This window comes from Nannobrachium achirus (assembly GCF_963921795.1).
Source record: "Nannobrachium achirus genome assembly, chromosome: 19".
Lineage (NCBI taxonomy): Eukaryota > Metazoa > Chordata > Actinopteri > Myctophiformes > Myctophidae > Nannobrachium > Nannobrachium achirus.
In genome coordinates this window covers 48,936,712-48,996,332 of record NC_137826.1, presented here as the reverse complement: position 1 = coordinate 48,996,332, position 59,621 = coordinate 48,936,712, and the positions used below count along the sequence as shown (strand labels likewise).

The 59,621-nt window shown below is 40.1% G+C and overlaps 3 protein-coding genes and 1 long non-coding RNA gene across 4 annotated transcripts; 3 read left to right on the top strand and 1 right to left on the bottom strand.

The window, feature by feature from the left end:
- Positions 1–12,570: 12,570 nt before the first annotated feature.
- Positions 12,571–12,921, top strand: LOC308304089 (cytochrome c oxidase assembly protein COX20, mitochondrial-like; the record flags this gene model as incomplete). Its single annotated transcript, XM_080748648.1, has 1 exon — positions 12,571–12,921. The coding sequence occupies one exon, from the start codon at positions 12,571–12,573 to the stop codon at positions 12,919–12,921; it is 351 nt and encodes a 116-aa protein (XP_080604774.1).
- Positions 12,922–24,214: 11,293 nt separating this feature from the next.
- On the top strand, positions 24,215–27,028 carry LOC308304088 (glioma pathogenesis-related protein 1-like; the record flags this gene model as incomplete). Its single annotated transcript, XM_080748647.1, has 4 exons — positions 24,215–24,394; positions 25,155–25,397; positions 25,551–25,666; positions 26,863–27,028. The coding sequence occupies 4 exons, from the start codon at positions 24,215–24,217 to the stop codon at positions 27,026–27,028; spliced, it is 705 nt and encodes a 234-aa protein (XP_080604773.1).
- Positions 27,029–28,464: 1,436 nt separating this feature from the next.
- LOC308304087 (glioma pathogenesis-related protein 1-like) lies at positions 28,465–31,499 on the top strand (the record flags this gene model as incomplete). Its single annotated transcript, XM_080748646.1, has 3 exons — positions 28,465–28,527; positions 29,409–29,564; positions 31,383–31,499. The coding sequence occupies 3 exons, from the start codon at positions 28,465–28,467 to the stop codon at positions 31,497–31,499; spliced, it is 336 nt and encodes a 111-aa protein (XP_080604772.1).
- Positions 31,500–40,156: 8,657 nt separating this feature from the next.
- LOC308305087 lies at positions 40,157–45,298 on the bottom strand. Its single transcript, XR_013963083.1, has 4 exons — positions 45,044–45,298; positions 42,675–42,771; positions 41,725–41,840; positions 40,157–40,862 (listed from the first exon to the last, which is right to left on the bottom strand). It is a non-coding gene; the product is annotated as an uncharacterized lncRNA (long non-coding RNA).
- Between the last annotated feature and the right edge of the window lie 14,323 nt (positions 45,299–59,621).

The following is a 59,621-nucleotide window of genomic DNA, read 5'->3' as shown; positions in this document are numbered from 1 at the left end:
CATAATCATCAGAATCGTTGCCATGTTGAGAAATGTTAATAAAGTTACACTTTCAAAAGGTAGTGGAAATAGCTGATCTACAAGCTTGTGACGCGTTGTGAGCTTGTAGATCGGCTATTTCCACTATCAATGTTATTTTTTTAAGTTTAAAATTGTCAAATATGTCAGTAGTTTCTTAGTATATTTAAGTTATGTGTCATGATTGCCATGTGCAACTTCAAAGCCTACAAGCCAAACAGAAATGTACACAGTTAAATTGTTAATCGCAATTGAGTGACGATTAATCGTCACTTAAAATGTCATAATCATGACATTCCGTTTTTTGACCCAGCTGTGTCTTCTGTCCTCTGGCCGGGCGCATAATTGTCCGGCGTTTGCGAGAGTGATCAGAGTTTATTGGTTATATTTACTGTACATATCTCTGTAAATCCCCCGCTGGCATTGCTGTGTGCGTGCATTTTATTTTGCTATAGCTGTCCCTCACACTTGAACGCTCCTCCCACCCACGCTTGTTTAGCCTACATGTGGAAGGATGCCGGCTTCGATGAAACCGACGCCAAGACGGCCAAGTGGTTGTAACGCAGTCGCAGATAATCTGCGGTAGATTTTGAAGGAAAAAGTGCCACACACAAGCTCACAATGCACCACGGTGTGACAACTTGTGAGCTTGTAGCTTGTCTATTTTCAGAATAATTTCAGATGGGGGTTCCACGGTCAAATGCATTTCGGGAATTCATTTTGGAATGTATGAAAATGTTTGAGAACCACTGACGTACACGACCGTGTGAAGTGTGAATGTTACAGACAGACAGACAGACAGACAGACAGACAGAGATGTTTTCAGTTGTAGAAGTTTTCATTGTGTCAAGTTACATGGTGGGGATTGGAACAAGGAAATTGGTTTCAGACACATTGTTTTCATTGTGTGTGTCTGTGACACACACAATGAAAAAAGAGAGAGAGAGAGAGAGAGAGAGAGAGAGAGAGAGAGAGAGAGTTGACATTGACAATGTCAATGTTTTCATTTCACAACACTAATACTGTATTGTTCCTGTTACTGTTCAAATAAATCATCTTGTATTATTCCCCCCTAGTGTAACCATGAATCCAAATCCATTCAGGCCTAGAATTATTGAATGCTTTAACTACTGAAAAATGGCAGATATACAAGCTCACAGCGCGGCACCGAGTGCCGCACCGTGTGCCGCGCTGTGAGCTTGTATATCACACCCCCATCTCAAAATATTTAGTTCCAGGGACCCCCCAGAAGCAAAATTAGAGTTACAAATGTTCGCTTAAAAAATACACATATTCAAAGATTTGCCCACATTTTCATGCCTTTTTCAAAAATAGCAGATCTACAAGCTCGCAGCGCGGGGTCCGCTCAATATGCCGACGGGCGCTGCGAGTGCCGTGCTGCGAGCTTGTAGATCTGCTATTTTTCAATAGCAAAGTATAAAATTTTCCACCTTGGGCCCTAGTAACTCAGTCCTACCCCTCCCCCCCTCCATTGTGACGCCCCTGCCTGTGAGAGGCTGTTCAGTATGACATCATTTTGTAGGCAGAGGAGAATTTCTGCCCCCAGTTTCCGTGAATCTTTTTACTATTTTTACTATTTACACATTTTTCTTCTCTTTGTTGTTGAAAGGAAAGTGTTAGAATTATACTTTAGTCGTTATTTTTGTCTCGGATCTGTTGAAATAGCGAGGGACAGAAAATGCTCTGGGGGCAGAGTTCTCCTCTGCCTACAAAATGATGTGACGGCTTAAAAGCCCCATGTGCTGTACTGTCTTTGTAATATGTCTCAACTGCTTTGACGCCTGAATTTCAGGCGTCAAATTAAAGCTAATATGATAATATTGATAATACATGATACACTCTGTGCACGGCAGCCATATTGGAAATAAATCGGGCCTCTTCCTTACATCCAATGATACTAACGAAGGCTCTGTTGCATTCTGCTCAAACAGAGTCAGGGTGCTGATATTGTTGCATGTTGGCCTATAGCTGGAAACTGCTATAGGCCAGTGGGTCTCAAAGTGTGGTCCAGGGACCCTCATGGTCCCTTGATAGGGCAGTGTTTCTCAACCTGTGGGTCGGGACCACCAGGGGGGTCCCCAATTTTATTTGGGGGGTCCCCAGACGATTAACTTACTGTGCAACATTGTTTTCTCACTCAGCAGTAAACAAACCAAGATAAGGTTTAAGTGTGTTGTAGAGGGTATCTGCACATTTCTAAATTAACAATTTAAGGACTTTTTAATACCTCTAAAATGACAAATTAAACCTGGGCCAAATTGTCTAATATTAGAGGCAGAAATTGTGAAAATATCAGCTAACAACGCCTCACGCTGCGAGGCGTTGTGAGCATGTAGATCACAATAGAACCGTGTTATACAAAATGTAATGCCTCAACTGTTAGTGCCCGTCAGGGTAGGGGGGTCCCCAGTTAAAATATGATTATTTTGGGGGTCGCGGCCTGAAAAGGTTGAGAACCACTGGTCTATGGCGTCCCTCAAGGGGGGTCCCGCACCACAAGTTGGGAAACCCTAAAGTTCACTACTCAAGTGATCTGTGGTTATGATTCTAGCCTCTCTCTCTCTCTCTCTCTCTCCCCCTCTCTCCCTCTCTCCCTCTCTCTCTCTCTCTCTCTCTCTCTCTCTCTCTCTCTCTCTCTCTCTCTCTCTCTCTCTCTCTCTCATCTCATGATAACATGTTGTTTTTCTTAAGGCTTTGAAGCAATTAGTCCGACAACAGACAGCCAGTGTTTTCTACGGTCTAAACATGTTTTTCGTGTTATTCATCCGTCAGTGTAATAAGCATAGTCTCCGATGTGTTGCCGTTTGTGGTGTGGTGCAGACTGCCTGCGTGAACAACGGTAGCATTCATTGTGAGCCTTTAAACTGTCACTTAGGTTTCCTGCTTGCGTTACCCTTCACGTGTCAAGATGTTCTCCACCTCTTGATACACTCTCAGAAACATATGGTGTTTCAGCACACACACACACACACACACACACACACACACACACACACACACACACACACACACACACACACACACACACACACACACACACACACACACACACACACACACACACACACACACAGTACTTTACTGTACTGTACAAACAGACAACAACAGCTCAACTAATTGTTGCTCATGATGAGAGATGTTCTCTGAAGTCACATGATTATAAACCGATGACTCAGCAATGCAGAGAGAGAGGGAGGGAGACGGAGAGAGAAAGAGAGAGAGACGACAGACAGACAAACAGACAGAGAGAGAGACACGGAGAGAGAGAGACCGGGACAGAGAACAGGGGCGTCACAAGGGGGTGGGGGGAAAGGTGGGACTGAGTTACTAGGGCCCAAGGTGGAGGGAACCTAATTATTTTATACTTTAGCAATTGAAAAATAGCAGATCTACAAGCTCACAGCTTTCACAAGCTCACCGAGTTCCTGGAACTAAATATTTTGAGATGGGGGTCCGTGGCCAAATACATATAATGTAGGGGGTCCTTCCGTCCTTCATATGAAAAGGTTTGAGCACCACTGATATAGAAACATAGGTTTTTCCAAAAAAAAACGTTAGAAGGATTTTCAAATATTCAAAGGCAGATCTGTAAGCTCGCAGCGCGGCACTCGGTATATCTGCTATTTTTCAATAGTTAAAGCACAATAATGCGTAATAATGCGTTCCCAGTCTAAATGGGTTAAACCCCCTCCCCTAGGAAGAACATCACAAAGGACATCAGTTGTCCCCAGGATGTGTTGTGTTATCCTTTTAGCCTTAACCTTGAATGCGTTACCAGTAAGACTCCCTAATCGGGAGATATGCGACCCGCCAGGTCACACGTATACACTGCTTTGTGTGATTTTAGGGCAAAATGTGTAGGAGCAGTGTGCAAAAAATGTGTTTTGCAAGAATCTGCTTCATGGTGGCGCTAGAAGAGGGCCATCTTGTTTCTGTATCGGTGATGATCACCGTTTTCATCTCAAGGACCGCCAAAATTACATGTATTTGGCTGCAGACGCCCCATCTCAAAATATGTTGTTCCAGGGACCCCCCAGAAACAGAGATTGGAGTTGCAAAAGTCTGCTTTGAAAAATACTGTATATATTCAAAGATTTGCAAAAAAAAAAATTTTTCTACAAGCTCACAACGCGGCATCGGCACTCGGTGCCGCACTGTGAGCTTTGTATATCTGCTATTTTTTAATAGAGCAGCATCCTACCTGGTTCGCGGTTTAATTCCCCCCATTCTGAATTCCCATAGACTTTTTTCATATTGCGTCATATAAGAACTGTGTTCCAAACATAAACAAGTGATCTCAGTGGTTTGACTCAAATGGATGTGAAGAATCAGCTGATGCTGAGAAAACGCTAATGTTACTGTCGCCGAATTAGTAAAATTTTCACCAGAAACAGACTGTATCAAATATGAGTGAATTACTGTCATAAACCATACAGAGCCACCTTCCTGACAATATCGCGCAGACCGTTTGTTTATTTTTGGACCACAATGCTTATATGAGAAGATTTTAAGATGACTCAATGTTATTCTCCATAGAGAAATGACTTCTGTGAACCGGGGTATGAGCAAGTCACGTCATGACTTCACTGCTCTATAGCTAAAGTATACAATAATTCCATGTCTTAATTGGGTAATGTCTTACCCAGTGTTGTAAAGTAACTAAGTACATTTACTTAAGTAATGTACTTAAGTACAGTTTTGAGGTGTGTACTTTACTTGAGTATTTCCCATTTCCAATACTTTTACTTCTACTCCACTACAGCTCGGATATTGTACTTTTACTCCACTAACTTCAGTTACTAGTTACTTTGCATATATAAATCATAATATTATAAAACATACATAAACCACTTTAGCCCTATTTCATACCCACGCTATTTGAAAATAGCAGATCTACAAGCTCACAACGCGCTGTGAGCTTGTGGATCTGCTATTTTCAAACATTTTGTACTTTTACTTTTGGTACTTTTAGTACATGTTGATGCCAATACTTTCGTACTTTTACTCAAGTACATTTTGAATGCTGGACATTTACTTGTAACTGCACTTGTACATCTACAATGCAGTATTGATACTTTTACTTAAAGGAGGACTTTGCCACTTTTCAACCCATCTTCATATAATAGGTCCTCACTAATGTTCATAATAAAATAGCACACATTTTTTCTACTCGGTCCAAGTCTCTTAGGAGAGCTGTGGGAAGTTCAGAAATCCATCATCTTTGTGACATCATCATTTTCCCAAAAAAAAAAAAAAAAATCTACATTTTTGAAAAAGAATATTTAGATTTTTATTATCGTGAGAACAATGGCTTCCACTTTAACATTGCAACTTTTCAGGAGTAGAAAGCCTGCATTTTCTATTAGCTTGGATTCCCAATCGGTGATGTCAAAAGACGATGGGTTTCTGACCTGCCCACAACCCTCCTCTGAGGGAAAAAAAAGCGTTTTTTTTTGTTTTAATAACTCTAAAATGACAAATTAAACATTGGCCAAATTGTCAAATATTAGAGGCAGAAATTGTGAAAACAGCAGATCTACAAGCTCACAACGTGGCGCGAAGATCTGCTTTTTTCACTAGTTCTTAATTACACATTTCTTACATTTATGGAAGTTCTTTTTTTTTTTTGGTGAGGGGAAAATCAATTGAAATATATATTTTAAATGTATGAAAAGTACATTAAATTTTTGCTCGAGTTGTAACCCATAAAACCCATTTTCACACAGGGATGGGACAGTATGAAAATTTCATATCACGATTATTGTGACAAAAGAAATCGCGATTTACGATATTATCGCGATCCATTATCCTGGGGGCGGAACATTTGCCAAAATAATTGCAGATCTACAAGCTCACAACGCGTCGCATGGCGACACGTTGTGAGCTTGTAGATCGGCTATTTTTTGGCAAAGACATTTGACAGAGAGTGAAAAAATGACATCAAGTAAATATATTATAAGTACCTTATACCAATTATAGAGGCTTTAAGTGGTACCGGATATGCAGCTCAGTAAATAAAAGGTGAATTGATCCCAGTGCATGATGGAGGACGATGTCACGATAAATTAAATCTCCTAGTTACAATTATCGTGAGTGTTATTTTATCACAATAAACGATAATATCGCTTATGGTCCCATCCCTATTTTCACCCTGACCCACAAATGGGTCTCGACGACCCACTGTTTGGGATGGACTGTCATAATGTGTGTGTGTGTGTGTGTGTGTGTGTGTGTGTGTGTGTGTGTGTGTGTGTGTGTGTGTGTGTGTGTGTGTGTGTGTGTGTGTGCGTGAAATAGGATTTTCAGATATAGGTTTACAATTACAAAAACATGTCGGTTAGGATTAGGATTAGACATTGAAGAGGTTAGGTTTAGGGGTTGGAATTAAGAGTTAAACGTGATTCAGACTTAGCTGCATGCCAGTGGCATGCACTGAAAAATAGCTGATCTATAAGCTCACAACGTGGAAAATGGCATTTGTAAGATTGCCGTTCTAAATTGTCACACGTATGGTAATACCAGACTCCCTAATTGGGAGATAAGCGTCCGCAAGGTCACATACACAAACTTTAGAAGGCAATGGTAGCCAATCAGGAGGGAATATGGGAAATGGACAGATCCATGTTGATGACATGACTGTGTGTAGAGATAATGTGTACCGCTTTGTGTGATTTTAGGGCAAAATCTGTAGGAGCAGTGTCCAAAAATGTGTTTTGCAAGAATCGGCCTCATGGTGGCGCTAGAAGAGGGCCATGTGAGAGATGAGGGATGGAAGTTGTGGTTTGGCAGCCAAGGAGTGTGTGTGAAAAGTTTGGTATGGATAGGGGCAACGGTGGCGGAGATATGAGTAGGGGAAAAGTGTGACGTGATGGACAGACAGACAGACTGACAGACTGACAGCCGGTGGAGGTTTTGATAGTAACTGCAACCTGACGGTTATCTCTCTCTCTGTGTGTGTGTGTGTGTGTGTGTGTGTGTGTGTGTGTGTGTGTGTGTGTGTGTGTGTGTGTGTGTGTGTGTGTGTGTGTGCGTGCGTGTGCGTGTGTGTGTGTGCGTGCTTGACAGATGCTGAACTAGGGATGCAAGGGACGATAATCGTCATTATCGTTTATCGTGATAAAAAAATAAACACTCACAATAATCGCATCATAGAGCAGGGGTCTTCAACGTTTTCAGGCCAAGGACCCCCTTAGTTTAGAGAGAGATGAAGCAGGGACCCCCTGTTCATAGATTCCATATACTTTCATCGTTTGACAGCACAATCATCAGTGTATTTTGGATTCATATCAATTTGTGTTTTTGTGTTTTTTAACCACTTGAACCGCCAATACTTAATAAACTTGACCTTTCACTCTGTACATAGTCTGCTCTTTTCCCCCTCTACACCAAAGCTCTGGGCCAAAAATAGCTGATCTACAGGCTCACAACGCCTAGCAGAGCGAGGCGTTGTGAGCCTGTAGATCAGCTATTTTTGGCTAAAGTTCTCAGAATATGGACGCTAGGGTTCAAGTGGTTAATATAAAAAAGGAGAAAAAAAGGTTTCTATCACTCAAAGATTTGGAGGACCCCCTGTAGTAACTCTGGGGACCCCCTAGGGGTCCCGGACCCCCTGTTGAAGACCCCTGTCATAGAGCTGTACATTAATCGTGAAATTCACTACTGACCTTTTTTTTTCTCTCACTCTCTACCAAATGTCTTGGCCAAAAAATAGCAGATCTACAAGCTTGCGACGCATTGTCAGCTTGTAGATCTGCTATCTTTTGGCAAATGTTCCGCCACAGGATAATGGACGTTGGGGATATTTTGATTATTGCGATAATATCGCAAATCTCAATTTCTTTGGTCACAATATGAAAAGTATTAACAAGAGCCTGCTGTGTCTAAATCAAAACGACATTGGGTCCATTGGAACATAGGCTTTTTGTTTAGTTCAGGGGTCTTCAACGTTTTCAGGCCAAAGACCCCTTAGCTGAGAGAGAGATGAAGCAGGGACCTCGAGATTCCATACAGTTTCATGGTTTGACAGCACAATCATCAGTGTAATTTGGATTCATGTCATGGGTTATTATCAGATATGTAACCATCAATACTTAATACAATTAACCTTTCACTCTGTACTTAGTCTGCTGTTTTTTTCCCCTCTACACCAAACCTCTTTGCCAAAAAATATGCTATGTTTGGCTCCGAATATGGACGTTAGGGTTCAAGTGGTTAATATAAAAAAAGGGGGAAAAAAAAGTTTCTATCAAACAAAGATTTGAAGGAGCCCCCTGTAGTGACTCTGAGGACCCCCTAGGGGTCCCGGACCCCCTGTTGAAGACCCCTGGTTCAGTTTTTTTCTTCCTGAAAAGTAACAGTTTTGGACATACAAGGTTCCCCACCTGAAAGCCCTGATAATGTTTATAATGCAGAATATACACAAACCTAATGATTTACACAGGGAGCTGTGTGTGCGTGTGTGTGCGTGTGTGTGTGTGTGTGTGTGTGTGTGTGTGTGTGTGTGTGTGTGTGCATGTCGTGTCGTGGGGAGGAATGGTCTGTCTATTGTCATTCTAAACAATGGGCAGGGGTCCAAGTGACTCAACACTAACTGTCAGACACACACACACACACACACACACACACACACACACACACACACACACACACACACACACACACACACACACACACACACACACACACACACACACACACACACACACACACACACACAGTGACACTGATAGCCTCCAATCAACCAAATAGCTGTGATAAGAAAACAGAGGAGAAAACTATTCTATCACAAACACTGATAAACAATATTATAGTATTAGTAGTAGTATTATTCAATGTCATATTTGTGATTCTCTTTCACTCGTATGGGAATAAGTCCATTTCCATCTCACTCTAATATATTAATAATAAGGGTAATAATAATAACTAATAATAATAATATGTCGGCAGCCATGTTGAAAACTAGACAGGAAACCACTTTAACCATTTAAACTCTAATACGGTCCTGGAGTTCCCCAGGGCTGCGTCCCAGAACCTTGTCAACTTATTTCCCTCTACACCAAAACGATCTACAAGCTCACAATGCGGGACGGGATGTGTTGTGAGCTTTTGTAGAGCAGTTGTTTTTTTGGGGGAGCAGGCAGGATGTTGGCCCATCCAGAGAGCATGAAGGACCAAACTGGGTTAAAAGTCTCCCCTGATGGAGTCGACAGATGTTTGAAGCACTTTTATCTCCGTTATGCTCTCCTAGTTGGATTTGTTACCTTTTCAGAAGAGGCTTGGGACGCTCCGAGGCTCGCTCTAGATCCTCCGGTAGGAATGTTCATCTTTTCACACATTTCACCAATCCCATAAAAAAGGGGGAAAAAAAGCAAGATCAAAACCCCCAAAAAAGTCCTCCTAAAAAGCGTCTGGGTATTCTGTTAGAGGAAGCAAAAGCCCAGAGTAGGGGTCTCCCGTTTTCCTGATGAACTTTAGAATCCCTTCCAAAACAAAACACAAACTAATCCCACAAGTCTTCCAAAAAAGTATCCGCAAGTAGTTCACGAGTATCCCTAAAGTATCCGCTTTTTACGCCTTGTTACCAAAAACAAGATGAACCCAAAGAATTCCTACAAAAAAAAAAAACTGAAGAAAGAGAGAGAGAGAGAGAGAGAGAGAGAGAGAGAGAGAGAAAAAAAAGAAAAACGTCTCAGTATTTCTTCTCCTTTCTTCTTCCTCTGGGGTCTTTGAGTCCGCTCAGACCAACATCAGCAAGTATCCGGCAGAATGTGTTTTCACACAGCTCTGGAACGACAACGTTGGCGTGATCGGGATCATATCGTGGTCATGATAAAGACATCAAACTGTGGAGGAAACTTTAAGAAGAGGATCAGTCACACAGCCAGGGAGAGCCTTTGAGTCTGAACTGTGTGAAAAGATTGGAATGTTGGAAGTCCCGCCCCCAACTCCTCTGACCACCTCCCCCCCTCCTCCCCCCCTCCTCCTCCTCCTCCTCTTCAGTGTGAAACTGGAGGAGTTTTTCTGAAGTCTGCTGTTTTTTTTTCTTCTTCTTCTTTTTTAAGAAGGCAGGGGAACCCCCTCCCTCTCCTCTCCTCTCCCTCTCTGCTCTGCGAGGGAGCAAGGAGCAGGCACGTGCACACATAGACATCGAAGGGGACTTGAGCCCCTGCCCTTTTTATTTGTAAAGTACCCTCTCCAGACCATGAATGCCGTTTTCACTATGGTGAAAGAAATGCAAATACCTGAAGGCAGCGTTCAACAGAATTGCCTTGTCCAAACTCTCCTGAACTTGAATGCAGCATCTTATGTTGAAATCTCTGTGTAGAAATCCATGCTGTTACACATCCAGTATTCACTTGATTATGCTTAGTTTAGTGTGGTGTCAAGTACCGAAAATAGCAGACCTCCAAGTTCGCGCTGTGACGTGTTGTGAGCTTGGAGGTCTGCTATTTTCGGTATTTCAGCCCCTGCCTCTAACATTCTCTGCACGTCCCTGGCAAGGAGTGCCTAAAGAAGGAGAGGACAGATGCTCTGATCCATAATGTTAGAAGGAGTTCTCCTTAACACTATGTCAGTAACGATCCGCTGCGACTGCAGAAAACGCTGCACCACTTCTTGCCTGTTGTAAAAAATAAAAGATACCGTTTCGCTACTCACCAAAACAAAGACAGCTTTTGGGAGTTGAAAGCCTACTTTCCTTAGTGGAAGCACTCGGAGCCCCCCACCTCACGTCTAAAATACACTTTTTGGACAGAAAAGAAAATGCTGGGGACTGAGAGACAAAGAGATTTGAGCTGCCAGTTACATTTTATTTGCCTGAGTGCGTGGTATTTATTCCTTTTGGGGAAAGTTGTTTACCACTGTCGCACAGCCACCTGAAGGGTTCTGGAATGGCTGAGTAAACATAGGACTAGTTACGGTATCTCTGTCAGACCCAGGGTATTTCAGGATAACAGAGATAACACTCAAACATTGGTCAAATTGTCAAATAATATAAAAAAGTTAAAATAGCAGATCTAGAAGCTCCCAGCGCACACAACAATATGTAGGCCTGTAGTGGCGTTTCCATAAACTTATTCGAATTAGGGAAGCGAATTATCAGAAATGCGCTTTAAGACAAAGCGAATTTAGCCCGTTTCCATTAAACTGGTGAAATGCGATTCTTGGGAGATCCTGCCTGGGTCAGTCTAACCAACGTGCTGTAAACACTTCCCGCGGGCTTGCACACAGTGCACACGCATCCCGACCCAGAGCCTGTCGCGACGCACCGCAGCGGAGAAAGTGCGCCGCCCCGCCGCCCGGTTGAGTCCTCCGGGCAGACTGCATCCTGCAGCGTCGCAGATGCGAGCTTGTACGGCCACTTTTTCCACGCGCAACACGGTGTGATGACGAAGGGTCACTCCGTGTGTAACAACCGGTTTGTTTTGTGGGCTAACGCTATACAATGGACGTTAATTAAGCGGCGGGGGAAAGTGTTATAGGAGGACGATAGGGACCAGAACGTCATATTTTATTCGCATTTATTGTCTGACCCGTTTCCATTCACTTAAGCGCATTTAGTTTATTCGATTAAGCCTCAAAATCCTCCTCCTCCAAGCAGATAATTCTTTTTGCGGATAATGAAAGTTTATTCGCATTTTGAAGTGTTTCCATAAAAAGATTTAGCGAATAAGCCGTTAATGCGCAAAAAGTAGCTTTATGGAGACGCCACTTATCTGTAGATCCGAGTCACACAAAATGTTATGCCTCGACTACTTTCCAAGTGCTTATCAGGGTCCCCGGTTCAAATATGATTCTTTTTGGGGGGTCACGGACTGAAAAGGTTGAGAACCACTGGTCTAACACAGGGGTTTTCAAAGTGGGTGACGGGGCACCCTGGGGTGCCGTGACGGCTACGCCCAAATATGGAGTGTATTGTCTGACCTCAATGTGTCATCATGGCATCGGGCACAAACAAATCACTCTATATATGGGCACAAAAGGGACCAGGTCCACATAATATATATGACATCAGAGATCAGGGATCGTATGCCCATAAAATGGGACTGACAGATACAGAGATCGACTTTCACGTCCTATGGGTAATTGATAGGTCGCCTTCAGTTACCCACTGATTATCGGTATTCCATATATGGAGCTATCCGACATATCGTCACTGTCGGGCAGAAACCTCGTATCTCCAAGTTTCAAATGTGTATGTTTTTTCACCAAGTAAAGCCTTGCTTCATCATACAAGGCTGTTGCACAAAAGTAGTGAAAACAGCGGATCTATAAGCACACAACGCCTCGCGGTGCGAGGCGTTGTGTGCTTGTAGATCCGCTGTTTTCACTAGTTTAGTTCATTTTTAAGACGATAAATACAAACAGACGGTCTTGGACATACAAGGTTTCCACCCGACAACGACGATATGTACAGTAACTAATCTATCCATGTCTGACATCAAGAACCCCATATTTGGGTGTGGTTGATCCAACTAAGGTCTTTACTACGCAACGCATGTGCACAACCCTGTACGACTGAGATTGTGCGAGATGTCGTCAGAAGAGAAGAAGGAGGGCTTTAGTTTCCTAGGGCTCCCGGGCGTGCGGAACACTCCATGTGCCAGAGAGGCTCTGCTCCACGGGTCAGCGGGATGCGCCGTGGCGGGGCTGCTGCACTTCCTGGCCAGCAGCAGGGTGAGGCGTTCCTTTGACCTGGGCATGGCAGGCTTCCTGCTGACCACGCTGGGATCCTGGTCCTACTGCAGATACGCCAACGCTCGGCAGCGTGTCCGGCAGAGGGTGATCCAGGACGGCATGAAGAAGAAGGCCATCTACGAGGGGAGCGGTCTGGACCCAAACCACCACCCCAAAGCCACGGCCCTCATCAAAAAACACTACTGAATCACTACACAAAACCTATTCGTGTAGTAGTGACTGTGTAGTCATGTGTAGCAATTGTGTAGTAAATCTGTAATGTTTTCACTACTCATGACACACCAGTAGAGTTTTGTAGTGAAACAGTAGTGTTTCCAGTAGTAATCAATCGTAGTAGTGAAAAAGCTGTTAAAACACTACTGCTTCACTACAAAGGCATTTAAATAGTGATTATGTAGAGATTTTACTACTTGTTTATGTGTAATGAATATGTAGTCACAACACTACATATTCACTACTCATGACACACCAGTAGAGTTTTGTAGTGAAACAGTAGTGTTTCCAGTAGTAATCAAGCAGAGTAGTGAAGGCATTTAAATAGTGATTATGTAGAGATTTTACTACTTGTTTATGTGTAGTGAATATGTAGTCACAACACTACATATTCACTACTCATGACACACCAGTAGAGTTTTGTAGTGAAACAGTAGTGTTTCCAGTAGTAATCGGAGTAGTGAAGGCATTTAAATAGTGATTATGTAGAGATTTTACTACTTGTTTATGTGTAGTGAATATGTAGTCACAACACTACATATTCACTACTCATCATGACACACCAGTAGAGTTTTGTAGTGAAACAGTAGTGTTTCCAGTAGTAATCAAGCGGAGTATAGTGAAAAAGCTGTTAAAACACTACTGCTTTAAGGGGGCACGGTGGCGCAGTCAATAGTGCTGTCGCCTCACAGTTAGAAGGTCCTGGGTTCGATTCCCGCTGGGGGACACTGTGGGTTTGTGTAGAAATTAAAAGTAATTCAGTAGTGATAAAACACTACATAAACACTACACAAACAGGAGTGACCGAATGATAATCGTGTAGAGTTTCAAAAGGGTTTGTGTAGAAATTAAAAGTAATTCGGTTGTGATAAAACAGTACATAAACACTACATAAACACTACACATACAAGGATGTATTAATTCTATTGGGATTGTGAAGTGATACAGAAGTGAATGTGTAAGCATTGTGTAGTAATTCAATAATAAATGTGAAATAATTGAGTAGTGATTGGGTAGTACTTTCCCAAAAGCCAATAGTGATACTGAAGTAATTAAGTAGCAGTCGTGCAGTGATTTGAATAGTCATTAAGTAGTGATTATCAGTAGTGTTTCAGTGGGTGAAACCAGCCAATACTCTACTCATTACTACTGGGAATCACTACTTAAATCACTACACATTGCAATAGTAATCAAGTAGTGAAATGGTAGTGTTTGTGTAGACATTTAGTAGTAGTGATGAGTAGTGATTCAGTAGTGTTTTTTGATGAGGGGGAGCTGCCCCCTCCTTCATGAGCAGCAGGCATGTGCGGGGGCTTGAGCCCCTGCCCTTTTATCCGTCTGTAAAAAGTGTCCTCTCCAGACCATGAATGCTGTTTTTGAAGCGGTGAAAGCCGCTTCCAAGGAGTGGCTTTGTGTGTCCCATGTCCATATATGGTCATTTCAGTCCAGAATGAACAGGTTTTTATCAAAAACAAAATGTGTGTCCCATGTCCATATTTGGTCATTTCAGTCCAGAATGAACAGGTTTTATCAAAAACAAAATGTCTGTCACCTCATGTCCATATATGGTCATTTCAGTCCAGAATGAACAGGTTTTATCTGTCCCGTACGTCCAGAATATGTGTGTAGTGTGTGTCCGTCCCGGTCTGATGATTGGATACTTTGAGGATTGGTCAAGCTTCACATGACAATTCGGCCCTCCAGATAAAATCATTCATTCATTCAGAATATAAAGAATGTATAGATCACAGAGTTCATAACTCTAGAACACATAGAATAAAAGTTCACCGCTTCACTTCGAACCGAGGTTTGATTTTTACTATGGTGAAAGACATGCAACTGCCCTCTTTCCATGCCATACCTGAAGGCAGCATTTAAGAGAATTGCCTCGTCCAAACTCTCCTGAACTTGAATGTAGCATCTTATGTTGAAATAATTGCCCTCTCTGTGTAGAAATCTATGCCGTTACGCCACATCTCCAGACTTTACTATGCTTAGTTCAGTGTGGTGTCACACACTGAAAATAGCCTACCTCCAAGCTCGGAGGTCTGCTATTTTCGATATTTCTACCAAAAGGCCCTTTTAGAAATGTCAGCCCCTGCCTCTCTAAAGTTCTCTGCATGTCCCTGATGAGCAGCTATGAGCTACGAGAATGCACAGGTCTCGGAAAAGTCCCGGAAAAGACACGCTGCGATTAGCCAGTAATCACTTTTACAACCTTTTACCCTCAGGACGACGGTACACAGTACCTGAGTTGCAGGCTAAGTCTTCGAGGACATTTGTCCCCACAAGTATAGGACTTCTGAACAAACAAGCCCCATCTCAGGGGATCTATCTATCTATCGGTGGCAGTTGGGGCAAACTCTCACCCCAAAACATTTACGATTTACGTGACTATCGGGACATAACTCGAACGGCGGTGAGTCACCTCAAGCGAACTTCGCAATGTTTGTCATGGCGGTGCCTCTCGTGGCTCAACAACTATACTTTATCGCAGTGGTTCTTAGCCTGTGGGTCGGGACACCCAGGGGGGTCCCCAAATTATTTTGGGGGTTCCCCAGATGATTAACTTAATGTGAAACATCGTTTTCCTCACTCAAGAGTAAACAAACCAATATAAGGTTTAAGTGTATAGAGGGTATCTGCAAAAAAGTGACAATTTAAGGACTTTTTAATACCTCTAAAATGACAGATTAAACATTGTCCAAATTGTCAAATATTGGAGGCAGAAATTGTGAAAATGTGAAACATGCTCACAACGCCTCTCAACGCGAGGCGTTGTGAGCATGTAGATCTGCTATTTTCACAGTGTTATACAAAATGTAATGCCTCAGCTCTTAGTGCTCCCCAGTTAAAATGATTATGATGATTATGATTATTTTGGGTGTTCTGTTCGCGGCCTGAAAAGATTGAGAACCACTGCTTTATCGGACCAAAAAAGATTGTCTGCAGTTGTTGGAAAAATAGTGGTGGCAGCAGGATTTGTCCAGTAGAGTGAAAGCCCTAGCAAGGAAGCCTAGTATAGTTACGTATAGCATAAGCAACACATTTGTACATGAAACAAACTGTGGTTGTCAGGGCCTATCCTTATGTCCTTATAGTTATATACTCTGGATATCTTCCTTATCCTTGTTTTATAACATCTGCCTTATCCTTGTTATATACTCCTTGTTTATAACATCTTTCATTTGTTTTATACTCCTTAAGTAGAAAATCTGTTGCATCCTTGTTTTTTAATTTTTTTTTACTCCTTGTGCAAACCATCAGTCTCATCCTTGTTATATACTCCATGTTTATAACATATGTCCTATCCTTGTTTCATACACCTTGTTTATAACACCTGTCTTATCCTTGTTTCATACACCCTGTTTATAACACCTGTCTTATCCTTGTTTTATACTCTTTGTTTATAACACCTGTCTTATCCTTGTTTTATACACCTTGTTTATAACACCCGTCTTATCCTTGTTTTATACTCTTTGTTTATAACACCTGTCTTATCCTTGTTTTATACTCTGTTTATAACACCTGTCTTATCCTTGTTTTATACACCTTGTTTATAACACCTGTCTTATCCTTGTTTTATACACCTTGTTTATAACACCCATCTTATCCTTGTTTTATACTCTTTGTTTATAACACCTGTCTTATCGTTGATTTAAACTCTGTTTATAACACCTGTCTTATCCTTGTTTTATACTCTTTGTTTATAACACCTGTCTTATCCTTGTTTTATACACCTTGTTTATAACACCTGTCTTATCCTTGTTTTATACTCTTTGTTTATAACACCTGTCTTATCCTTGTTTTATACTCTTTGTTTATAACACCTGTCTTATCCTTGTTTTATACACCTTGTTTATAACACCTGTCTTATCCTTGTTTTATACACCTTGTTTATAACACCTGTCTTATCCTTGTTTTATACACCTTGTTTAAAACACCTGTCTTATCCTTGTTTTATACTCTTTGTTTATAACACCTGTCTTATCCTTGTTTTATACTCCTTGTTTATAACACCTGTCTTATCCTTGTTTTATACTCCTTGTTTATAACACCTGTCTTATCCTTGTTTTATACACCTTGTTTATAACACCTGTCTTATCCTTGTTTTATACTCTTTGTTTATAACAACTGTCTTATCCTTGTTTCATACTACTTGTTTATAACACCTGTCTTATCCTTGTTTTATACACCTTGTTTATAACACCTGTCTTATCCTTGTTTTATACTCTTTGTTTATAACACCTGTCTTATCCTTGTTTTATACACCTTGTTTATAACACCTGTCTTATCCTTGTTTTATACTCTTTGTTCATAACACCTGTCTTATCCTTGTTTTATACACCTTGTTTAAAACATCTGACTTATCCTTGTGTTATACTCTTTGTTTATAACACCTGTCTTATCCTTGTTTTATACACCTTGTTTATAACACCTGTCTTATCCTTGTTTTATACTCTTTGTTTATAACACCTGTCTTATCCTTGTTTTATACACCTTGTTTATAACACCTGTCTTATCCTTGTTTTATACACCTTGTTTATAACACCTGTCTTATCCTTGTTTTATACACCTTGTTTATAACACCTGTCTTATCCTTGTTTTATACACCTTGTTTATAACACCTGTCTTATCCTTGTTTTATACTCTTTGTTTATAACACCTGTCTTATCCTTGTTTTATACACCTTGTTTATAACACCCGTCTTATCCTTGTTTCATACACCTTGTTTATAACACCTGTCTTATCCTTGTTTTATACTCTTTGTTTATAACACCTGTCTTATCCTTGTTTTATACTCTTTGTTTATAACACCTGTCTTATCCTTGTTTTATACACCTTGTTTATAACACCTGTCTTATCCTTGTTTTATACACCTTGTTTATAACACCTGTCTTATCCTTGTTTTATACACCTTGTTTAAAACACCTGTCTTATCCTTGTTTTATACTCCTTGTTTATAGCACCTGTCTTATCCTTGTTTTATACACCTTGTTTATAACACCTGTTTTATCCTTGTTTTATACTCTTTGTTTATAACACCTGTCTTATTCTTGTTTTATACTCTTTGTTTATAACACCTGTCTTATCCTTGTTTTATACACCTTGTTTATAACACCTGTCTTATCCTTGTTTTATACTCCTTGTTTATAACACCTGTCTTATCCTTGTTTTATACACCTTGTTTATAACACCTGTCTTATCCTTGTTTTATACTCTTTGTTTATAACACCTGGTTTATCCTTATTTCATACTACTTGTTTATAACACCTGTCTTATCCTTGTTTTATACACCTTGTTTATAACACCTGTCTTATCCTTGTTTTATACTCCTTGTTTATAACACCTGTCTTATCCTTGTTTTATACTCTTTGTTTATAACACCTGTCTTATCCTTGTTTTATACTCTTTGTTCATAACACCTGTCTTATCCTTGTTTTATACTCTTTGTTCATAACACCTGTCTTATCCTTGTTTTATACTCTTTGTTTATAACACCTGTCTTATCCTTGTTTTATACACCTTGTTTATAACACCTGTCTTATCCTTGTTTTATACTCTTTGTTTATAACACCTGTCTTATTCTTGTTTTATACTCTTTGTTTATAACACCTGTCTTATCCTTGTTTTATACTCCTTGTTTATAACACCTGTCTTATCCTTGTTTTATACACCTTGTTTATAACACCTGTCTTATCCTTGTTTTATACACCTTGTTTATAACACCTGTCTTATCCTTGTTTTATACTCTTTGTTTATAACACCTGTCTTATCCTTGTTTTATACACCTTGTTTATAACACCTGTCTTATCCTTGTTTTATACTCTTTGTTTATAACACCTGTCTTATCCTTGTTTTATACTCTTTGTTTATAACACCTGTCTTATCCTTGTTTTATACTCTTTGTTCATAACACCTGTCTTATCCTTGTTTTATACTCTTTGTTTATAACACCTGTCTTATCCTTGTTTTATACTCCTTGTTTATAACACCTGTCTTATCCTTGTTTTATACTCTTTGTTTATAACACCTGTCTTATCCTTGTTTTATACACCTTGTTTATAACACCTGTCTTATCCTTGTTTTATACTCTTTGTTTATAACACCTGTCTTATCCTTGTTTTATACTCTGTTTATAACACCTGTCTTATCCTTGTTTTATACTCTTTGTTTATAACACCTGTCTTATCCTTGTTTTATACACCTTGTTTATAACACCTGTCTTATCCTTGTTTTATACTCTTTCTTTATAACACCTGTCTTATCCTTGTTTTATACACCTTGTTTATAACACCTGTCTTATCCTTGTTTTATACTCTTTGTTCATAACACCTGCCTTATCCTTGTTTTATACTCTTTGTTTATAACACCTGTCTTATCCTTGTTTTATACTCTTTGTTCATAACACCTGTCTTATCCTTGTTTTATACACCTTGTTTATAACACCTGTCTTATCCTTGTTTTATACACCTTGTTTATAACACCTGTCTTATCCTTGTTTTATACTCTTTGTTTATAACACCTGTCTTATCCTTGTTTTATACTCTTTGTTTATAACACCTGTCTTATCCTTGTTTTATACTCTTTGTTCATAACACCTGTCTTATCCTTGTTTTATACACCTTGTTTATAACACCTGTCTTATCCTTGTTTTATACTCTTTGTTTATAACACCTGTCTTATCCTTGTTTTATACTCTTTGTTCATAACACCTGTCTTATCCTTGTTTTATACACCTTGTTTATAACACCTGTCTTATCCTTGTTTTATACACCTTGTTTATAACACCTGTCTTATCCTTGTTTTATACTCTTTGTTTATAACACCTGTCTTATCCTTGTTTTATACTCTTTGTTCATAACACCTGTCTTATCCTTGTTTTATACTCTTTGTTTATAACACCTGTCTTATCCTTGTTTTATACTCTTTGTTTATAACACCTGTCTTATCCTTGTTTTATACTCTTTGTTCATAACACCTGTCTTATCCTTGTTTTATACACCTTGTTTATAACACCTGTCTTATCCTTGTTTTATACTCTTTGTTTATAACACCTGCCTTATCATTGTTTTATACACCTTGTTTATAACACCTGTCTTATCCTTGTTTTATACTCCTTGTTTATAACACCTGTCTTATCCTTGTTTTATACTCTTTGTTTATAACACCTGCCTTATCCTTGTTTATAACACCTGTCTTATCCTTGTTTTATACTCTTTGTTTATAACGCCTGCCTTATCCTTGTTTTATACACCTTGTTTATAACACCTGTCTTATCCTTGTTTTATACACCTTGTTTATAACACCTGTCTTATCCTTGTTTTATACACCTTGTTTATAACACCTGTCTTATCCTTGTTTTATACTCTTTGTTTATAACACCTGTCTTATCCTTGTTTTATACTCTTTGTTTATAACACCTGTCTTATCCTTGTTTTATACTCTTTGTTTATAACACCTGTCTTATCCTTGTTTCATACTACTTGTTTATAACACCTGTCTTATCCTTGTTTTATACACCTTGTTTATAACATCTGTCTTATCCTTGTTTCATACTACTTGTTTATAACACCTGTCTTATCCTTGTTTTATACACCTTGTTTAAAACATCTGACTTATCCTTGTTTTCTACTCCTTGGGAGGAAGGAGGACATCACACTGGGTTTGGTATAATAGTAATCATTTCAAAAGGCATTAATAGGGACCATTTGGCTCCTTCTGTATCAATCCTTTAGCTGCTCCCCATCCCCGATCACCCCACACTGTGTTAATGTGGGCCTGGTCAGAGGCTGCATGCCTCCAGGCATTTCACCATTGTGAGTGAAAGAACACCAAACAAACAACGATTAAAAACAATCATGGCATTAAGCTCAATCAACTGGCTGCAGTGCATAGCACAGCATGAATGGAATGCTATTTATCCCTCAACAGAGAATAACACAGTGGCAGAATACCTGAGCCCTGTGACTGACCCAACACACGTCAAATATCTTGAGCCTGTACTGCTTCAACAGAACAGGACCTGAAGGTCTGGAATGAATTCCTTGCATGGGACTGAGGAGAGTGTGGAAATCAGACATACGGGGAAGATTTCAAGAGGCGGCTGTTCAGTGTTCATAGCTGCAGAGTGGAGTCAGTACTGTTGTATATGGGGCTGAGACATGGACCCTCACAGTGAGATGTTTTAAATCTAATTTATCATGGTTTACTTCAGACTCACCCAACATGGAGTCGCTCACTTCCAAGAGATCCAATCCTGTTACACTGTTCTCTGTGAAATATAAGAATAATAATTATGATTATTATGATTACATTGTATTAATTAATACTTTCACTGACAGAAATGCAGTAGTACATGGGGTACTCAAACTTCTGAACCTGTGGGACACATTACAAAAATGTCAAGGGGCCAGTTGATAAAATGACAACATTTATGATACTTGATAACTTCTGTCTTTCATTGGCCCCTTATATTGTCCATCTTAACAACTGACAAGTTTTTTTTGGGCAAATTAAACATACTGTGGTTGTTGAATTTGCATGAGAGGGAAAAATCTCAAAATATCTCGAAAGAATCCGTCCATTTAGGGTTAATTTGGGGATTGACTGATTGATTGGTGGGCCAGTCAAAATTGTGCCACAGGCAGGCCGGAAGTGAGTTTGAGTATGTTTCTCAGCTGTGTGTGTGTGTGTGTGTGTGTGTGTGTGTGTGTGTGTGTGTGTGTGTGTGTGTGTGTGTGTGTGTGTGTTACTCCATTCTAAGCTGTGTTTCGTGTCAGACTGCACCACCTAGTGGCAGAACTGAGATACGTTTTTGTTCAGATCACTTGCAGTTTAATAAATGTGAGCTTAGTTATAGAGCATCGCAGCAGAAGTGGTTTACTGGGGTCACTTAAAAATCGCCCATTCATTTTCCCCATAGACTTTTACAAAAATATTTATAACAATTATGTTAAGCCTCGAACAAAGCCATCCAGGATGGCAGTGAATCATGACCATACAAACTTTGATCCTATGTGAAAACATATTTTAAATTAATATCACATTAGTTGATATACTACATTTAATAAATACCCTTTGTTTAGCGATTTTCAAAATGTTCTTTTCATAGAAACAAAGGTCTCATGTTCATGATTCACTGACATCCTGGATGGTTTTGTTCGAGGCTTAACATCAGTAAGACTCCCTAATCGGGAGATAAGTGACCGTCAGGTCGCAGCGTGATTTTAGGGCAATATGTGTAGGAGTAATGTCCAAAAATGTGTTTGAAAAAAATCGGCCTGATGGTGGCGCTATATGGGAGAGATCCATGTTGATGAGATGAGTGTAGACATACTGTGTACCGATTTGCGTGATTTTAGGGCAAAATATGTAGGAGCAGTTTCCAAAAATGTGTTTTAAAAAATTGGCCTGATCTGGTGGCGCTATATGGGACAGATCCAGGTTGATGACATGAGTGTAGACATACTGTGTAGCGATTTGCATGATTTTAGGGCAAAATCTGTAGGAGTAGTGTCCAAAAATGTGTTTTAAAAAATCGGCCTGAAGGTGGCGCTAAATGGGACAGATCCATGTTGATGACATGAGTGTAGACATACTGTGTACCGATTTGCGTGATTTTTGGCCAAAAATTGTAGGAGCCGTGTCCATAAATGTGTTTTGCGTTTTGAGATATGAGCAGGGGAAAAGTGTGACGTGTGACGTGTGACAGACTGACAGACAGACAGACAGCTGGTCGAGGTTTTGATAGTAAATGCGACCTGACGGTCGCAATAACCATTTAATCTGAAAAGTAACTAGTAACTAACGGTTTAGAATTACTGTAGTGTGGTAAAACCAGTAAGACTCCCTAATTGGGAGATAAGCGACCGTCAGGTCGCAGCGTGATTTTAGGCCAAAATGTGTGAAGCAGTGTCCAAAAATGTGTTTGAAAAAATCGGCCTGATGGTGGCGCTATATGGGACAGATCCATGTTGATGAGATGAGTGTAGACATACTGTGTACCGATTTGCGTGATTTTAGGGCAAAATCTGTAGGAGCAGCCCTTCAATTCTCACATGACCCTCTTCTAGCGCCACCATGAGGCCGGTTCTTGCAAAACACATTTATGGACACGGCTCCTACAATTTTTGGCCAAAAATCACGCAAATCGGTACACAGTATGTCTACACTCATGTCATCAACATGGATAGCGCCACCTTCAGGCCGATTTTTTAAAACACATTTTTGGACATCTCCAAAAATCTAGAAGCATTCAATAATTCTAGGCCTAAATGGGTTAAACCTATGGATGCACTCCAAACTGAACTGTCATCCACTGATCGTCATTCATTATAAAAGCCTGTCAATTGTACTATTTGTCAGAGAGACATTGGATTGGATTTTCTGTACTGTTGCCTCGTCTGTTTCTATCAATACAGTAATCTACAAATATAGGCCTACTCTGGGCAGTCTCTTGTTTTATTTCTTTGTACCATGAGAATAAGATTTGAGTGTTTTTAATTATTCAAATATATCTACATCTATCTTTTTATGTTTTCTTCATAAATTAAAGCCCAACTTTAAACTTCGTCGCATGACTGTGTCATGCAAAACACGCCACATTTGCGACACACTGTAGCAATGTGGCGACCAGCAGACATGCCCATATTAGTACATTTAGTAGTAACAAGAACTTGTGACTAAATAATAACTACCTTTCAGGATCCAGTCACCAGTCCAGACCTTAAAGGAGTAGTTCACCCCCAAAATGACTTTTTTCTATTGATTACTCATGCCATGGAGACTTGAGTTCAATAATATTTTTTTTTGTGTTTGTCGCATTCCTAAGACAAAAATGTAATTATAGTAAATTTGCCCCCATTGATGGGGACCCAAATGCATTCGGGTCCCCATCCGGAATCAATGGGGGTACATTTATTGTAATCTAATTTTTGTCTTAGGAATGCGACAAATACAAAAAAATATTATTGAACTCAAGTCTCCATGGCCTGAGTAATCAATAGGAAAAAAGGCCCAGAACACAGAAAATAGCATAGGATTGTCATAACTAAATTATAGAGATTATTTTGTAGACCTATCAGGAAGGTATCACGAAGATATTGCCACAGAAGTGTCATCATGCTCTTCCCTTTGAGGGTGTATTGTAACTTCCTGTTGTTGTAAAATAACACAAAAAGGAAGTGCCTGTGACAGTCTAGAGCATGCATTAATCTTTCAGTCATCACACGTCAGTGAGGATTCTGAGTGATCGTTGTAAAAAATGGATCGGTTGCTGTTTGCAGGGATTTTGATGTTATCCTCCCTTCTTGTTGAGGTTTCTGGGCAGCGTTCAGCCTCACTGCCAGCAATCACTGATGAAACCTTCATTAATGATTGTGTGGACGCACACAATAAGGCACGGTCATCAGTCCAGCCACCTGCAAGTGACATGCTGCATATGGTAAGCATGATATCAAAACGATGGTCATTTTTGACAGGCAAATGCAGATGATGGAGTAATATGAAGTAAGTGTTGGTCATGTTCAAGTCTCACTGTTACTGCTGAGAAGGCATGAATAACCATTAAACCCTAACTACCCACAAAAAGTAAGGACACTTAACTTCTGTCCATTATATTCTTTAATAATACCAATTTGTATTGTGTTTTATATAATAGTGCATTGTATCTTATAGCTTATCTTATCTTTTATCATTATTATTAGTCACCTTTACAACAAGGTACAGTTTGTAAGCATCGGGCATTCATGGAATGAGCAGCACAGCTAAACGTGCGGGTAACAGCCCCCCCAAAATGTACCAAAATGGACTGCAATACTGTTCTACTGGCATTCACTCTTTTTTCTTCTTTTCTTTATTACTGTAGGGGAGTGCTATCATTCAATGCACCAACCAACAAAGGTGACCAACAGAACATTATTGCAGGCCATTTTGACAATTTTGGCTGTGTTGCTCTTTCCACAAATGCCCAATGCTTACAAGTTAATACATTTCCTTACTTTTTGTGGGTAGTATACTTTGTTACCCAGGCGGGGAACTTAGTCCTCTCCTTTTTGCCCAACTACACCAATCGTCTTTGCCGCAAATAGCTAATCTTTTTGCCAAATGTTCACCTATTATAACATGCCCAGTATAGGGACATTAGCGTTCAATAGACACGTGATATGTTGATCTGCAGCTGTTTGATTTGTATGTTCCTCAAGACATGGGATGAAGGCCTGGCCATCACCGCAAGGGCCTGGGCGAGGAACTGTGAATTCGAACACAGCCCCAAGCCCAGTCGAGTGCATCCTGACTTCTCCTCTGTGGGAGAGAACATATGGACAGGCTACCCCCCCTCCAGCTTTGGAACCAAAAGTGCCATAGGCTCATGGGACGATGAAAAGGAATATTACACTTACACCACAATGGCATGTGCTAAACCTCCCTGCGGCCACTATACACAGGTATATCTCCACTTGCTAAAAAGACTATACAGGGTATGCCAGTTATTGTTTGTAGTTCAGGGTTAATTTTTTTGTCTCTAATGAGGAAGAGAACCTGATGATTACAACATAATTGGTTTTCTTTGTTCAACAAGGTATTTCTTCTGTCCCTAGGTTGTATGGGCAAGCAGCTACAAGGTTGGCTGTGCAGTCCAGCACTGCCCAAATGGTGTCAAATATTTTGCAGATTATGAAGACGGTGCCATTTTTGTCTGCAACTATGGCCCAGGGTGAGTTGAAATATACTTACAAAATGTGGTGGAATTTCACCAAGTATGGCCTACCACAATATAATAAGGAAGCTGACTTAAACATGATAATTCAATATAGTACTAATATTTAATTATCATTTTGAGTAGGCTACGCAAAAAAAAACTCCTTGCTAGGGGCAATATCTCTAATATCTACTGTATTAGGTAGGTCTAATATGCATGATCTCAACAACAATCAACGTCCAATTAACTACCGTACTTAAACCCAATATACTTGGTTGACCAGGGTCCACAAGGGTCTAACTTTAGCCTACTGTTTTCTCCTTCATACACATCATGGACTTACTCCCCCCTAAACCTAACGCAAGATCTCTCAGATCCTCAGACAAGGGCCTTCTGAAGGTCCCCGTGACGAACCTTAAGACAAAGGGAGACCGGGCTTTTGCAGTGGTGGCTCCTACTCTGTGGAATGCCCTACCTTTGGTATTAAAAAATGCTATGTCAGTCGACAGTTTTAAACGCTTGCTGAAAACACATCTGTTTCAACTACATTTTATTTCTTGAAGTTTTACTGGTCTTATCTGTTGGGTCATTGTTTTTTGCACTTTTCCTTTATTTTCTTGCTTTTTCCGTTGTTTGCATTTTACACTGTTGTGTTTTAGGTTGACCTTGTTTTACTTGTTGTTGTTGTTTAATGTTTTTATTGTCTCCACTGTAAAGCACTTTGTACCATTGTTTCGAAAGGTGCTATATAAATTACATTTACTTACTTACTTACTTCTACTAATCTCAACGTGACATGTTGTGAGCTTGTAGATTTGCTATTTTCACAGAATATTCACCTATTACGACATGCTAGAGTTCCCCATTTGGTTAAAAAAATCTGCAGCAGAATCTGTGTTGAAAGTTTAGGGTTCATGATAAACTGAGGGGTTGTTTGTCGAATCTCGTCTCACATTGAATCAATGAAAACAGACATCTTGTCTGTCACAAACTTCACACAAAAATACAGGAACACACACACACACACACACACACACACACACACACACACACACACACACACACACACACACACACACACACACACACACACACACACACTATTATGATTTTGTTCCTTTCAAATAAATACCCATAGGCATAGCTTTCATTCTGGATTTTATTTTAAAATAGTAAGAAGAAAAGTAATTTAGTTTATGCTTCCTCTACAGGGGCAACTATCTGGGACAACGACCATATACCGAGGACACTACCCTGACTTCTTGTGGCACCTCCTGTCTGGCTGTCCTGAGCATCAGACCACTGGCTCTACTCTGTACTTTCGCCGCTGCCTACACCGTGAAGCACGTTTACCCCGACATCTTCTGCTACGAGTAGCTGACGTTTTAACATGTCGCTGGATTTTGTGAACACCATTAAATGGTCAATGGTGCATTTATATAGCGCCTTCATCCAAGGCGTTTTACAGAGATTGTGCATTACATTCACCCATTCACACACACATTCACACACGGATGGCAGAGGAAACCATGCAAGGCACCAACCTGCTCACCGGGAGCAACTAGGGGTTCAGAGTCTTGCTCAAGGACTCTTCCACACTAAGTCTGGGGGAGCCCGGGATCGAACTGGGAAACCTCCATGTTCTAAGATGGTTTCTCTACTTGAGCCACTGCTGTCCCTTTATTAAAACCCTTTAAGACCTGGAAAGCATCTGTGTTACTTTAATCATTATTATTTTATACTTTGGCTATTCAAAAAGTAAGCCATTTACCATGAGAGGGAGTGGGTTGTTGGCTGATTGCAAATCAGCCAACAACCCACGACCCTCAAATGGTAAATTGCTTTTCTACCACTTCTACCATATAAATGAAAGAAAACACAGTTGTAACTTGCAAGGTTATTTAGTTATACAACTGCAACACAACAGTGGGCGGGGTCCATGAGCCAACTCAAGGTTGTTGACTGATTTACCACTGTTTTATCAGAATCCAGTATCTGAACATGTGCTGATTTACCACTGTTTTATCAGAATCCAGTATCTGAACATGGTGGTAGAATAGCAGATATACAAGCTCATAGCGTGGCACTCTTGTAGCTTGTAGAAACGGAAACGAGACCACAAGGGCTTTTTTGGGGTGTTCCTTTTAGGCAGGGTGTTTTTTTTTTGACTGTGCTTGTGCTGTGCTACATTTCTTGTTTGACTGTACTTGTACTGTTCCACATTTTTGTCAAATAAAATATTCAATCAATCAATCACATCCATAAATTAAAGGCCTACTGACTGTGTAATGCAAAATACGCTATATTGCGACACACTGTGGCAATGTGGCGACCAGCAGACATGCCCAGATTTAGTACATTTAGTAGTAACAAGAGCTTGTGACTAGATAATAACTACCTTTCATGATCCAGTCACCAGACCTTGACATTAACTTTAGGCCCAGAACACAGGAAATAGCATACGATTGTCATAACTAAATTGTCATGATTGAATATAGATTATTTTCTAGACCTATCAGGAAGGTATCACGAAGATATCGCCACAGAAGTGTCATCATATGCTCTTCCCTTTGAGGGTGTATTGTAACTTCCTGTTGTTGTAAAATAAGACAAAAAGGAAGTGGCTGTGACAGAGAGCATAATAATATGCATTAATCTTTCAGTCATCACACCTCTGTGAAGATTCTGAGTGATCGTTGTAAAGAGGAATCGGCTGCTGTTTGCATGGATTTTGATGTTATCCTCCCTTCTTGTTGAGGTTTCTGAGCAGCGTTCAGCCTCACTGCCAGCAATCACTGATGAAACATTCATTAATGATTGTGTGGATGCACACAATAAGGCGCCTCCAGCCACCTGCAAGTGACATGCTGCATATGGTAAGCATGATATCAAAACGATGGTTGTTTTTGACAGCAGACATTTTGACAGGCAAATGCAGATGATGGAGTAATATGAAGTAAGTGTTGGTCATGTTCAAGTCTCACTGTTACTGCTGAGCCAGCATGAATAACCAGTAAAACCCTAATTATCCACAAAAAGTAAGGACGCTTAACTTATGTCCATTATATTCTTTAATAATACCAATTTGTATTGTGTTTTATATAATTGTATCTTATAGCTTATATTATCTTTTATCATTATTATTAGTCACCTTTATAACAAGGTACAGTTTGTAAGTATTGGGCATTCGTGGAATGGTAACAGCCCCCCCAAAATGTACCAAAATGGCCTGCGATACTGTTCTACTGGCATTCACTCTCGTTTTGGGCTCCGCTTCACTGACAGAGTTTAAAATGAACAAAGTGTAAAAATGGCCAATATGTGTTTTTCTTTTCTTTATTACTGTGGGAGATTGCAATCATTCAATGTGCCAAGCAACAAAGGGGGGGGGGGGGGGGGGGCACTACCCACACGTTTGGCTGTGTTGCCCATTCCACAAATGCCTGATGCTTACAAACTGTACCTTATTGTAATGATGACTAATCAACGATAATAATTATATAAAACACAAGAGATATAAATGACCAAAATTCAGTTTCCTTACTTTTTGTGGGTAGTATACTTTGTTACCCAGGCGGGGTCCCCCTATACTTAGTCCTCCCCTTGTTGCCCCCTTCACCAAATTGTCTTTGCCGCAAATAGCTAATCTTTCTTGCAGAATGTTCACCTATTATAACATGCCCAGTATAGGGACATTAGGGTTCAATAGACATGTGATATGTTGATCTGCAGCTGTTTGATTTGTATGTTCCTCAAGACATGGGATGAAGGCCTGGCCATCACCGCAAGGGCCTGGGCGAGGAACTGTGAATTCAGACACAGTCCCAAGCCCAGTCGAGTGCATCCTGTTTTCTCCTCTGTGGGAGAGAACATATGGGCAGGCTACCGCCCCTCCAGCTTTGGAACCAAGAGTGCAATAGACTTATTTGTCAATGAAAAGAAATATTATACTTACAAGACAATGGCATGTGCTAGAGCTCCCTGCGGCCACTATACACTATCCACTATACGACTATAGGCTATATATTTTTTGTAGTTCAGTGTTAAAATCTATGAGTCTTTATTATTAAATTAGTGAACCTGATGATCACAACATATTTGTAGAGGTGAACCGATTGATCGGTTCCGATATCAGATCGGCCGATCAAGGCCATATCGGTTTTGATCGGTGTTTCCATAATTGGATCAAAGCGAGCCGATCAAGGGATTGAAGCAAAAGGGACGTTGACGTTCGATTCACGTGCGCGTTGTGCATGCGTGCTTCTGACGAAGGAGAGCTCTGTTCTCTCTTCTCTTGTGTGTGTGTGTGTGTGTGTGTGTGTGTGTGTGTGTGTGTGTGTGTGTGTGTGTGTGTGTGTGTGTGTGTGTGTGTGTGTGTGTGTGTGTGTGTGTGTGTGTGTGTGTGCGTGCGTGCGTGCGTGCGGCTCCATGTTCACTTCTGTCTGTGAGCCACTTAATCCCCCCCCTCCTCCCACACCACACACAGACATGCACCGAAGAAAGGGGGACAGAGTGAGATGAAAGTTGTTTGTTTTAAACATATTGGATACACCATTGGAATAGTAGCCTACTTCTACCTTTGTAGGTGTTGACTTCTCAAAGTAAAATCCACGATTTGAGTGATCAGATGAATGCGTTTTCAGCTGTGTTGGGTTAACGAGGCTCCGCTCGTGTCTCTCTCTCTCTCTCTCTCTTTGGGTTAACGAGGCTCCGCTCGTGTCTCTCTCTCTCTCTCTCTCTCTCTCTCTCTCTCTTTGGGTTAACGAGGCTCCGCTCGTCTCTCTCTCTCTCTCTCTCTCTCTCTCTCTCTCTCTCTCTCTGCGACGTGAGAGAAGAGAGAGAGGCTGTAACGTTGATGTTAAACTTAATTCCAAAAAACATAATTCCAAAGTCATTGGAGGACAACAGTTGGAGGTAGTTGTTGTCGATCTAAGGATAACGTTTGTAGTTCCCTTATATAGTTTAAAACAGTCATTTCCACAGGTGCTAACCGTTAGCACTAGATGTAAGGAGGATGACGCGTTGCCATTTAGTTTCTGCGACAGAAACAAGCAAACAGGTCTATAAAAAGTGTTGCCATATCCTGTTTTTTCCAGCAAACAGGTCTATAAAAATAAAAAACTGGGAAGGTCAGTCAAACAGAAATGTTGTTGTCTGATATTGTTTAAGAACAGTGGTTCTCAAACATTTTCATGCCAAGAGCAAGGACCCCAAATATGTATATAGTGTACAGAAAATCTTAAGGGCCTATTTGGCCTATTATTGTTGCTATTAACCATTATAGCCAAATAACCTTGAAAATAATGAAGGATAGACAATATTGCCACTGTCTTTATGAGAAAACCTTTTTGTTTTGTTTTTCTTGAGGAGGAATTTTCCTAGGACTAAAATGATTTACGATAATATATCATATTGAGAATCGAATCAAATCATGACCTTAAAATATAAAGTTGAATTGAATTAATATATACAATGTCAATGTTGTGTAAGAGGAATCATTAAATATATAAATGCTCCGACAGTGACACAATAGAAGAATTTATGGATTTCACGCTGTGATCGATCGGTAATATCGGTGGTAATATCGGTGCTTTGATCGATCGGTAATATCGGTATCGGCAGATATTGATTCCAGCTGATCGGTGATCGGTATCGGCCCCAAAAAACCTGATCGGTGCATCTCTACATATTTGGTCTTCTTTGTTCAACAAGGTGTTTCTTCTGTCCCTAGGTTGTATGGGCAAGCAGCTACAAGGTTGGCTGCGCAGTCCAGAACTGCCCAGATGGTGTCAAATATACAAATTATAAAGACGGTGCCGTTTTTGTCTGCAACTATGCCACAACGTGAGTTGAAATAATGCTTACAAAATGTTCACCAATTAGCCTACCACAATAATAAGGAAGCTGACTTCAAAATGATAATTCAATAACAAATAGGCCAAAAATGTGTTTTTCCAAAATCGTCCTGATGGTGGCGCTAGATGGGACAGATGCGTTTTGATTACATGACTGTAGAGATACTGTGCAATTTGCGTGATTTTAGGGCAAAATCTGTAGGAGCAGTGTCCAAAAATGTCTTTGAGAAAATCGGCCTGATGGTGGCGCTATATGGGACAGATCCATGTTGATGAGATGAGTGTAGACATACTGTGTACCGATTTGCGTGATTTTAGGCCAAAATGTGTAGGAGCAGTGGCCAAAAATGTGTTTTTTCAAAATCGTCCTGATGGTGGCGCTAGATGGGACAGATGCGTTTTGATTACATGACTGTAGAGATACTGTGTAGCGATTTGCGTGATTTTAGGGCAAAATCTGTAGGAGCAGTGTCCAAAAATGTGTTCGAAAAAATCGGCCAGATGGTGGCGCTATATGTGACAGATCCATGTTGATGACATGAGTGTAGACATACTGTGTAGCGATTTGCGTGATTTTAGGGCAAAATCTGTAGGAGCAGTGTCCAAAAAAGTGTTTTAAAAAATCGGCCTGAAGGTGGCGCTAAATGGGACAGATCCATGTTGATGAGATGAGTGTAGACATACTGTGTACAGATTTGCGTGATTTTAGGGCAAAATCTGTAGGAGCAGTGTCCAAAAATGTGTTCGAAAAAATTGGCCTGATGGTGGCGCTATATGGGATGTTGATGACATGAGTGTAGAAATACTGTGTAGCGATTTGCGTGATTTTAGGGCAAAATCTGTAGGAGCAGTGTCCAAAAAAGTGTTTTAAAAAATCGGCCTGAAGGTGGCGCTAAATGGGACAGATCCATGTTGATGAGATGAGTGTAGACATACTGTGTACAGATTTGCGTGATTTTAGGGCAAAATCTGTAGGAGCAGTGTCCAAAAATGTGTTCGAAAAAATTGGCCTGATGGTGGCGCTATATGGGATGTTGATGACATGAGTGTAGAAATACTGTGTAGCGATTTGCGTGGTGTTGTCCATTTTTTGAGGGAACAAAGGCCTAATACCAGGGCAGGAAGGCCATCAAATAAAACAAGATGTTTGTCCATTGAAACAATTAAGTGAATTTAAGGGTTAAGGATGATTCTGCATTTAATATGTAGACTATCTGCAGTATTACATTAACTATGGTATTTACAATCTGATCCATGCTCAGCCCTGCACCAATCAAAGTTACTGGATTGGTTTAAAGACGAGGACTCAGGGGAGTTAAGAACTCAGAATCTCAACAAAAGACACTGGTGTCTACTAGGCCTGTCCTCTAAAAATCGACGAATCGACGCGTCGTTTTAAGCCCCGCGAATCGACGCCAATTGTTTGAGTCGAAGCGAAAATATATATATTTTTTATATCACCAGTTAGCCTACTGCGGTGCACTGCTGGACTGGTGTCATGTACTTCCAATGAGAAGTAGCAATTGGCGAACAGTTATTTATTGTCTCGCACCAGCGTAGGGGTGAAAGTGAGACAGAACGGCCAGAACGGTTCAGAACCGCCGCTTCGTTAAAACATTCGGAGCCGGGGACGGTGTTCCGTTAAGAGGAGGAGGCACGCTGTCAAAATCCCATATTAAATAACCTCCTGCCACAGCACAAACGCACGTCCACGAAGTAAACACTCTTCCAAAGTCAAATTAACATACACAAGTGTAGGCTACAAGTTACATTTTCTAATTAAAGTGCTTCTGAATTGTTCCAGTGTTGTAATCCATGATGAATGATTGTGTTTCGCTGTGTTTGCGTCCATGACATGTCCACACTTCTGGCTCTAGCGGGAGCTGTGCCTCCACCTTTTTATGATCCGTTTCTGAAAATAATCCGTTCTCGACACTGACTCATTACTCTGTCAGTGCTCTGTGTCCCGCGACTGCGGACTGGATCCCATCGTTCATTTAAAAGAGCCGTTCAAGAGAGCGGAATCGTTCGCGAATGTCTCATCTCTACTGCACGCTGCCGAGAGACGGGGCAGAGTTGAAACAGCGGAGATGTTTTATTTGTTTTAACGGTGTGTTATAACTCTATGGTTGTACACTGCTATGCAGATAACATTTGTGCTCGCGCACCGATATCACCGAAAACACAGTGTATTCAATTAATCTCTTAATGTATTATTGTATTATGTTGACGTGGTTTAAAGCAACACTTTTTATTTATTTTATTTTATACAAAGTAGACTATAAAACGATTCGTACACAGCCCTAGTGTCTACATGACAAGAAAGAGAACAATGTACTGGTGTCTACATATTGACAAGAAAGAAACAGAGGAGAAAGTGGTACAGTCAGCAGAGGCATTAAGGCCACTGTGGCCTCAGGGCATGCCATTTGTTTTTAGGGGCACAAGGCCCTGGTATAGAGCATTAACAAATTCATCCACCAGGGGCATTGACAACTCATTCTTATGACTTCCTATCTAGCCAAGCTTTATAAACTATATATTTCTTAAAGAGAAAACAATAAAAAAATAAAAATAAGCGAATATTCGACCTCAGTGAACAACGTTGAATAGTGATTTTGATATTCGAATATTTGGTGATTGCCCTAGTGTGTGTGTGTGTGTGTGTGTGTGTGTGTGTGTGTGTGTGTGTGTGTGTGTGTGTGTGTGTGTGTGTGTGTGTGTGTGTCTTACCCAGGAAGGTGTTGGCACAGCCTGGCATCCCGATGTGACACAACCACCCTGCCACCTGCTCCGGCCCCCACTGGTCCAATGACACCATGCTGCTACTACTGGTTCTATGTTCACTGCTTCTATGCTGCTTCCACTGGTGCCATAGTGGTTCTGTTCACTGGAACATCAACAAGCAAGATACAGGTAGGGATGGGACGATATGAAAATGACATATCATGATTATTGTGACAACAGAAATCGTGATTTACGATATTATTGCAATAATCAAAATCCATTATCCTGGGGCGGAACATTTGCCAAAAAATAGCAGACACACGGGCGCCTACAAATTCATGCCCACAATTGAGACAGCGGCCCCTCTTCGGGTAAGGGAGAACGGTGCCCTGCAAGCCAGTCCATAGAAAGTCATTGCAATTCACCTGTGGTTAGCCTAATATTAAAATAATCCTACAGGAACTGAAGACTATATTGATTTAAATAAAAATATGTTTCCAAATGTATGGACTGACTCTGCCAACATGTCTTCTTGTTTTCTAAATACATGATGTGTGTCACATTTAATTTGCCACTTGAATGGATTACCCAGAATGTTAACAGAGCAGAGTGGAAACGACAGACACAGAACCCGTCGCTTTTCAGTGACATCACTGTCTTTATTGCTATGCATTTACCAGCGCCCACTTTGAAGTTTGAATATCCCGACTTTTTCAACTACTGACTGTACAGAGTGAATTCTCCAGGTTAGTATTAACCAAAAAATAACTTGCAAGACTACGTTTGAAAGAAGCAAGATGCCACAATGTCCCAAAATAAATAGCCTAATTATACATGAGACGAGCATATCTGGGTATTGTAAACCTCAAGGGATGCGTCCATGACGTGTGTACCATGCGACCACTTAAACTTAGATTTTCCAATGCTAGCACGTTTGACTCACTGATGAAGTATATTAAAGTATATTGCAGGTAGTGTATCAAGATGACAGATATGCCACTTTAAAAAGTCCAAATCAAACTCATGGGAAACTTTATTAGAACACAAAAGAAATAGCTACGGCCTCAGTAGTCAACCACTGAAATTATTTTTATTTCACGATGCCTCTCATTGGGATTGCATTGGCAGCTGCAGTGCACCGTTCATCCTTACTTGAAGTGGGGCCGCTGTCACAATAGGGGGCGTGAATTTGTAGGAGCCTGTGTGTCTCTATAGCCCCTTTTCGACTGCAGTTTTAGCACCACACCACACCACACTACACCACACCGCACCACATAAAAATATCTACATTTTCCATTACACAAAAGTACCCCTATCGGTAAGAAACAAATTGACCCTTTTAACTGTGATTATAATACATAATAAATTTGTATTACAACTATCCTAATTATAATGCACTACAATGGATTATAACTGTGATTATAATACATTATAAAGTATTAATGTATTACTATGATAAATATAATATACTATAATAGATTATAATAGTGGTTATAACACAATAGAATCTATTATCATGTATTACAACTATATCCTGGTGGTCAAAATGAAAAGTCAGTGAGTGATCAGTCATTATGAAGTGTTTGGCCCCTTTTGGCCTAGCTCAGACCTACTCTAGAGTGGATACTTTTTAGTACCCCGTTTAGTACCACCTTCACACCACTCTACCCAGGTCCTTGTAGTGGAAAACCTGGCACAAGTGGGCGGTGTGGTGTGGAGTGGTGTGGAGTCGGGCCAGTGGAAAAAGGGCTTATAAGGGGCCTTTTCCACCGGCAAAGAACCGGTTCCAGAACCAGTGCCGGTTCAACTTTCTTGGGAACCTTGGTTCGTTCTTGGGAACCGGCTTGCGTTTCCACCAGATTGAACCAAGGATTTTGTGGTTCCGGTTTCTTTGGTTCTTGGTGGAAAAGCACACCTCTGGTTCATCCCATAGGCGGGAGAAAGAACCGGAACCGGTTCTTTGCCAGTGGAAAAGGCCCCTAAGAGCATTCCTGAGGCCAGCGGGACACACCTCATGGCGCACTCTGCTGGCGCACAGGTAGGCCATGTGTGTGCACAAGGCGGTATGGTCTACTTGTGCACAAGGGGCCTCGACAGAGTGCAGTTCTAGTTTCCATTGATTTTTCAGGCCAATTTTGAAATAATAATAATAAATACACATTATAATTCAGATAATTATCGTTTCATATCCATTTAAAAGGTTCTGTCATAAAACGTATTTAGTCAGATATCTTCACTCAATGTTTGGTTTGACTGAGAATATCTGAGTACTTCTCCTACCAGTAACGTTAAATCCAGTGGTGTAAAGTGAACATTACACATTTACTTAAGTACAGTACAGTTTTGAGGTATTGGTAGCCTACTTTGAGTATTTCCAATGTTCAGTAGGCTACTTTTACTTCTACTCCACTACATACACTTTTTCTTGAGTAACAAATATGAGTACTTTTTTCCACCACTGCGTTACAGTAACTTTACACCCCCTCCCCCCTCCTCTCTGTGTTGAAGCACTACCGTTAAAAATAAAGAACCACGTGGTTTCAAACAAACACACACACACGTTGTGACGCACGCACTAAACTGCACACCGAGTCAACACAGCTAACACACACTCACTTTACAGATGTACACAACTCACCACACACTGATAAATCCATATTCCGTCACGCGGCGGTTTCTTCACAGAAGAAAGTTGAACACACTCTACTACAGGTGGGGGCGGAGCCACGTGGCCCACGCTGCAGCAGCAACCCTTTCGGTGGACTGTGGGTAATGGAGTTCACATTTGACTACAAACCGCCCCAGTGGATTGTGGGTCATGGTGTTCACACGGTTGACACGTTGGGACCAGGTTGGGACTACAAACCCAGGCACCCGAACCATGTTGTGATTCCTGTGTGCCATCTAGTGGACACCGAGTGGAACGAATTCCTGCCTGAAATGTCCCTTTCTCCTCTGTAAATCTAGCCAGGGGCCCTCTGGGCCCTGGGTACTTTAACTATTGAAAAATAGCAGATCTACAAGCTCACAGCGCTGCGCTGCAAGCTTGTAGATCTGCAATTCTTTTGAAAAATCTTGGAATTTGTGCTTTGAATATTTCAAATCCCTCTACGTTTTTTTGTTTTTTGGGGAAAAAAATGTTTCTATGTCAGTGGAGCTTGTAGATCGGCTATTTTTGGCAAATAGGTTTGGTGTAGAGGTTAAAAAAACTTGGTTAAATGTCTGAAGAAAAAAAACACATTAACACGAGTCCAACTTAGATTGATGACAGTGCTGTCAAACAAGTCTATGAATCTATCTATGAAATCTATGGAAATCTGCAACACAATTTGATACAATGTGTCATGGGGGTCCCTGCTTCATCTCTCTCTCTCTCTCTCTCTCAACTAAGGGGTCCTTGGCCTGAAAACATTGAAGGCCCCTGTCCTAGAGCCATCCTTATGTTGTGTCCCCAAGCAGGACCAATTATCTGGAGAAAATACATTTTAACACACATTAGGTTAGTAGTATGTTTTGCTCACAAAACATACAACACCTATTAAGCGAGATGGCATATGAGATTGTTTACAACAATGGTGATGCATTATGACAGAATGATTTATGCAATGTGATTTCTACACGGCTGCACAATTTTGAACATACATAGAAAATACTTTTCACATTAAATTTAGCACTGAAATGTATGCATTCCTTACGTTTCGGACACCTGGATGTGAAGAATAACAAATTAATCAACATAACAGATTTGTGAAAGTGACAAGTAACGCAATTGGTATTCAACTGATCTCACAGATTTGTCTGTAAGATAAAAATGTGGCCCTTTTAGACCGATTAGCACGAAATTACCATTCTATCTCCCTAAGGCCTCCGACTATCAGTATTACCACCAGGTCCATCTTCACATGGCAGTCTGTGATGTGAAGTACTGTGACTTTGTTGTTTGGACAAAGCTACCTGTAGTCATCAATCACATTCCCAGAGACGAGGAAATGCTGCAAGCAGCCCTGCCTAAAATACCTGAGACGAATAACAGTCTAATGCCTCATTCACACTACAGATATATAGTTGAACGTTTTGCTTGGTAATTCAATGTAATCTCAATGGAAACCAGCTTTAAAGATTTCAAAGCTTTGTTCTTTGTGTGTCCTGCATCTTTAAAGCTGGTTTTCATTGAGATTACATTGAATTACCAAGCAAAACGTTCAACTATATATCTGTAGTGTGAATGAGGCATAAGTCCGTATTTTAACATTTTGGATAAAGATGTTTTTTTGATTTACCAGACTGTAAACCACAAACTAGAAGTTTTAAATCTCTTAAAGTCTTAATGTTCTCCCCTCTCATTTTGTTGAATTAGATTTTTTGACTTACCTCATATATATTAGGAATTATAAGACATAATACTTATGGAAAGTGGAAGAACAGTATATCTCCAGCAGTTTGTGGAACAACAGTCTAAGTCCGTACAAGCAATATTCATCAGACAAAGGGAGCAGATAACATTAAAACCGACAATTAAACAAAATGAGGGGGGATTGCATTAACAATTTAACAGAATACAAATGACTAGTTTGTGGTTTACAGTCTGGTAAATCCAAAAATATATATATTCAAAAAAATTCAAATATGGACTTATACTGTTATTCGTCTCAGGTACTCAATTTATTTTTCTTCAAACAACACGTTTTGCCAGAGTTGTTAACACATAGCATGGATCCACTCACTGCAACACCTTCTGTCTGCACTGTAACAGGCCAAGCTTTGGCAAAATGATTAGCTGTGACAAATGCAAAGGTTGTTACCATTACACAATGTGTACAAATAAAAAGAAGACCTGCGAAATGGCAATGTGAACAGTGTAAAAAGACAAAATGTGTGTTTTATTAACCCATTTAGGCCTAGAATTATTGAACGCTTTGACCAGTGAAAAATAGCAGATAGCAGATTACAGCGCGGCACAGAGTGCCGCGCTGCGAGCTTGTAGATCTGCTGTTTGAAAAAGTCGTGAAAATGTGTGCAAATCTTTGACTTTAAAGTGAACATTTGTAACTCAAATTTTGCTTCTGGGGGGGGGGGGGGGGGGGGGGGGGTCCCTGGAACGAAATATTTTGAGATGGGGGTCCGTGGCCAAATACATATCACTTTGGGGGTCCTTCACATGAAAAAGTTTGAGAACCACTGATATAGTAGTCTCTCAAGAACAGACTAACTGAGCTCCAGTTAAGTGAAAAGGACCTTTTCTTTGACGATGGCTAGAAGCCAGATTGCTGACATAGAAACATAGGTTTTTCAAATAAAAAACCTTTGAAGGATTCAAAAGACACTTATAGAATCCGATCAAAATTGAAATTTTCACAATTTTTCAAAAATAGCAGATCGACAAGCTCGCAGCGTGGCACTCGGTGCTGCGCTGTGAGCTTGTATATCTGCTATTTTTCAATAGTTAAAGCATAAATAATGATACACAATAATGTGTACCCGTTCTGAATGGGTAATTCGAAGTAGGCCTACACTCCGTAACTCTAAATGTACAATGTTTAATTCACCCGAAAGGGGGGGAAAATAAGAGAAAAAGAATGAGTTGTAGTTTCATGTTATTTATTCATCTTCTAGGAACTACACTCTTACAAAGATTTGTTAACGCTCCACATACAATTACCATATCATCTAAGAGATCAGCCTGAGTGACTGGAATAACAGTTGACAGAATTTTGAATGTTTTCCATCTACCTATTACTCTTTCAATGTGTGTTCTAACATTAGACAACTGCCCTGATGTATCGACTTCTTGAGCAGAGAGCTGCTTCTTACCCGTGGTAAAATGATGGATTTTAAGGGTGGCACCGTGTACAGCAAGTTCGTCTCTAATAGCAAACCCACGATCAGCTAGAATTTCATCGTTTTGTTCGAGAAGTTTTAAAAATCCAGATTTTACTGTCATTTGTCTGTCAGAAGTTTGGCCACCCATGCCTGGCGACAGAAAAGAAATGGATCCTGCCGGTGACATCCCTACCAAATATTTTATAGTGTTATGGTGTTTATAATTTGACCATGATTGAGCCCTTGAAGTTAAATTTGACGGTCTGTGAATAAAAATCTCTGTACAGTCAATGATGCACCTGGCGTGTTTATACTTGGGTTTAAAACATTTTGGCATGGTTTTTAATACCACATGCTTACTTGGCCACGTGATGTGAATTTTTAAACCTTACTCATAACAGGGAGCCAACCTCTGAATATTTTGGATATGTCACATTCTGTAACATTGAATCGAAATGCAAGATCCTTGTCGCTGAGACCCAATCTGAGCTTCATTAAAATAACCAACAGATGATCCTCCAGGCTCTTGGAGGCCCGGACAACCGCAACATAAGCTTTACATTTTAGGACCAACCACTCAAAAATAACACTGGTTAGACCTGTGAAGAACAGAACACTTGCCGCTTTGCTTTTGATTGAGCTGTAGGAAAACTCAGTGTTTCTCAGTTTTTCTTTTAGTTGCTCATTTTCAGCTTTTAGTTTGTTGATGTCCGAGCGTAGGTTGACACACTCTGCAGAAGGCTGGGTGAACTTGAGTTGGAGATCATCATCGATGAAAATAGGCCATTCCTCCTTTGGGACTGTGGCTTCTGAAAGAGAAGAGTAGGGATGGGACGATATGCGATATTATTGTTTATCGTGATAAAAAACACTCATGATAATCGTATCGTGGAGATTTCATTCATTGTGATATTGTCCTCCGTCATGCACTGGGATCAATTCACCTTTTATTTGCTTAGCTGCATATCCAATACCACTTCACTACCCTCACCCTCTATAATTGGTAAAAGGTTCTTAAAATATACGTAGTTCATAGTCTTTTTTTTCACTCTCTATCGTCTTTGCCAAAAAATAACCGATCTACAAGCTCACAACGTTGAGACGCGTTGTAAGCTTGTAGATCTGCTATTTTTTGGCAAATGTTCTGCCCCAGGATAATGGATATTGATTGTCGCGATAATATCGTAAATCGCGATTTCTTTTGTCACAATAATCGTGATATGACATTTTCATATCGTCCCATCTCTAGAGAAGAGCAGCAATTACAGTGGTTAAACACTTACAGTAGCTACTAGCTGGCTGCATAGCATGAGCCTGTAGGTCTGCTATGTTTGGAAAGTAATGCACATTTACATTACATGAAGCTTATGAAGATGAAGTTTACAAAGCAAACTAAACATTAACATGAATCCAACATTAATAGGACAGATCAGGTGTAAACAAACACAAAAACAAGAATTTTCCCAACCATACAGTATCATGTCAGCAAGCATCATGGTCAGTATCGTGTCACTATGTGGCCATCTATGAACTATTTGAAAACATTGAATGTACAACACAATATGATACAGTACACAGTGGAGGTCCCTGCTTCATCTGTCTCTGCTAAGGGTTCCTTGGCCTGAAAACGCTGACGACCCCTGGACAAAAGTGTGTGGGGTTCTTAGTTACCAGTGCAAGGCTCCACAGAGGAATCCTCTTCTATGGGCCGCTGTGGATTAGGGTTATCACAGACCATCAGTGGTCTGTGATAAATAGGTTCACCATCCCTTCTTTTCCTCTCAAATCTGTTGAGAAGAGAGCTAACGCTTATTTTTCCTCATTTACATAATCCGACAAAAGATAATCATGCTTTGCTGTAACTTAATCCATTGAGGTACTGGAGAGCAAGAAAACCAAGCTCAAATAATGGTAATAGGCGGGGATATGTTAAAAAGTCCTGGAATAAATTCCTTACCAAAACATTTCTTCACCAATGTGTTTGTAAGGGTGTCTACTAGTAACACATCCCACAAAGACTGAAATTCAGTTTCTCTAGGAGAATCCGTTACAGCTGATGAAAGTTGGGCTCCCATTAAATTAACAATACAGAATAAAACACACCAAAATAAATATGCTTTAAGTAGCATGTGAGGGGTCAAACTAGGGGTTTTTCATGATTCTGAATCCATTGTAAGTTTTGCTCGAAAAACATTCCTTGGGCTAAAAACAACCCCATAAATCTATCGTTTAGTGATGAGTCATCACTTTTCACAGTTTTGTGGGAGCCTCCTTTACCCCAAGGAATGTTTTTTGTGCAAAACAAATGCTTGCAATGGATTCAGAATCATGAAAACCCCTTAGTTTGACCCCTCACATGCTACTACTAAAATAAGCATTTATTTTGGTGTGTTTTATCCTGGCTGTATAGTTAATTTAATGGGAGCCCAACTTTCATCAGCTGTAACGGATTCTCCTAAGGAAACTGAATTTCAGTCTTTGTGAGATGTCTTACTAGACACCTTTACAAACACATTGGTGACGCAAGTTTTTGGTAAGGAATTTATTCCAGGATATGACATTATTTCTGAAGATATTCCCGACTATAAATGAACATGCAAATGACATAATGGTCTGTTTACCTCTCAAGTTTGACTTTCGATTCGTTAGGGTCTTTGTTGGAGTGAGGGAAGATTGAAGGCACAAAGTCTAGACTGTAATAATCCATAGATACTGCTCCTATAAAAACAAAAACATTTGCTTTACAGACTGACTGTATGGTCTGTACAAAACATTAAGGAGGAAAGTTACATTTGTTTATAAGTAGGCCTATAAATATATCTGTGACAGAGAATCAAAGATAGTCTAATGATTAGACTCTAATCTATTTCAACATTTCTCACATTTCAGGGGACCCCCAAGGGTTCTTGAGGGAGTTCCAGGGGGTCCCCAGCCAAACAATAGTTAGGAACACCAAAAGGACCTTTATGGATCTGTAACGTTGAGAGCGTACAAATGAGGGAACCAAATGGATTTGGTACCATTTATCCACTAGTCTCAAGAGTTAAATTAACATTGATTTTACAATACATTGGGGTCTCAGAGATAGAAACACCATTAAATGGCGGTCCGTTGGCGATAATGCAAGTCAAACTGGGTGTCCTTGAAAATATTTTGGTTGGGAATCACTGTAGCTTCTCTTATGGGGGTCCCTGGCATATATTTTCAAATGGGGGTCCGTGGGCTAATAAGTGTCAATTTGGGGGTCCTTGACATGAAAAAGTTAGAGAACCACTGGCTTAATTCATTTACCTGGTTACACATCTCTATTCAGAAACGGGAGAGTGTTTTCTGCTGGTGATTCAGTCTGAGTGTATCAAAGGGTGCGTTCGTAAATGCGCCCCGTTTGTGGTTAGGGTTAGGGGTTATGGTTAGGTTTAGGCATAGTTTTACTGAGGTTAGGGTTAGGCATAGTTTTGCTGAGGTTAGGGTTAGGATTAGGGTTGGGTTAGCCGCAAATTGCAACACTAGATTTTTGTATAATCGGATGAATCTAGCCGCAAATTGCAACACTAGATTTTTTAATATTCGGATGAATCTAGGGTTGCAATACCTCCCATAGGGATCCAATGCATCAAAACGTTTTTTTGCTATCTGATTGTATTAAACGACTTCAAAATCACCAATATTGTGGCTCTATGGAAAGCTTGGAATTTACTCTTGCTATCTGCAAAGTTTTTGTTTCAGAAAAATCCACCGTAGAATTGTTAGGAGCTACTTTCTATCAAGAAATTGGCTTCGGTGATTATTTTTGTCTAAGTGCTGGAGTTTGGAAGTGCTTGTGGGAAGTCACTCAGCGGTCCTGTGTACCACCTGGTTCTAAATGTCACATAATGCAGGAGGCAGCGGGACGCTGCGTAAATAGAAGACGAGCGCTTCCGAAGTTCAACACTTAGAAAATAAAACATGTCTGCTCGGATTTCTTGACAGAAAATAAATCATAACAATTCTACGGTGGATTTCTCTGAAACAAACACTTTGCAGATAGCAAGAGTAAATTCCAAGCTTTCCATAGAGCCACAATATTGGTGAGTTTGAAGTCGTTTAATACAATCAGATAGCAAAAAAACGTTTTGATGCATTGGATCCCTATGGGAGGTATTGCAACCCTAGATTCATCAGAGTATAAAAAAATCTAGTGTTGCAATTTGCGGCTAGGATGAATCTAGGGTTGCAATACCTCCCATAGGGATCCAATGCATGATAACAGTTTTTTGCTATCTGATTGTATTAAACGACTTCAAACTCACCAATATTGTGGCTCTATGGAAAGCTTGGCATTTACTCTTGCTATCTGCAAAGTGTTTGTTTCTGAAAAATCCACCGTAGAATTGTTATGATTTCTTTTCTATCAAGAAATCCGAGCAGACATGTGTTGAACTTCGGAAGCGCTCGGTCTTCTATTACGCAGCGTCCCGCTGCCTCCTGCATTATGTGACATTCAGAACCAGCTGGTATACAGGACCGCTGATTGACTTCCCACAAGTGCTTCCAAACTCCAGCACTTAGAAAAAATAATCACCTGAAGCCAATTTCTTGATAGAAAGTAGCTCCTAACATGTCTACGGTGGATTTTTATGAAACAAACACTTTGCAGACAGCAAGAGTAAATGCCAAGCTTTCCATAGAGCCACAATATTGGTGAGTTTGAAGTCGTTTAATACAATCAGATAGCAAAAAACTGTTTTCATGCATTGGATCCCTATGGGAGGTATTGCAACCCTAGATTCATCCGATTATAAAAAATCTAGTGTTGCAATTTGCGGCTAGGCCCTGGGTTGGGTTTAGGCACTACACTGAGCACACACCCGGTGCGCATTTCCGAACGCACCCTTTGATACACTCGGACTGAAACACCAGCAGAAAACACCATCCCATTCAGAAACATTGCTATTCAGAAGATTGACTTCCCCATTTACCTGATATGAAATGCGCACTGCTCCCCATTTACCTGATATGAAATGCGCACTGCATAGTCGTGCATTCTTGATGAGATCCTCGCCCCATGGGTCTCTTCGGATTGCTTGCAGCCAAAGCCGTCGGCGATTCCTATTGTACGGAGTGTTATTTTTTGGTATCCGGTAAAACTTAAGATCTTTATTAAGCCGTTGTCGGTTGTGGCAGCCCACTGCACAACACGACGACATTATTAACAAGTTAACTGATTATCTTCTCCCAAACCGAGTCCAAACGGTCCAAACGCAGTCGAACTTATAGAGTTAGGTCGAACTCTGTCCAGCTCTGTTGTTGTGAGTCAGTTACTTCCGCATGGTGGGTTTACAATGGTTTATTGCTAGAGATGGGGCGTTCGCGAACGAATCGAGTCTTTCGAACGGTTCTTTGAAATGAACGATGGGATCCGGACGAGCCGTTCCTTTTGTAAATGAACATTGTGGGGAAAAAGTACAACAAACATTCTTTACGTAATTAAAAGTATCAATACTGCAATGTAGAAATACTCTGCCACAAGTAGAAGTTATTTGGAATTAAAATAATGTACTTGAGTAAAACTACAAAAGTATCGGTATCAAAATGCGCTTACAATACCAATAGTAGAAAATTGTTATTATGCAGAATGTCCCATTTCACAGTTTTTCCAATGTAGAAAATGTAGAAAAATAATTTGAAAATAGCAGATCTACAAGCTCACAATGCATCGCAAGACTCGCAACGTGACACAATGTGAACTTGTAGATCGGCTATTTTCAAATGCTGGAAATGTATATATGGCAGAAATGTATAGGGTTTAAGTAGCCTAATTTGTAATCATAATCAAAATCTACAAATTAACTAAAATGAGCCAGTCTTTTGAACAGCTCTTTGAAAGGAACGGATTCCAGAGATCCGACTCACTTCAAAGAACCATAAATCCCATCTCTACAAAGAGCTAAAGCACAGGGCGCCGCCATCTTGTTTTCAGGCAGTTGACATGCCAACGGACTCTGCCCAATCAGAGGCAGGTATGGGCGTGTCTTGCCCCCAGCCTTTATAAACGGTGGAGCCTCGCCCACAGCAGAACGGAGTGTTTCTTCGAACCCTAACTTGTGGCATGGCTCCTGAACTTCTAGCTTACTGTTTTTCTCTCTCGCTTTTCAGTAAACTACAGGAGCTTTTCGGAATGGCGACGGGTTTTTTGCAAACAAAAAAAGCGTAGAGAATCACTCCGGGTGCTCGATTTTCTCGTTAGAAGCACCGTGAATGGCGTGGACAGCTTGGCTGCCATGAAGAGTTTGTCTCTGTCCAGGTGTCTTCTAGGGGATTGTTGCATTGAGCAGATTAAAGTGAGCAGGGTGAACTGACTGGTCTTCTCTATGGTCAGTCAGAGAGCCCATGCTCAAACATTCACATTACATTGATTTATCCATCACGAGTTGTGTTTGGTAGCTGTTGCAGCCTAGCTGTGCAGAAGACCAACACAGGTGTTTCAATTGTCTTGATTGGCATAGAACTAAATACGGCAATCAGAACACCTGTGTTGGTCTTCTACATGGCTGCCGTAGGACCACAGGTTGATGGTGACAACGGATACTGATTCCTGGGGGTTGTGAGCAGTGAGCACTGAAATGACTACCTTGAGTTGGATAGCTCACTACATTTCTACAAACGTAATATACCTTAGAGGAAATACAAATAAAAAAAAGCCCCCCCCCCCCCTTCTGTGTTGCCTAGAACTGGAGGATTGAGTTTGGGGTTTGTATTGTAAATCACACCGTTGTGATGTCATCTCGGTCATCTCATCCCCCCTGCATAAAAAAGGTAGCAAACTAGACCCTGGAAACTACCGCCCCGTTTCCATTCTTAGCTCCATATCCAAAGTCATGGAGAAAATAGTCTACGAACAGATTGCAAGATATCTCGATGAGAATAATCTGATTTACGAGTTCCAATCTGGATTCAGAAAATCCCATTCCACTGACACATGCCTTCTCTATTTGACTGACCAAATCAAACGCGAAACGGATCAGGGCAAGTATAGTGGCATGGTCATGATGGACCTCCAGAAGGCATTTGACACCGTGGATCATGCTATTCTGATTGAGAAACTAAAAGCCATCGGTCTTGACAGCGCAGCAGTGAGCTGGATGCAATCTTACCTGGTGGGGAGGGAACAGGTGGTGGAGATTAACGGTACCCTGTCCCCCCCCCTCCCAGTAAGCTGTGGAGTTCCCCAAGGTAGCATACTGGGACCTCTGTTGTTCCTAATATACGTGAACGACATGGCATCTGCTTGCGACTGCAACCTGTTCCTGTTCGCGGATGACTCGGCTCTCCTAGTCTCGGGCAAGGACCACTTGCAGGTTGAAAAGACACTTAACTCTGAACTGAGTAAGATCTGCACATGGCTTAACGACAACAAATTATCAATTCACCTGGGCAAAACCGAGTCCATCCTCTTTGGATCAAATCATAACCTCAAAAAGGTAGAGAACTTCACAATCAAAGTGGGTGACAAGGTCATAACACGAAAAAACGAAATCTCCTACTTAGGATGTATCCTTGAAGCTAATCTTTCCAGCGAAAAGATGACTTCAAAAGTAATACAAAAAATGAACCAACGAACTCGTTTCCTACAGAGGATCGCCCCAATGGTCAACTTCAACACACTGAAGACCATAGCTGGTGCAATAATCCAGCCCCTCTTTGACTATGGAGTCCACGTATGGTATCGTGACGCCCCACAAGCCCTAAAAACTAAACTCCAAACAGCCCAAAATAAACTAATTAGGGTCCTGCTTAACCTTCCCAATCAGACTCACCTCACCGCTACTCACCAGTTAAGAGTGGGGTGGCTCAGAGTAGATGACAGAGTACAGCAACTTGCAATGGGCCTGGTGTACAAGATACACTACACCACTATGATACCCAAGTACCTGTCAAAATACTTTATAAACGTTAAGGATGTCCATAATTACAACACCAGAGGCAGTGCCACAGATCACGTTCAACCCAGAGTCAACTCAAAGAAAGGGTCGAACTCGTTCTTCTGCTACACCACAAAAATGTGGAATGCCTTACCGAAGGCCATAAAGGAGTGTGGATCACTAGCATCCTTTAAAATTGCCCTAAAAAACCACTTACAGGCAGCAGCCGTTCACAACTGGTAAAAACCTAGCCCAACCCTACCCTCCCTGCCCCTTCCTTGTATATACTGTACATACTGATTGTTTTAGACTTACTGTTACCTGCCCCTTCCTTGTATATATTGTATATACTGTACTTACTGATTGTATAGACCTACTGTTTTCTTTTTTTCTTTACATATCTACTGCATAGTACTGTGTTCTATTTGTCTGTCATTCAATGTTATATGAGATACTTTAATGGTTTCCTGTTGAAATAAGCTTAGTCTTTTCATGGATCTCCTTTTAGTAGACCTTGTACCAGTGAACTGTACCGTCATGAATCTGTACATTTTCCTATGCAAACTTCTAATAAAGCCTTCAATCAATCAAAAAAGGTGTGATTTACAATACAAACCCCCAAATCAATCCTCCAGTTCTAGGCAACACAGAATAGGGGAACTTTTTAAAAAAAAATATATTTCCACACAACTCCTCTAAGGTATAATAATGACATTGTTCAATATTGAAAATGGGTGGTTTTCCTCCATAGGCTAAGTACAGTATTTAAGTAAATGTACTGAGGTACTTTACACCACTGGAAAAGGAGGGGGGGGGGGGGAGACACAGCAGTCACAGGGTGATTGAACAAGTTAAAGGAGTAGTTCACCCCCAAAATGACTTTTTTTTCCTATTGATTACTCATGCCATGGAGACTAGAGTTCAATAATATTTTTTGGTTTTTGTCACATTCCTATTAAAGACAAAAATTTGATTCGAGTAAATTTACCCCCATTGATTCCGGATGGGGACCCGTTTCGAAACGGAACGAATGGGGGTAAATTTATTGTTAGGTCTATCACATTTTTGTCTTAGGAATGCGACAAAAAACTAAAAATATTATTGAACTCTACTCTACATGGCATGAGTAGGCTAATCAATAGAAAAAAAGTCATTTGGGGGGTGAACTACTCCTTTAACAACCAAGCCAAACATTTTCACCTCATAGAACAGCTTTGAATGAACTCTACTTGTATTTACTGTATTTAATGTCCCAGATGCAGCTCATAAAATGTTTAAGCTGGTAAAGCTGCAATACGTAATGGTATGTCCAAGGCAGAGCTGCTGAAACTTTGTAGCCTACTTATGGGCTAGGTCAGGATTAAACTGACCTGCATGCAGTACCTGTTGGTAACCAGTAGGTGTCCTCCCAGACTACAAGATCTAAATGTGACAAATAATTGTATTCATTGTTATAGAATGTTTGTTCACAATGTTCAAATAGCTCATTGTTAGGTATAGAGAGTATATTTAGTAACAGTGTTAAATAGCTCTACATAGCAATGATTACTATCACAATATAGAGCTATTTAACACTGAACATACACTATAGTGTATGTTCAGTGTTACATCTGTGATACTAATCATTGCTATAAAGTGTTTGTTCAATAACAGTGTTAAATAGCTCTATATTATGACAATAATCATTGCTATAGTGTTTGTTCAGTAACAGTGTTAAATAGCTCTATATTGTGACAGTAATCATTGTTATAGTGTTCAGTAACAGTGTTAAATAGCTCGATATTGTGATAGTAATCATTGTTATAGAGTGTTTGTTCAGTAACAGTGTTAAATAGCTCTATATTGTGATAGTAATCATTGTTATAGTGTTCAGTAATAGTGTTATTATCTTAGATATTTGTCAGCTCATTTAATATCTCTTCCTATATCCTGTATGAGTTCTCTCTCCTGATTGGATAATTACATTGTGTACAAGTGTTAATTAATGTTATTTTATTGCACATGGCATGGTGGCATGATGTTACGATGATAAACATATTTCATTGGCACAAATACAGCAAATACTACAGTAAAAGTATCATTACAGTTTACAAGTAGGCTATAGGTTCTGAATTGAAAATGTCACTTGATTAAAAGTACAAAAAGTATTGGCATGAAAAAGGTAAAATCAAGTGCAGTACTTGAGTAAATGTACTTATTTAACTTACCATACAGGAAGTACATCATCAATAAGGCTCATTATCGTTTATATTAATTACTTACAGAATAAATTACATTAACGCTTATGTGAACTTCAATAGGTGTGTGTGTGTGTGTGTGTGTGCGCGTGTGCGCGTGCGTGCGTGACTTCAATGGAGAGTAAAATTATATCATAATTAACTATATAAAAACAATTGCCGAAACATTTTGATATTTTTGTTATTAAATATATTTTACAAAATTGTTTACTGTGGACTCATTTTATATTTATTGTGAAACGTGATATAAATCATATTAATTTATTTTCTTCATGGGAATTAGAGACAATTAATGTTTGCTTTCATGTCAGGGTTTCCCTTCATATTAAATGGATATTTCACTTTCAAAAAGACTTTTGGTAATTTTATTGTCTAATCAGGCTTTTATGAACACCCTGAACAGTTTTTAATTTGCTTGATTCAATATTTAGATATTTGATGTAAATGTTACCAGGCCCAGGGCCTCTCCCCACACACACCCATTGTAACTTCAAACTTAATTTTAACCATGATAGATGATTCATTAAAAACACCCATTATTTTTTCTGGTGACTCCTGAAAAAGCACATAAAACTACAAGTGGAAACATTAATTCTCATTGAAATGAGGGCTCATACACTGCTGCCATTTCTCCTTTTCCTGTTTTATTCTCTTCTGTGAATTTAGCTATTTGTATTTTTCAATGACATACTGTAATGTGTTGATATTGTATGCTGTCGATAAATTGAATGACATACAAACAAGTCCACAGAACTTTTTTTGTGCCCGAATATTTTACTGTAACTTTACATTTCCGTCTATTAAAGTATTCCACCAATCAAATAATACAATATGTAAATAAATAAGGTCAAATATAAAGGACAACAGGAGGAAAAACGGGCAGAAAACCAGCTATTTCTTTTACTTTACTTTTTTTTTTTAATAAATCTGTGCCATTGAACACACAATAGAAACTATTAAAAAGGTGCTTCTGACTATTCCTCCTAACTCCATTGGATCCGCAAAACTGTCAGTCAAACCACCCAACTCCAACTTGTGGAGATGGTTGTTTTTTCCATCATTGATTAGAATGACGGGGGAAAGAAATCCACATTAATGATCCACAAAAACCTCCTAACTCCACTTGAGCTGTATTTGGGTAAAGTGATGATGACATAAGAACACATTCAAGTATCTGACAATGTATAACCTTTTTTATTTTATTTCCTGAAAAGTGAATATTTTGGACAGCTGGATTTTGCCTGACACCAGAGATATAAAGATGAAGGAAGAACATAATTAAATGGTTGGCACTGGGAGTGTGGTGCTATGCACAGGTTAGGAGTCGTCAACCCACAGAGCTACTACTCAGTCTTGGCAGAGTAGTTCCGGAGCAGCAGAGTGTGTGGGCCTATCTTTCCCTAATGGGATTGATCGTGGGGAGCTACTGGTAGTCGGGGGCCTTAGGGAGATAGAATGGTAATTTCCTGCTAATCAGTCTAAAAGCGCCACATTTTGCACAGATGTAGTCCAGGACATGCTCTAATGATTTAGCTAGGGCATCCGAGTCGGCGACCTTCAGGGTCGCCACAGCGGCCAAATCAAGTCGACTTTCTATACAGGAGAAAAATACCCAGAAAACAATTTTTCTCTGGGTATTTTAGTAGAATGTGAGGGGTCTAACTAGGGGTTTGTTATGATGCTGAATCCATTGCAAGCATTTGTTTTGCACAAAAACATTCCTTGGGCTATAAATGGCCCCAGAAAACGCCCACAAAACGATGGTTTAGTGATGAAAAGTGATGAGTCATCACTTTTCACAGTTTTGTGGGCGTTTTCTGGGGCCATTTGTAGCCCAAGGAATGTTTTTTTGCTTGCAATGGATTCAGCATCATGACAAACCCCTAGTTAGACCCCTCACATCCTACTTAAATACCCAGGGAAAGAATTTAATGTTTTTCTGGGTATTTTCCTCCTGTATAGAAAGTCGATGGGAGCCCAACTTATTTGGCCGCTGTGGCGACCCCGAAGGTCGCCGACTCGGGCGCCCTAGCTAAATCATTAGAGCATGCCCTGGGCTACATCTGGGCAAAATGCGGCGCTTTTAGACTGATTAGCACGAAAAAACCCTAAGGCCTCCGACTATGGGACGTAAAGTCAGGATTTGATCACCCTGGCTGGGACACCTGAGCGACGGGTATGATGTTGCGAAACCCCTATTAGTCTGGCTGCCAACCTGGCTTTTATGGCATAAGTATGACATTTGGTATAGTTTTTTTTTTTGCCTAAAATGTTGTCTATATATAGGCCAATACATTCATGAAACCACCTACTGACCGCCTGTCAGCATTGAGCAATTTTTTGTATAGGGGGTAAAAGTTTGGGCCCATTCACTTACTATACTTTAAAGGAAAAAAATACCCTCCAAAAATCCACTTTAAGTAGCATATGAGGGGTCAAACTAGGGGTTCTTCATGATTCTGAATCCATTGCAAGCATTTGTTTTGCATGAAAAACATTCCTTGGGCTAGAAAACGCCCCCCAGAAAATTTGGAAAAGTGATATCACACTAAACCATAGTTGTGTGCGGCTGTTTTTAGGCCAAGGAATGTTTTTCATGCCAAACACTTGCAATGGATTCAGAAACATTAAAAACCTCTAGTTTGACCCCTCACATGCTACTTAAAGCAGATCTTTTGGGGGTATTTGTTTTTCCTTTATAGTAATGATGGGCCCCATACCTTTACCCCCCAAAAAATAAATTGTTCAATGCTGACAGGCGGTCAGCGGGTGGATTCATGACTGTATGTATATAGACAATATTTTAGGCCAATAAAAAATACTATATACCACATTTCAGACCCCACCTCAGGGGCAGCCGGACTATATGACCTTGGGCTACATCACTGAGGATACGTCCCAGGTGCATCCATGCGATGTTCTTTCGTTCTAAAGGTTTGGGATAAAAAGATGAAGGAAGTGGCCGAATGGAAATCCCACTTTGACATTCATCACACAGTAACGAATGTCAGATGTCAGTTTGTGTATTCTTTGACAATGAATGGAAGCCTGTGGCTTTGTAACTGTAACTGCAAGCGTAGAGAATCACTCCGGGTGCTCGATTTTCTCGTTAGAAGCACCGTGAATGGCGTGGACAGCTTGGCTGCCATGAAGAGTTTGTCTCTGTCCAGGTGTCTTCTAGGGGATTGTTGCATTGAGCAGATTAAAGTGAGCAGGGTGAACTGACTGGTCTTCTCTATGGTCAGTCAGAGAGCCCATGCTCAAACATTCACATTACATTGATTTATCCATCACGAGTTGTGTTTGGTAGCTGTTGCAGCCTAGCTGTGCAGAAGACCAACACAGGTGTTTCAATTGTCTTGATTGGCATAGAACTAAATACGGCAATCAGAACACCTGTGTTGGTCTTCTACATGGCTGCCGTAGGACCACAGGTTGATGGTGACAACGGATACTGATTCCTGGGGGTTGTGAGCAGTGAGCACTGAAATGACTACCTTGAGTTGGATAGCTCACTACATTTCTACAAACGTAATATACCTTAGAGGAAATACAAATAAAAAAAAGCCCCCCCCCCCCCTTCTGTGTTGCCTAGAACTGGAGGATTGAGTTTGGGGTTTGTATTGTAAATCACACCGTTGTGATGTCATCTCGGTCATCTCATCCCCCCTGCATAAAAAAGGTAGCAAACTAGACCCTGGAAACTACCGCCCCGTTTCCATTCTTAGCTCCATATCCAAAGTCATGGAGAAAATAGTCTACGAACAGATTGCAAGATATCTCGATGAGAATAATCTGATTTACGAGTTCCAATCTGGATTCAGAAAATCCCATTCCACTGACACATGCCTTCTCTATTTGACTGACCAAATCAAACGCGAAACGGATCAGGGCAAGTATAGTGGCATGGTCATGATGGACCTCCAGAAGGCATTTGACACCGTGGATCATGCTATTCTGATTGAGAAACTAAAAGCCATCGGTCTTGACAGCGCAGCAGTGAGCTGGATGCAATCTTACCTGGTGGGGAGGGAACAGGTGGTGGAGATTAACGGTACCCTGTCCCCCCCCCTCCCAGTAAGCTGTGGAGTTCCCCAAGGTAGCATACTGGGACCTCTGTTGTTCCTAATATACGTGAACGACATGGCATCTGCTTGCGACTGCAACCTGTTCCTGTTCGCGGATGACTCGGCTCTCCTAGTCTCGGGCAAGGACCACTTGCAGGTTGAAAAGACACTTAACTCTGAACTGAGTAAGATCTGCACATGGCTTAACGACAACAAATTATCAATTCACCTGGGCAAAACCGAGTCCATCCTCTTTGGATCAAATCATAACCTCAAAAAGGTAGAGAACTTCACAATCAAAGTGGGTGACAAGGTCATAACACGAAAAAACGAAATCTCCTACTTAGGATGTATCCTTGAAGCTAATCTTTCCAGCGAAAAGATGACTTCAAAAGTAATACAAAAAATGAACCAACGAACTCGTTTCCTACAGAGGATCGCCCCAATGGTCAACTTCAACACACTGAAGACCATAGCTGGTGCAATAATCCAGCCCCTCTTTGACTATGGAGTCCACGTATGGTATCGTGACGCCCCACAAGCCCTAAAAACTAAACTCCAAACAGCCCAAAATAAACTAATTAGGGTCCTGCTTAACCTTCCCAATCAGACTCACCTCACCGCTACTCACCAGTTAAGAGTGGGGTGGCTCAGAGTAGATGACAGAGTACAGCAACTTGCAATGGGCCTGGTGTACAAGATACACTACACCACTATGATACCCAAGTACCTGTCAAAATACTTTATAAACGTTAAGGATGTCCATAATTACAACACCAGAGGCAGTGCCACAGATCACGTTCAACCCAGAGTCAACTCAAAGAAAGGGTCGAACTCGTTCTTCTGCTACACCACAAAAATGTGGAATGCCTTACCGAAGGCCATAAAGGAGTGTGGATCACTAGCATCCTTTAAAATTGCCCTAAAAAACCACTTACAGGCAGCAGCCGTTCACAACTGGTAAAAACCTAGCCCAACCCTACCCTCCCTGCCCCTTCCTTGTATATACTGTACATACTGATTGTTTTAGACTTACTGTTACCTGCCCCTTCCTTGTATATATTGTATATACTGTACTTACTGATTGTATAGACCTACTGTTTTCTTTTTTTCTTTACATATCTACTGCATAGTACTGTGTTCTATTTGTCTGTCATTCAATGTTATATGAGATACTTTAATGGTTTCCTGTTGAAATAAGCTTAGTCTTTTCATGGATCTCCTTTTAGTAGACCTTGTACCAGTGAACTGTACCGTCATGAATCTGTACATTTTCCTATGCAAACTTCTAATAAAGCCTTCAATCAATCAAAAAAGGTGTGATTTACAATACAAACCCCCAAATCAATCCTCCAGTTCTAGGCAACACAGAATAGGGGAACTTTTTAAAAAAAAATATATTTCCACACAACTCCTCTAAGGTATAATAATGACATTGTTCAATATTGAAAATGGGTGGTTTTCCTCCATAGGCTAAGTACAGTATTTAAGTAAATGTACTGAGGTACTTTACACCACTGGAAAAGGAGGGGGGGGGGGGAGACACAGCAGTCACAGGGTGATTGAACAAGTTAAAGGAGTAGTTCACCCCCAAAATGACTTTTTTTTCCTATTGATTACTCATGCCATGGAGACTAGAGTTCAATAATATTTTTTGGTTTTTGTCACATTCCTATTAAAGACAAAAATTTGATTCGAGTAAATTTACCCCCATTGATTCCGGATGGGGACCCGTTTCGAAACGGAACGAATGGGGGTAAATTTATTGTTAGGTCTATCACATTTTTGTCTTAGGAATGCGACAAAAAACTAAAAATATTATTGAACTCTACTCTACATGGCATGAGTAGGCTAATCAATAGAAAAAAAGTCATTTGGGGGGTGAACTACTCCTTTAACAACCAAGCCAAACATTTTCACCTCATAGAACAGCTTTGAATGAACTCTACTTGTATTTACTGTATTTAATGTCCCAGATGCAGCTCATAAAATGTTTAAGCTGGTAAAGCTGCAATACGTAATGGTATGTCCAAGGCAGAGCTGCTGAAACTTTGTAGCCTACTTATGGGCTAGGTCAGGATTAAACTGACCTGCATGCAGTACCTGTTGGTAACCAGTAGGTGTCCTCCCAGACTACAAGATCTAAATGTGACAAATAATTGTATTCATTGTTATAGAATGTTTGTTCACAATGTTCAAATAGCTCATTGTTAGGTATAGAGAGTATATTTAGTAACAGTGTTAAATAGCTCTACATAGCAATGATTACTATCACAATATAGAGCTATTTAACACTGAACATACACTATAGTGTATGTTCAGTGTTACATCTGTGATACTAATCATTGCTATAAAGTGTTTGTTCAATAACAGTGTTAAATAGCTCTATATTATGACAATAATCATTGCTATAGTGTTTGTTCAGTAACAGTGTTAAATAGCTCTATATTGTGACAGTAATCATTGTTATAGTGTTCAGTAACAGTGTTAAATAGCTCGATATTGTGATAGTAATCATTGTTATAGAGTGTTTGTTCAGTAACAGTGTTAAATAGCTCTATATTGTGATAGTAATCATTGTTATAGTGTTCAGTAATAGTGTTATTATCTTAGATATTTGTCAGCTCATTTAATATCTCTTCCTATATCCTGTATGAGTTCTCTCTCCTGATTGGATAATTACATTGTGTACAAGTGTTAATTAATGTTATTTTATTGCACATGGCATGGTGGCATGATGTTACGATGATAAACATATTTCATTGGCACAAATACAGCAAATACTACAGTAAAAGTATCATTACAGTTTACAAGTAGGCTATAGGTTCTGAATTGAAAATGTCACTTGATTAAAAGTACAAAAAGTATTGGCATGAAAAAGGTAAAATCAAGTGCAGTACTTGAGTAAATGTACTTATTTAACTTACCATACAGGAAGTACATCATCAATAAGGCTCATTATCGTTTATATTAATTACTTACAGAATAAATTACATTAACGCTTATGTGAACTTCAATAGGTGTGTGTGTGTGTGTGTGTGTGCGCGTGTGCGCGTGCGTGCGTGACTTCAATGGAGAGTAAAATTATATCATAATTAACTATATAAAAACAATTGCCGAAACATTTTGATATTTTTGTTATTAAATATATTTTACAAAATTGTTTACTGTGGACTCATTTTATATTTATTGTGAAACGTGATATAAATCATATTAATTTATTTTCTTCATGGGAATTAGAGACAATTAATGTTTGCTTTCATGTCAGGGTTTCCCTTCATATTAAATGGATATTTCACTTTCAAAAAGACTTTTGGTAATTTTATTGTCTAATCAGGCTTTTATGAACACCCTGAACAGTTTTTAATTTGCTTGATTCAATATTTAGATATTTGATGTAAATGTTACCAGGCCCAGGGCCTCTCCCCACACACACCCATTGTAACTTCAAACTTAATTTTAACCATGATAGATGATTCATTAAAAACACCCATTATTTTTTCTGGTGACTCCTGAAAAAGCACATAAAACTACAAGTGGAAACATTAATTCTCATTGAAATGAGGGCTCATACACTGCTGCCATTTCTCCTTTTCCTGTTTTATTCTCTTCTGTGAATTTAGCTATTTGTATTTTTCAATGACATACTGTAATGTGTTGATATTGTATGCTGTCGATAAATTGAATGACATACAAACAAGTCCACAGAACTTTTTTTGTGCCCGAATATTTTACTGTAACTTTACATTTCCGTCTATTAAAGTATTCCACCAATCAAATAATACAATATGTAAATAAATAAGGTCAAATATAAAGGACAACAGGAGGAAAAACGGGCAGAAAACCAGCTATTTCTTTTACTTTACTTTTTTTTTTTAATAAATCTGTGCCATTGAACACACAATAGAAACTATTAAAAAGGTGCTTCTGACTATTCCTCCTAACTCCATTGGATCCGCAAAACTGTCAGTCAAACCACCCAACTCCAACTTGTGGAGATGGTTGTTTTTTCCATCATTGATTAGAATGACGGGGGAAAGAAATCCACATTAATGATCCACAAAAACCTCCTAACTCCACTTGAGCTGTATTTGGGTAAAGTGATGATGACATAAGAACACATTCAAGTATCTGACAATGTATAACCTTTTTTATTTTATTTCCTGAAAAGTGAATATTTTGGACAGCTGGATTTTGCCTGACACCAGAGATATAAAGATGAAGGAAGAACATAATTAAATGGTTGGCACTGGGAGTGTGGTGCTATGCACAGGTTAGGAGTCGTCAACCCACAGAGCTACTACTCAGTCTTGGCAGAGTAGTTCCGGAGCAGCAGAGTGTGTGGGCCTATCTTTCCCTAATGGGATTGATCGTGGGGAGCTACTGGTAGTCGGGGGCCTTAGGGAGATAGAATGGTAATTTCCTGCTAATCAGTCTAAAAGCGCCACATTTTGCACAGATGTAGTCCAGGACATGCTCTAATGATTTAGCTAGGGCATCCGAGTCGGCGACCTTCAGGGTCGCCACAGCGGCCAAATCAAGTCGACTTTCTATACAGGAGAAAAATACCCAGAAAACAATTTTTCTCTGGGTATTTTAGTAGAATGTGAGGGGTCTAACTAGGGGTTTGTTATGATGCTGAATCCATTGCAAGCATTTGTTTTGCACAAAAACATTCCTTGGGCTATAAATGGCCCCAGAAAACGCCCACAAAACGATGGTTTAGTGATGAAAAGTGATGAGTCATCACTTTTCACAGTTTTGTGGGCGTTTTCTGGGGCCATTTGTAGCCCAAGGAATGTTTTTTTGCTTGCAATGGATTCAGCATCATGACAAACCCCTAGTTAGACCCCTCACATCCTACTTAAATACCCAGGGAAAGAATTTAATGTTTTTCTGGGTATTTTCCTCCTGTATAGAAAGTCGATGGGAGCCCAACTTATTTGGCCGCTGTGGCGACCCCGAAGGTCGCCGACTCGGGCGCCCTAGCTAAATCATTAGAGCATGCCCTGGGCTACATCTGGGCAAAATGCGGCGCTTTTAGACTGATTAGCACGAAAAAACCCTAAGGCCTCCGACTATGGGACGTAAAGTCAGGATTTGATCACCCTGGCTGGGACACCTGAGCGACGGGTATGATGTTGCGAAACCCCTATTAGTCTGGCTGCCAACCTGGCTTTTATGGCATAAGTATGACATTTGGTATAGTTTTTTTTTTTGCCTAAAATGTTGTCTATATATAGGCCAATACATTCATGAAACCACCTACTGACCGCCTGTCAGCATTGAGCAATTTTTTGTATAGGGGGTAAAAGTTTGGGCCCATTCACTTACTATACTTTAAAGGAAAAAAATACCCTCCA